This window comes from Cyclospora cayetanensis, unplaced genomic scaffold, assembly GCF_002999335.1.
Source record: "Cyclospora cayetanensis isolate NF1_C8 unplaced genomic scaffold, CcayRef3 CcayRef3_contig_158, whole genome shotgun sequence".
NCBI classification, from domain to species: Eukaryota; Apicomplexa; class Conoidasida; order Eucoccidiorida; family Eimeriidae; genus Cyclospora; species Cyclospora cayetanensis.
The window spans coordinates 15,965-81,539 of NW_020312101.1; the positions used below are offsets into that span (position 1 = coordinate 15,965).

At 51.7% G+C, this 65,575-nt stretch overlaps 11 protein-coding genes across 11 annotated transcripts; 7 read left to right on the forward strand and 4 right to left on the reverse strand.

Annotated features, from left to right (window-relative positions):
* The first annotated feature begins 400 nt into the window (after positions 1 to 400).
* Positions 401 to 1,623, forward strand: LOC113147203 (ribosomal protein S6 kinase 2 alpha-like). Its single transcript, XM_026336964.1, has 2 exons — positions 401 to 1,001; positions 1,133 to 1,623. The coding sequence occupies exons 1-2, from the start codon at positions 401 to 403 to the stop codon at positions 1,621 to 1,623; spliced, it is 1,092 nt and encodes a 363-aa protein (XP_026192749.1).
* Positions 1,624 to 12,091: 10,468 nt separating this feature from the next.
* On the forward strand, positions 12,092 to 18,402 carry LOC34618921. The gene is made up of 3 exons (XM_026336965.1): positions 12,092 to 13,072; positions 13,210 to 14,538; positions 18,328 to 18,402. The coding sequence occupies exons 1-3, from the start codon at positions 12,092 to 12,094 to the stop codon at positions 18,400 to 18,402; spliced, it is 2,385 nt and encodes a 794-aa protein (XP_026192750.1).
* A 251-nt stretch (positions 18,403 to 18,653) lies between these two features.
* Positions 18,654 to 23,907, reverse strand: LOC34618923. Its single transcript, XM_026336966.1, has 13 exons — positions 23,730 to 23,907; positions 23,365 to 23,612; positions 23,146 to 23,239; positions 22,682 to 22,739; positions 22,151 to 22,511; positions 21,056 to 21,180; positions 20,458 to 20,564; positions 20,259 to 20,336; positions 19,937 to 20,169; positions 19,402 to 19,717; positions 19,158 to 19,304; positions 18,987 to 19,036; positions 18,654 to 18,797 (listed from the first exon to the last, which is right to left on the reverse strand). Exons 1-13 carry the CDS (start codon positions 23,905 to 23,907, stop codon positions 18,654 to 18,656), a joined length of 2,139 nt encoding a protein of 712 aa, XP_026192751.1.
* Positions 23,908 to 25,670: 1,763 nt separating this feature from the next.
* On the forward strand, positions 25,671 to 27,440 carry LOC113147204. The gene is made up of 5 exons (XM_026336967.1): positions 25,671 to 25,804; positions 25,986 to 26,277; positions 26,407 to 26,758; positions 26,915 to 27,151; positions 27,295 to 27,440. Exons 1-5 carry the CDS (start codon positions 25,671 to 25,673, stop codon positions 27,438 to 27,440), a joined length of 1,161 nt encoding a protein of 386 aa, XP_026192752.1.
* A 757-nt stretch (positions 27,441 to 28,197) lies between these two features.
* LOC113147205 lies at positions 28,198 to 29,450 on the forward strand. The gene is made up of 3 exons (XM_026336968.1): positions 28,198 to 28,482; positions 28,829 to 28,894; positions 29,376 to 29,450. Exons 1-3 carry the CDS (start codon positions 28,198 to 28,200, stop codon positions 29,448 to 29,450), a joined length of 426 nt encoding a protein of 141 aa, XP_026192753.1.
* A 319-nt stretch (positions 29,451 to 29,769) lies between these two features.
* On the forward strand, positions 29,770 to 32,833 carry LOC34618925. Its single transcript, XM_022732238.2, has 4 exons — positions 29,770 to 29,831; positions 29,913 to 30,235; positions 30,395 to 30,613; positions 31,740 to 32,833. Exons 1-4 carry the CDS (start codon positions 29,770 to 29,772, stop codon positions 32,831 to 32,833), a joined length of 1,698 nt encoding a protein of 565 aa, XP_022588254.2.
* Positions 32,834 to 34,216: 1,383 nt separating this feature from the next.
* On the forward strand, positions 34,217 to 35,322 carry LOC34618926. The gene is made up of 3 exons (XM_026336971.1): positions 34,217 to 34,610; positions 34,653 to 35,121; positions 35,154 to 35,322. The coding sequence occupies exons 1-3, from the start codon at positions 34,217 to 34,219 to the stop codon at positions 35,320 to 35,322; spliced, it is 1,032 nt and encodes a 343-aa protein (XP_026192756.1).
* A 7,363-nt stretch (positions 35,323 to 42,685) lies between these two features.
* On the reverse strand, positions 42,686 to 44,708 carry LOC34618927. The gene is made up of 2 exons (XM_026336972.1): positions 43,877 to 44,708; positions 42,686 to 43,425 (listed from the first exon to the last, which is right to left on the reverse strand). The coding sequence occupies exons 1-2, from the start codon at positions 44,706 to 44,708 to the stop codon at positions 42,686 to 42,688; spliced, it is 1,572 nt and encodes a 523-aa protein (XP_026192757.1).
* A 3,044-nt stretch (positions 44,709 to 47,752) lies between these two features.
* Positions 47,753 to 48,856, reverse strand: LOC34618929. Its single transcript, XM_022732242.1, has one exon. It carries the CDS (start codon positions 48,854 to 48,856, stop codon positions 47,753 to 47,755), a length of 1,104 nt encoding a protein of 367 aa, XP_022588258.1.
* Positions 48,857 to 50,951: 2,095 nt separating this feature from the next.
* Positions 50,952 to 52,154, reverse strand: LOC34618931. The gene is made up of 2 exons (XM_026336973.1): positions 51,887 to 52,154; positions 50,952 to 51,817 (listed from the first exon to the last, which is right to left on the reverse strand). Exons 1-2 carry the CDS (start codon positions 52,152 to 52,154, stop codon positions 50,952 to 50,954), a joined length of 1,134 nt encoding a protein of 377 aa, XP_026192758.1.
* Positions 52,155 to 52,999: 845 nt separating this feature from the next.
* Positions 53,000 to 56,611, forward strand: LOC34618932 (pre-mRNA-splicing factor CWC25). Its single transcript, XM_026336974.1, has 8 exons — positions 53,000 to 53,161; positions 53,525 to 53,632; positions 53,832 to 53,919; positions 54,314 to 54,417; positions 54,821 to 55,620; positions 55,769 to 55,862; positions 56,247 to 56,383; positions 56,575 to 56,611. Exons 1-8 carry the CDS (start codon positions 53,000 to 53,002, stop codon positions 56,609 to 56,611), a joined length of 1,530 nt encoding a protein of 509 aa, XP_026192759.1.
* The last annotated feature ends 8,964 nt before the right edge of the window (positions 56,612 to 65,575 follow it).

Genomic DNA, 65,575 nt, shown 5'->3' on the forward strand with positions numbered 1-65,575 from the left:
CCTCGTGGAGCTCCAGTAGCGTGGCACATTTCACTCTGTGGGTCCTGCTGACAAGCTTGGCCTAATCTCCATATATTCAAGATCAAAATCATTTTTTTTCTCTCTCTCTGAAAATGAAGGCATCTCTAATGTGGCTTTGCACGGCACTTTCAAGCGGTCCTTCTTGAGTCCAGAGGGTCACCTAGGCCTCAATCCTGCGCCACCTCGGGATGGACTGAGCTTAGCTGTGCTAAATCATAAATTGTTTAATCCGAGAGACAAGAACAGAAGGATTTAAGCATTTTCCGAAGCTGTCCAGCTGTACATTAAGCAAATACGGGGGTCACTCACGGTGAACAGCAGGACAGACAATGAAACACAAGCGTCGGCACAAAACAAAATTTTACGGCCCTTGTCTTTTATGAGACAAGAACATGGCATCCAGACCAATGTAGGAAAGCAGTCAACCTCCTCTGTTCTAGTCCAGGCACTTGTCAAAGGAAGGGCAAATTTCGAGGAGCGGGATAGCGAAGTGGTTAATATTGGACCTACTCAACAAAGGGTACAAAACACTTCACGGCCATTTGCGTGGATTAGCGAGGGTATTGCAAAATTTGCTGCATCTACGAATTCCTTTTTCCAGCGTAATGCTCAACCCCTTTTTGAGAGGGAAACCAGCTCCCCAGAATTCGACGAGGACACGCAACACTCAAGTCCACCGGAACAGGGGTCTCCGATAGTAGCCGAAGCTGTTGAGCGTGCAGGGAGCGAACGACCAAGGAAAAGTATTTTTAAGCGAGGAATACTAGCGGCCCAAAACCTGGAGTTCAATTCACTGCTCCACAAAAACGAAAGCATACATTTTCAGCCCATAATATCAGGAAAAAGAATATCTTTGAAGAGGGGCGAAATTATTGGCGAAGGCGGCTACGAAGTTGTTTTGCGTTTTATTTGGGATTCCTGGATGGAATATGCAGGCAGATTTTTAAAGATTTCCACCAGTCCGGAGGAAGAAATGGAAAGTATGAACTCCCAACTTTCGATAGTCGGAGCAATTCCAAAAACGAAGACCTATGGATAGCCACATACCGCAATCGTCTGGTGCTAACGCTCGATATTTTGAAGAAGGTGGATGCAAACCTTGTGCTGTCAGGAAAGAAAGGCAGACGCCCACTCAATGCAATGATCCTTACCCCTCTCTTTGCGACGGATCTTTCGCACCTTATATCAGTAATATACAGTAAGCTGCATGAGAATCATGGTCCACTTATAAGCCTGACTCAGCAGGCTGTTGCGGCGGTGAGTAATCTGCATGCCCTTGGGCTAGTACATCTTGACATCAAACCTGCTAACTTCTTTATCAGTGAGGTTGGACGTGTATGCTTGGAGGATATCGATGGTTCCAGTCCCAATAAAAGCTCACTATTTCCGCCGGTTTATACCGCTGCCTATGTATCACCTGAGCTTGCGCGTATCGTGTTGGAAAGTGATGTGTGTGCCATACGAGAAGTTACGATGGATTCATGGCAGCTAGGAGTTTCAATAGACAATATCTGGTGCAATTCTTTACCGAAGGTACAAAATTCGTATATGAGCTACAATCTCCTTGGGTGTATTGCAAGAATAGAGGACATAGCTCCATAATTGGATTCCACATATACCAAGCGCATGCCTAGCTCGGTCCTGAGCCTCAAACTTGCTTTTTGTGAAGTCAACCCAACAAGCCGCCTTGCTCCAGCAGATGCCTTAAAGTCACTCCCAGCACTGATTTTTCTACCAAACAATGCTAAGGACTAGGCTAGCGAGATGAGTACTGACATGCGGAGGCCTTTCAATCCGCATCAAAGGATGTTGAATGAAGGTGGTTCCAGAGTTTCTACGAATGTTTTACAAGAAGCACTCCACTCGCATTCATTTGCTAATGTTATTTTATCGCCGTTGTGCATTCACCATGGGCGCATCCAGCTGTAGATGCGTTTCCTTGGCAAACCACCACAGTATACACTCTCTGCGCTCTTCGGGAATAAAAGAACCAACAGTGACTGCTCTGCCCTCTTTTAAGAATGCTCACAAATTAGGGCATTTTCGCGAATAGCCAAATGAACGGATTTGAAAGCTGCTGTAGTGTACGCCTGCATGCAGGTAGACAATGGAACCATTTTTTTTATGCCATTTCCGCAACAATCCTTTTTTTAATTTGGCCACTGAAGTAAAAAGTGTGTTCTGAGGACAATTGGCTGCATATGGATCTTACGAACTAGAGGGACGATAGTGTGTTTAACAAGTGTCCTCTTGATAATTGTATTATTCTTCTCAACCTTTTAGACTCATTGCCCAGAGAGCTAAATATTATAATATAGAATCATGGAAATAACGGGATTTGAACTTGCATCTTCACCCCACGGCTTGATTGTCATTCTGAAAGCTGAGACAAGTTCCATTAATAAAGAGTTTGTGTGCTTCTAAACTATGAAATTTTAAAGTTTCAAATATTGCATAACATTTATTTATTTAGCTCCTGCAATATATCACTTAAAGCTCTCTAATAAAATGCCTTTCCTAAAAGCATTGCGTCAGCGGTCCTGACTGAGTATTTTTAAAGATTTTACTTGTTTTAGATCAATATTATTAAATAGTATTTATATTTAGTTTTTATCATCTTCACCTCGTTTGAGTGTAAGAGGTTCCGTTCAAACTAGGACAGAAGTGGATCTTTGCTCGTCGAATTCAGAGCTGGCGGGTTCTCGAAATACTCAGAGTGGGGTAATGCGATTGTAACACCATTGATCTTGCATGTCATAACTCAAAGACTTTAATGTTGATTAGATTGAAAGGTAGCTTGATTGTACCTATATCAAGTCTATCACGCTTATTGGAAAAGATAACAGTTATTTTTAAAAGCTCCTTGTCTTTACATTGACTAGGTTAAACAATCTGAATCTTTGGTTAATAGACTGTATGCCCTTTTCTTTTACCACTTAGCCACAGATTATGAGATTGGAGGTGAACTAATTAATGCAAAGACCCAAGCATTGGCGAACGGAAAAAATTATCCGCCGTTGTGTGTTCGAAGCCCGACAAGCGCTACTAGGTGATCGGCTATGCTGTTCCACAACATTCTTCTGCTATATAGTTCAGCCTCAGAATAAGTGTTAGGTAGGCGAAAGGCTAAGGTCTACATAGAAAAGGTGATGCACGCATATTTCTAGGGGGTATGGGAAGATGGTCAACTGTCCGGAAGATTCATAGCGACACCGTTTACCTGGCTACTGTCAGTGTCTCTTAGCACATGAGAATCCGCTGCATATGCACACTGTCCCTCAGATGATGGTCCTGAACACAATGCTCGCTCAGAAACCAACATTAGCAGCGTTTATGCATCGAGTATACCAGTAAACTCCCGCCACGCACAATGAACGTTTGGTCGAAAGAAGCTGGCTAACTTTAGAAAGCGGCAAAAATGCCCGAGTATGATAATTACATTCTCCTCTTACGTGCCCCCTGTATGTATACCACTCAAGTGTATGAATAGAGAGCTAGGAAGGCATCATCATGTGATTTCGTGTGCATTCCCAATTCCAGGTTTTGCACATGTGGCAGGAGAGGCTGTTACACAGGATAAACAGGGGGATAGAAGAGCACGATGTGAGTCGTTTGGTCTCATTTTTCGCCTGCCCCCCATAGTTGCATATTCAAGCCCATCTGCCCAAACTGTCATTAATCTCACTGCGATGAGAAGGCCACAAGGAGATCTTTAGTTGCTGTCGGTCTGATAGCGTGAATTAGCAGAACCATACTGCAACGAATGGGCAAGGGTCAGCACAGACCAAAGCGACAGGCCATGTGGTGTGTGGTGTGCAGCAATAGGCTGTGCAGTCTTCTTTGGGCCCGTTGACAAATTGCATAGTTTTCGGTTTTGAGGTACTGAAATCCGTATTCCTTCGTAGAATTTGACACCTCTAGATACTTGTGAACGTACTTTTCTACGTGACAGGAATGCACTTTTCACCGAACATCTGTCGAGGCATCACCCCCATCACTACCGTACGAGCAAGGTCCAATCTGAATCGTAGCTTCAAAAATCAGCTGTGGAGTCACAGGAATCCCTGGACGGATAGCCCTAAGACGCTTGTGCTCCCCGTATCACACGCAATGAGTACGCAAGTACCGTCGTTTTCATTATAGTTCAAGCTTCCAGTTATAGGAAAGTTTTCACGAGGCGAATGTACCATTCGATCTCGAAAGATTGAGAGGCACCACCAGCAGTCCCGAAAAGCCATCCTTAATGCGTCCTCAGTCATTGAAGGGGTTGGCGTAGTGGAATTCCATACGAAAGCTACACGTTCTAGTGGCCCACACATCACGACGGAACATCGAGGCACAGTGCCGAACTACAGTGTCGATATTGTATAAATCCCCACATACTTGCGGAAAACTTTCAATAATACCCTCTTCTCCATTTCAAGTTAGCTAGCTGGCACACACCTGGAACCTTCAGATGTTGAAATTATAGGGGATCGGCCCCGCGCTTCCCTAGTTGTCCCACAACTACACTTCGATCCCTGAATCCAATGCCACGTAGCTGTAGCAAATTCATTGCAACAACTATTTTGCTGGCCTTCGGAGACAGCTGAGAAGTAATTCACCAACAGTGGAGACGAGTAAAAAAAACTGCCTAGTTCCCAGAAGCCTTCTGCTTAACTTGCTTCACATGGTGAAAAAATTTGTGGCAAGGGAAGGTTTTTGGAGTTTTGGAGCTAGCTAATAGCTACTCGAGTATGCCAGATTTAATGACCAAAAATCCAGATACTGAAAATGACTTTATTTTTTCGTACTCGAACAGCCTGTTGTCATGATAAAAGCCATTGAGATATTTCTAGGGAGAAAAAAGCACATTTATCATCGAGATTCAAATGCACTGTCTGTCTTTTAATGAAGTCCGCCGATGTGGACAGCCTCAAAAATACGGTTCTTCACTTCAGGTTGCAGAGGGCAACATCTTCAACACACGTTAGCCTTTGCGTCAAGCCCCGCAGTGTCTCAAAAAGCACGGATCGTAGACAAGCGGTCAGAGGCGGTTTTCCCGCTATGAGGAATGGAGTGGGCAGCATTCTAACCAGCGATTCTTGGGAAAGCCCTCTGAACCCATACTCGCAGCTGCTCGTTGTTCTGTGCGATAATAATATTCAAGCGTGCTCATAAATAAGTCTCCGTACCGCACATTTTAGAAAACGCTTCTTCACGACTTTCAGATAGGTTTCTAGATCTCCTCTTTAAATTATGAGCCAAAGCCTCACAGTTTGCGTGCTAAGAGCCACTATAGTTCAAGATATCCAGCGCTTTTCTACCCAATTGCTTCGTTCGCATATATTTCCTCGCAGACTTTTCCCTCAACTTATTGCAGTACAAAAGTAAGCGATAAGGATGTTTTATACATCTTAGGTGAGGATCTGGAAAAGCCACTGACCTTCCCCAGAAGTGCCATGCAAAAGGAGCTGCACCGTAAATCTCAACCACTTACACAAAGCTACACCAGTCTGCGGTGGAAATGCGTACGGCACGGTAAGTGCAGATCTCTAAAGAGGTAGACAATGATGTTTGGCTTTAGTGTTTCCTGAATGATCGTGCAGATTGGAGTATCATGGACTGAAATCGAAATGGACGCTAGAGTTCTCGTACAGATCTTCACATATCTAGGCTTTGAGTGCAAGCTTCTGTCTGTCTATTTGTCCGTAATTCTCAGCAACAATATCTAGCCATAAGTACAGAATATTGTGCAGCATTTAGGTCTTTAGTGTGCACTCCGAATTAAGTCATACCATCACAGGGTCTAGCAACGCGTTAAAGGAATTGAAGCTCTCATCTGCGTCCATACACACCCATTGCCGGGTACACAGCCTCTCAAGCATGACAACTTGCAGCTTTGCGTGGTCCCACTGGCATAGTGCTGAATGGACTGTCCAACATTCTCTGCCTTGTATACTCCAATGATCGGCGTGCCTCCTCAACTCAGACCGCAGCTTAGGGTGCATCGTAATGATCCAAGCTCTCTAACTGTGAAAACATAAAAAAACGCATCTAGACAAAGGTTGAAACACCCAGTTGATAAGCATTGAAGGGAATCGGGAATTCCCTTCATGCATTATATAAAACAAAGGTTTGACCCAAAATGCGCTACTCCCACATGCAGTGGTTCCCTAGAGGGGTGCGATATTGTGGTTTTGCCATTTATGGTCTCTGATCCTGGCCGAAAAACCGCAGGCAAAATGGATAAGTACCTCAGAAACAACGAAGGCTTGTTTAAAAGACTTTTCAGTACGTGGATATAATGCCTTATGCAAGGAAAGCTCGCAACGACCGAGCCGTAGAGGACACACACAGTACCCAATTCTAAGCAGAACTCTCCAATAACCTCTTAAAATCATCCTCCGATAATTCAGTTACACTACTTTAATTTGGCATTATGAGTTTAAAACATCTGCCCAGTTCTACCCAGACACCAGCGGCCATAGAAGTGCGACGACGCACACGTTTTCACTGTGTAGGGTGCTTCAGCGTTACGTATATACTTCACACGTTCTTGTGGCTTTGACTCAGCCAATAGAATTGGTCGCATCGGACAACCTCACACTGCGTCCTAAGAATACATGGGGGAGTATCTACCCCATGAAAAAATGATCAATCACATCAAGACGACACAATCACCTAAGGTATGTCTAGGAAAGTGCTAACTAGCAGTTTTTGCTCCGTGATAGCTGATACAGATCATGGCGGATTTCATGCTACAAGGACACAAACCCGCACAGCAAGATCACACAGGCACGAAGCACGGGTGCGAGTGCCTTGAGTGCTCAGAGGGAGAAACACACTGCAGCCCCCGCGACCTTCGCACTAAGACGGGAAAACGTGTAGACTACAGCATACGCAGGATGGCAGCTCGCTTGTATGGAAGCCAAGCCTTACTTATCTTAAACCTACTGAAGAATCGCCGAAAAAAAGCACACACACTAGCCAGCAGCAAGTGGGGGACCAAACCCACAGTATCATGGCTGGCTGCTTGCGTAGCGCTCAAATGCATGAGCCAAAGACATGCTTCTAGAAAAGAGCGCTTTAAATGCATCGGAGGAATCAAAATATACACTAACTTAGCAGAACCACTGGGGGTCTAACAGCGATTCCTGCATGCCAATGCAACCGTACATGCAGCATGGTCCAACCTCGAAGACACAAGTGCCGTGTAAGGGAAGCAAGTAAGGATAACGTACCTTACTTAGACTGGCATCGCAGAGATACGAGCTTAGAGTAGCCCTAACGATCCTGACTGAAATGAGTACACGCAAAACATATATATGAAGGTAGTTATTTCAAGCAAGGCATTTAATAGGGAAGGACAATTGCAAAGGAACGCGAAAAATTGCGTTCATGACGATTGAGTTTACTAATCAAACAAAGCCGCAACTCCTCCGCAGGCAACGAAGCTCGCAACCACTTCTCCGCCAACCAATGGTTTGGTGTTCCTCACCATTTTTTACTTGAAGCTCCCGGCTTGCTCACCATGACTAGAATCCAGCACTTCAATAACTCCTTGTGGATAATCCACCTCCAGCAAGATCACTTGCCACCACAGCGAAAACCCCGAATAAGTTTCCAAGCGTTGAAACATTTAAAGTAATCAAATATCAATAGTTTTGTGGCACCTGCAACTTTAAGGAAAGTCAATAGAGTTAGAAAGGGCATTCATGTGTGAGTGGTTGGCAAATGTTCCTAGCAACCTGGAAGCAAAAATCATTGTCTGGCCACTTTAGGCGCATCTCATGGAGTCTATCGCTCCACCAGAACCAGATTTTTATGCTCAAAACATACTGTAGACTGCTGCTCATCATGATTGCGTGCTTGTCTCTATCGATATTCGTGCGTCCATTCATATGCAGTAACCAGCTGCTTCCAAACTCGCTCCACTGCTAGGCGAGCTACTCCTTCGGATCGCCAGGTCTGATGGATCAGAGGGGACTCCTCAGTGTGGACCTGGAATGCGGGAAAGCTACGGGTAGCTGAGTACTAATGTAATATAAACCCACTCAGCTCAAAGAAGAAACTCAAGCCAAGCAAGTAAGTTTGTTGGAAAAGAGCGATTGAGCAGCACAAACTTAGCTCGTCCAGGCTTCCCGATAGCACATCGCCACTCACACTAGGCATGCCCGTCATGGGCGTTTGCTCTAAAGTCGTATTGCAGGAGACACTTGAACTAGCAAACCATCCTAAATGTAACATATTCTTGAAAACTCCCGTCGAGCCACAGTAAAGATCAATGGCTCGTCTAAACAGTACAATGAAGTCCCGATATTAGTATTGCTGGCATTTTTAAGCGCCACAGCAAGCTACGTAAAGTGGCTTTTCTCGCGTTCAACAAACCTGTCCGATTTCGTTGAAGCGACGAGGACACCGGTGGTGTTCTGGAGAACACGTAGCCTGCTAAAAAACTTGGCATTCACATGGCATCGGTTTCTCAGAATAAATGATGCTCGTAATCGGGTAGCGCGAGTCCCAGAGGAATTATCATGTGGCCTGTAAGCTTCGTTGCTGCAGCACCAGCTGCCCCTTTTAAGGGTGCAGAAAAGCCGATAAATATGCCGATCAGCGTGAGGCTGCAGTTAAGCAGGGAAAGGTACAAATTCAAGTGGCATACAGGTATACTCCGATTTGCGAGTGAAAGTGTGGAGCACCTTTTTGTGGCCGTCCTCAGGATGGATGGGAATTTGCATGTAGCGTTCGCGAAGTCCACGTCTAGCGGGCTGCTAATTCGCGTAGCATGTTAAGCGATTCACCAATACCATCACTTACTTCTGATTCACAGTAATCGTGCACGGGGGCTAAAGGCTAAAGCAGAATTTTATCCTGCTGTTCTTTTCTGACATCAACACCGGGTTGTGCCAAAGATGCTGATCGAATCATAGACTCTGCCTTTTTCCAACGAATCATATGCCTTCAGCTCACTCTCATCTTCACACTATAGGAGGGTCTAGTGCCGCGGGATATAGCTTGTAGGTGACCCAGTGCTCAGCTCAATGTGATGAGCTGGACACCCAGCCGGTAGCCGGAGTGCTGGCAGCTCGTCACTATTCGGAACATTCCCGAGCTTCTGGATGCTTGCTCATTCGTGCTGTTTCTTGGGTGAATGCTGAATCTAATTTCCAATTAATTTTAGTTGCTGAGCCAAAAAAATAGGGTTGCATGCTCACACCCATCGTTTATACTGCCCTGCTTAGCTGCCTGCATCAGGGTTCTGCATCATTTTGTAAAGGTAGCAATTCTACCTCGCTTACCACAGGTGAAGCAAGTGTTAGTGACTTCACAAGAAGTTGCTCATTTTTACTCCGGAGCGAGCAGCTGCGGCCTCATGCGCGCATTCCATTGAGTCGTACGTGGCATACATACTACGACGTCATGGTTAATGAGTCCAACACAGAAGTCATAGGCCATGCTGATTGGATCCAATACTAATTTGAGAGCGCTTTTAATTGCAAGTGCCTTGCCATTCTCTGCTTTCTGTCTTCCCTTCAGCAAATCTCAGTCTTAATTACTGCGCTAAAGAGTAAACAGGCAAATAACACTTCTCTAGCGTCTCCGTCGGCGTACATCTACTCCACATTCAGTTTTAGGTAGATCTAACAATTTTCGACCATTACGGAGAGCTAGAATCCGCACAGAACTGACCTGTGGTGGCACTCCAATTACAGATCTCTCCTCCTAGCCTTCTTCAGTAGGCTGACGCGTGTGCCAGGGCATTCCGCTTCCCTGTTGCAGTTTGCTGGTCGCCACGCAACCTGCTTTCGCTGGGCCAAGTACAGCTGCTCAAGTTCTTTGGGTCTGTGAATGAAGTTGCAGTATCCTACTGTATGGCCCCATCTCCCACAATTAACACAAGAGCCTTGCTATGCGGCTATCCGAGGATACATTGAAGCCCTGCTTCCTTCCGGTTTTCTGGTCTCATTCATCTTGGAGTAGGGCTGACGCAATTTCATCATCCAATAGCTTTGAACTCAAACTTGGCTGTTTTTAAACTAAACACGCAGGATTTGCGTCCATTCGTTCCTGACACCTCAAGTAGCCCATCACTCGCGAAAGCATCACCGATTCATTGTTCAATAGCTGAATTGCTGCTTATTCTGCGACCACCGGATGTGACACTCGAGGAAGGCGTGCGACAAATTACCGATAAAGTAGCTGCTCTTCTATGTTGTGTTCGTTGAAAAACAATGCTTACATTGCTCAATATACCGACCAACTGATATATTCTTCTGCTTAGCTATCCCATTTTCCCAAAGCTGGCTGCTGAGATGATCTCGATACAAACCGATGAGACAGGGCTTGTATAAAGGCTTAGACTGTTGTAATCGCTGCAAGGGAAAGGTAGCCTCTACAGGAATAGAGACATTAGTAGAGTGCTTGCCCCTCTAACAAACACATGCCGCAAAAGAGCTCGATGCTCTTTATCTAGGAGCTAGAAGGCAAGGTACCTCTTCGACCGGCTGATGAACGCTTAGAGCATTTGCCCAGCCGTAGATTTATCATCATAATATGATCAAACCAGCCTTATGTAGAACTCAGAAGCATGTTTTCGGCGGACGAATAATGCCGTTTTACCAGGTATGAAGCATCTGCACTCATATCTGCTTGCATGGCGGATTCTACCGCCACAAGCACTGCGCCACCTGTTACTTTTACTGCCAGAAAAACTTTCATCTACTACACAATCACGGGGAAGATAATTATTGGATTACTACATTTTGACGTGATTAAACCCACGGAACTTCTGTAGGAAAAACTGACGTCTCACTGCATTCACAGCCTGTGGGTTCTCGGGGAATAGCTGCATCGAATCACACGGTGCTACCGACTGTAATTTTTCAGCTAAGGTGTCCATAGGCAGACATTTGGCCCCAGACTTGGAGGAAGCCTGATAGGAAGTTGCTCTGTGTTTTCGGTAAAACTCTCGTCGTCCGCTGCCCGCGCCCCCCAGAGTTATTAACATAACAGGGGAGGCATAACTAAGGTGCATGAGCGTAGTTGCACTATCTAAGCACTCTGAGCTGCACAGCTAGTTGCACATAGCATCTAGCCCACACGCACACAACACTGCATTTTGTGTATTTAGGTAACTCTACGCTGCAAGGATAGGAAAAACGATCAGAAAACACAAAGAGTCGGCTCTTTGCTAATTCTTAGTTAAAAGTGACGTATACAAAAGTGGTTTGGTGTAGCTCAGCCAATTACAGGTAGATGCAGTGCATTCCGTATGATGGGATGGGTCTTGTGAACATGTATAGGGGGGAATGAATGAGCAAGCTAATACACAAATATACATGTTTGGATGGATTGATTGAGGGCTTCTGAAGTACTACTGTTGCGCCTATTTTCTCCTCAATGCACCGGAAACCTTTTTCGAGCTTGTTCCACTACCGATAGGCAAAGTGGAGAAACGTTCCTGAAAAACATAATTAGCTGCTTACATTCCAGTTTCAAGAGTGCCCATGTAGTTCTATTGCTCTAGGAGGTATCAATATCTTGTAAGAATTAGTGTGTCGCACTGTTTATGGCTTCGCTATGGACTAGTTTGCTTGGCTGCATGCAGTTGTGGGCGGGTTTTCTAGTTTCATTCCTGAAAACGAGAACTCAGAGGTAGAGTTGGAGGTCATCTCACAAACTATGCCTTGTCGTAGTGCTGGCTAGGGGCTTTGTACATTTGGTATGACGATATCGTGGTACTCAGCCCCTCTGGAATTCGCTCGAAAACACACCGGTCTTTCCGTTCACTATTTACTCTTCAAATTGAAAATTGCACAATAGCTTACTCTCCCCTATCAGGTCGTGTTTAGTACGGCTGGGAGTGGTCCAATTCGTCGTCCTCTTCTGGCCGTCCCGCCATCTCGCGGGTGGTCAGTGAGCCCTTCTGCCGTTACACTGTTACTTACTTGACGCCCTCCGTCATCTTCCTCTTTCTCCTTAATTCGCATTTTTCTTTTGCTACATTTAGCGCTGCCATCTCCCTCTTCCATTACGCACTTCCTGGTCGTGTCTCCGCTACCTTACCCCATTCTGCTGGCTCCACAAAATGTCAGCTGTTGAAGACTCCCTAGCCTCTTTGAAGGCAGATGTTGCCTCATGGCTGCACCGGCTACAGCATGGGTCGGACCCTCAATCTCAAGACCCTGTGTTTGAGGGGATGGTCAGAGACCTGCTGCAATACGACGCAACGCTGCAGGCGTTGGAACGGGGGGTTCGAGTGTACATGGAGGGAGTTGAGGGTTTGTGTCAGGGTTTAGAACAGCTCAGTGAGGCGGCGGTATTGGGTTTAACCAAGAGGAGTGACAGCTGTATTTGCAGAGACGTTTGCCGCTACAGAGAGTCCATTCACCGCATCAGCAGGGCTGACGCTCCCCATGCTGCTCTGTCTCGTCTAAAAAGAGATTTGGCGTTTAATGTTCTGGAGCCGCTCAGAAAGCACAGAGAACACAACAAGCAGCTCAAGCAGCAGTTCCAACTGAGACGAAGAAGGCTCGCCGAGCTCATCATCGCAAAGCGGCATCTGGAACGGATACACCAGCAGCACCTAGACAAGGAACAGCCGCATCACGCAGAGGCGGAGCGATGCTCTGGAAACGGTGCGGATGGAGAGGATTGCGCAGAGGAACAAGGGTTGATGGATGGAATCATCCGGGGGAACCGCGTGGTCGGAGTTCCTCCCAAGGGGAGTTGCGTTCCTCAGTCTTCTTCTCTCGGCGTTTCAGCTTCTCTGTCTCGCGCATTGCAGGACCATCAGCGGAGCGGCTGTTATGATGGAGCGACCGCTGCGGCGGCAGAGGCCGCAGCATCGGCGTACACCAGCTTCAAGCAAGTTGATGACGTTTTGTTTGAGTGGCTCCAAGTGCTTGAGTGCTACAGATGCGACATATTTGACTCTCTTCTGCAGACTCTCAAGTACCTACAGTACGAGTTTTTCGCAGGGGCTGCCCATGCCGTAAATTCAGTCCTCCCAAAGAGGATGGAATTCCGGCCGATGGTGGAAATGACACCCCAACAGCTTCTACCTTTGGTGCGGCCTAGGGTTTGGGGAAGACAAAGACTACGGATTTAGGCTTTCGGGGAGTCGGTATCTATCGATTTAGACTTGCTTGTTCGTGAGAAGGATAGTTTGTGTTGCAGTGTTCAGGGTGTGTGTTTTTTGCGTAGGTGGAGTTGGAGTTAGAGGCTCGCGCCAATAGTCCTCCTGTAGACCCCTCTTCCTTTTCCTTCGGCTCCGGAGGTGGTGTATCGGCGACAGAGAGGCTCCTAGATAGATGGGAGCGAGAGGCAGCTGCGGATGCTGCTGCAGTTGCGCCTGCATCATCGTCGGCGCCAACAGGGTCCTCACCTACACATCTACCAGCAGTAGAAACGGCGGCAGCAGATGTCGACATATTGTCTTTGGCGGTTTTGACTGGCCAGGGGTTTGGGGAGAAAGAATCCCGATTGGCACTCTTGCGTTTTGGGAATGACACACAAGCAGCACTTGAGTGGCTGCTAGACGGGGGTGCAAGCCTACTGCTGGAGCAAGCGGCCCCGCAGGAGCGAAAGCAGGAGCAGCAGCAAGGATCCGACAATTCGAATTCTTCATTGGTAGCGGGATCAGGATCGGGAGGTGCTGCGGCAACGACGGCAGCCGTGGCAGCAGCAGCAATGGCAGCAAGCGGTGAGCTGGACGAAGTGCGCCTCCCGACAACACTCAAGTGGGTGCAGAAGCTGAAGGAGGCCAGAAGGAAGGAGATCCTTGCTTGGAAGCAGCGAAGAGCCGAACGAGATGCTGAGCGGGAAGTTGCCTCTGGTGATGCAGGCGGTTCTGCTGCTGGTCCTAGCGGCAGTCGAAGGAGTAGCGGCGGTGCACAAGGCAGAGGTGGGGGAAGGAGGCCAGTGGCGAGGGATGGAAATATAAGTGCTAAGGAGAGGCATACCGTTAGAGGACGGATGCATTCAGGGCATCACATACCAGACCTTCAAAGGAGCACCACTGGATCCCGTGCCCAGTGCGAAGCTGTAGAGTCGCAGGAAGACGCGAAGTGCGATGCTCCTGCTCACAGCGGCGACTGCAACGGCAAAGGCAGTGACGAATCCGCATCAGGGGGCATTTTCCCTTGTGCTGCAGCTCTTCCCGAGTCTTCAATCACCGAAAGCTCAGAACCGAAGGGGCCTCCGGAGGTGCCAGATGTGGACGAGAGAGCCACGAGGGTTGAGAGTTCCGGAGGAGTAGATCTGCTGAGTTTGAGCCCTGAAGGGGCCCCCGTAGCAGCAGAAAATACGGCTGCCGTGGGTGCCCCCGGCATCAGTCTTTTGGATTTGGAAGAGGATGCAACAAGCTTTGGTTCCGACCTAAAGACGTTGCCGCTGCCTGGCTTGTTGGGGTCTTTCGATGCGTCCAAGTGCGCGTGGAGCAGAGAGAAGGAAAACGAGAGGCTCGTGAAGGAGGAGACGCTGGCACTACGGCAGCGGCTGCAGCGTGAGGCGGAAGCAGATCGCGATCAAGGAGTGGGCAGGGAGAACGAGAGTGAGACAGTGGAAGGCTGGGATGCGTACCCAGTGAGGAAGGACTCCGCAGAAAGGGAAACACAAGGGAGTCGGAGAAGCAGCCCTCCAGAGGCGGAGGAAAAAGTGAGGCAAACAGCAAGCGCGGGACCCCTTCTTTCGGAGGAGCAGGAGAAATGCGACCCTTCCTACACAAACCTGTTGTAGGAAGGCGCTCGAGGGCTTCCGTACAGCAGGGTTATGTGGGAGGGCTAGGAGCTTTGGTAGGCCGCCCATCGCGCGCTGCAATACCAGCGTCGCAGTGTTCTATTATACTACCTGTTGAGGCCTTGTATTCTATGGACCCCTATCCTGGGGCCCCGTAATGAGGACTTTCTGTTAAAGTGTGTATATCGAAGTATCGTTTGTGCCTTTTCCCGCCTATCTAGGGCTTTCAGTATTCCATAGCACTGGCCACTCGCCTTTGCTGCCCTCCCCCATGCGCGATGCCTTGCGTCTGCTATCCGCCAGAGCGGCAGTAGGCGACTTGGGGGCACCACTGCTGGGCTGTGGGGGATTCCAACACCGAAAGTGCAGGTGCACCAAGTAGCAAGGAAAGGTCTGTGCAGTTCTTATACCCGCGTATGCTAGGCAACGCTTGCTCAGGAAACACCATTAAAGGTCCGAGAAACGACTGGACTGCCCGAAGCTCAAGGGTCAAGGCTTCAGATGCCTCAAGTTGTTAGATCGCTCAGGTCCTTTAATTTAGTCACACATGGTCATTGGGGCGGCCACCGGGGGAGATAGGGCAGTCCCTCTACTCGTGGTAATCCCGAGGAGCTTTCCTGAAAATACAAAACATGCAAAGCCCCAAACGACAATGTAACCCTGCACGGCACGAAAGTGTATCACAGTGCAGGCTGCATACTGTGGCCTCAGTGCAACACTGAGGTGTTGGGTCTGGGGTGCCTCCGCCTTACGCTGTTGCTGCACCCAGGAAAAGCTCAGAAAGATAACGAGCACCTGAAACGTACATCACTCAAGAGAGAGTCCTAAAAGTGGGCGAACAAATACGGCCTTGTGCCAACGTAGAAAGTAGGGCCTAACTGCTTAACTGCCGTGCATTCTGCAAACCCCTGAGCGAGCACACCCTGCTTTTCACCTTGAGCACGAGGTTTATGAGCGACAGCGAGAGCGCAAGGCTGTGAATTTCGTAGGTCCACCGAACTTGCAGGTTTTGCGGCTCTGGAAAGCACAATTGAGCCTCCCCCTTGTCACAGGCCCATGTAGAGAAGGCAATGAAGTGCCAGGTAATATCAACCAACGTCGCAACGGAGAGCAAAACTGCAAACTGACGAGCACTCCGCACCAGCCTCCGCATTCCAGCGGTGGTCTTCATGTCACTCTCGACGCACCAAATATGGTATCCTAGCAAATACAATACGAAGTTGAAGTCTGCCCGGCCGAGGCAAGCAAACAGTGAGCTAGGCAGCAACAAATACAGGCACAGGATTATCAGGCCCGTAGTGCCCCTGAAATTTGGCAAGTCATCATAATGATGATCACTAGATGCTGCATGCTGCAATGAGGGAGGCGTGGCCGAATAGCAATAGGGACCCATTGATGGATATGGCATGTTACTCCTTGGCGCCTCTACCGGGGAAAACGCCATCGAAGATCCCTGAGGCGCAGGGCCCCCATACACCGGATGTGAGACTATATACGCGCTTGCCATTGCTTTAGGGTAAGGAGGAAGGAAAGGGGGTTAAGCAATGGCTCAAAATAGATACACAACCGAACAACGCGGCCGGTGGTCTCGGTGCACGCCCCCAGTCCACAGCGTTCACCTTATGCATTGGGTGAGGGCTTAACGCAGACCAGGGGGATTTTTTCGATGAGTCTCGTTGGTTTTTTGACGATCGTATCAATAGTTTAGCTTGCAGGCTTGCACGGTGCTGTTGTCGGCAGTGGCTGGTGACGCGATTGCAAGAGGAAGGGGAGGTCCGTCGCCCCCTAGCAGTCTGTACGAACTAAGATCAAAGCCCAAAACTTGACCTTTCTCTGCGCTTCTGTACAGAGTAACCATAATCGGGTATGTTTTCTCAAATGGCTCGGAGGCCCGATCAGGGCACCGGACGGGGTGAGGCGAGGGTCATTCGCGCACTTGGAGTCAATATACGCAGACTTCGCTCTTCGCAGAAGTCTTCAGAGCAAAATTTAAAACACTAAAAGCCCATGCCGTAGAAGCGCTCCCTAAAAGGAAGCTGGGTAATGGTTCCTTTGACACGTGTCTGAAGGCGGCGGACGGGTCTGCTGCGGAAGCCGAAGGGTGCCAAGACAATCAGGCGGATACGGAAATTTCACAGGGTCACACAAGGAGAGTCAAATCTTCCTTTCGCTCTTTCAGTGACATTTGGCTAATGGGAACTTGCAGGACCGCGAAGGTTTCTGTTTCGTGCAACACGTGTGCGTACATTTCATGAAACCGCTTGACGGTAGCACAGCCGGCAGGAAACGCGTATGAAGGAGGGATATCTCAGAGTATCCTTTATACAGTCCATTTACGTCATTAAAACTAAACACACTTGGGATAGCGAGAAGACAAGGGACCGTATGAGCAGCTCCACTATGATGATCTGGTGATCTGCGGCGTTCATGAAATCGGCTCTTCTTTAAAGCAGACCCCCACGCACACATGTCCACATATGAACCAGCTGAGTGCAGTCCCTTATGAATTTGGCCTTATCTCAAAGCAGGTTGAAGCCCATCTGTGAGGCGATGGATCAGTGGTTACCTTACTTACAGAAATGGCAGTGAACCTACTGAAAAGCTCGACGGGACTACCTCGGCCTGCGTGTATGTGATGTGACCCTCTACTTAGGGTGTCAGCATGCAGACACTTTACTGCAAACCCAACTCAAGCTAATACAAATTTATTGAGTGTTCTTAGAAAAGCTTTTCGATCCCGGTGTGTGCAGCTCTCAAAATTCCCGAAACGAGGGGAGGACAGCTAGGCCCGCGTAGCTGCACTGTTTAAGCACTACGATCATTCATAGCCAGTTGCACGTAGCATCTAGCGCGCACTCATACAAAAATGTATCTTCTTGCATAAGTTACACTACTTTGCAAGAACTATGTACGGACAGGCAAATCGACTATTCAATATTCTACGAGTACGTGGGAAAGATAACTAACGCACTAGGGACTTAAGTGCTGTTTAGCCCACTAAAGGTGGTGTAGCAGTGTCAGGCATATATGCTCGGTTGTCAGTTTTTCAGAAGACCGCATGCGGCCTCTCTACAGCTTGTAAGACTAAATGCAACAGGTCTTGCCTCCAGTGGCAGCAGCAAGGCATTTGAGGCCTCTAGATTCACGGGCACCCAGGGGTAGGAACAAAGCCCCCTGAATCCTCATGCGCATGGGATCCTCCAGTGGTCCGCGAGCAGCTGCGAAGCCGCTGCAGGAGACCCTTTGCCACAAGATCGCCCCGTGTTGCCACTGTTGGAAGCGAAGTAACCGCACTCGGAAACCCTGGGCCCCTCGCAAAAACGTCTGCTTCAGTAAGAAGGCCTCCGTTGACTACGTGGCCGCTTGAAGAGCCGTCTGCACCACAAGCAAGATGTGCATGTTCATTTGAAAAAGCTGCAGGCACTGTCCCCGTTTTCCGCAAAAGCCCCCCACAACCACTTTACCCTTTCCAGGGGGTGGTATGTACCTCCTAGAGCACTGTGCGGCCTTTGAACGAGCGTTCCATCCTCCAAAAGCGCCTGCTCGCTTTGTTGCAGCATTTTCCAGAGCCTGAGGTAGCCGAAGCAGCAGAAGCAACAGAAACAGAGTATCCAGATGCCAGCTTGTGCAAAATTTACACTTTACTACTACCTCGAGTAACCAGCCGGCATGGTGAGGCCATGGTTCAGTCAAACTTGACACCACAGTAAGGGGCAGCGAGTCAGGTGGGCAGGTGTTCAGAGAGATGGACAAACGAACAAACATCGAGACGGACAGACGCACAGATATCCCCTTCCTCCCCACACACATAAACAGCAACAGTAGGAGACAGAAAAACACAATCGTATGCAGAGGAACAGAGAGGGGGAGAAATGAGGTGCATGAGAGTGGCCGAGAGGACTGTGAAGATCTCACAGGGGAGAGAAGGAGGAACTGCGACTAGAGCCGTCACTAAGTATTCTCTGTGCCAGTGGCAAGTCGGAAAGCGTGCGGAGAGAAAAAGAAATGCGGGATAGGAGAGGTAGCCATTTATCTCCCTGTACGCCGGCTCGAAGCTGAGAAATCATCACCACACCCATACATGGAAATACATACTCGAGCACACCCAGATGAGCATGAGCGAAAAATCCGCACGCTGTAGTAGGGGCTGGAGTTCCTGAAGTCCATCTCTCCCCGTTCCCCTAGCTGTGCACCGAAGCTGAATGTGCCAGTTCAAAGGAGGCGAGCCGTAAACTCTTACTTACCGAACTCAGACAGAGAACGGTGCGAGGTCTCAACGGGGGAAAGCGAAGAGCTGCACACAGAAGGGTGAATGAGAATCCCTATCTTGCGGCTAACCCATTTTGCTGCCTCTTGTCCCTGCTCTGTCCAGTCATGTTCAGCGGAGCATCAGGGCTTAGGCGCATGAGGCTCACTTAGTTGCGAAAGAGCAGCAACCGACACGCAGATGAGGGAAGGAGGGAGGTCTAAAGACGCAACTTGGGCAGCTCGTGGCGTTGCGGGGGGGCCCTTTGCTGCGAGTCCCTCTGATGAAGCCCAGTCTGATGCACGCACAACACAATCTAAAGCCTGCAAAATCGGGGGCTTTCAGCGATAATGAAGTTTTGAGCTTGATTCCCCTTTCTCCAAAGCGTCAGTGCCAGCCGTTAATCTTTGTACCTGAGAGGTCGATATCGATCGACGCAGGACGGCGATCGTCGCCAAGAGCCGCTCGTGAAGCCCCCGTTCTTCGCGCCGCGCGAGGCGTCTCCAAAGCTGCTGTTGCTTCTTTTGGTGAGCTGTGGCTATCCAGGCCTTCTGCACTGGTGGCATCTGAGAACAAAGTGGTGCGTCCACCGGAGAGGAAGCCCGTGTGTAGGGGTTCTCCTGGGGGTCGATGAGACTCGAAAATAAGCGTCGGCCTTTCTGGAGGCGCCATAGGAGCCAACGCCTCATAGGCCACAGCCTCGAGGGCCTCAAAGTACTCCGCAACGACCTGCATGCACACACACACAACACTCTGTGATCGCACATTCTCGATATGCACGGCATACCAGCGAAGCCTAGGGAGCCTGGTTCTATGGCGTTGTTGATTGGGAGGAGCTCTAAACTTAAGAGCGGCAAAAATCACCTCAGAAGGACGAGCGCAGAGGCCTTGCTGCTCTTGCTGCTGTTGAACCTCTTCTATCAACTCGGGTGTGAGGAGAGCCCCCACTGCCCAGCACAAAGCCTCCGCAAGAGGGGCCCCCTGAGGATTCGAATGTGCCCTAATTCCCTGCACGATTTGGTGCCGCTGCTGAAGCTGCGGCAGTTCAGAAGTCAAACAAGGGCGTCCGAGAGCGAAAGTTCTCAAGCGGAAGGCGCAGCACCAACTGACCCCACACCACGCACGAGAAGGCCTAGAGACAAGGTTGCCTCCTCTGCCCAGGGCGAAGGGGGCAAAACAGTCTCTGGGAGCCATATTTTTTTTATTTATTTAAGGCCTACCAGCAAAGCGGGGTTGAGAAGGAGGATATTTGCGGTCGCTTCCACGGCGCGGCTTTTGAAATCGTCAACGAAGAAGCTCAGGGGATACAGCAGGGAGAAGCGCTGCAGCAAAGCCCTAAACAGCTCCGCTGAAAAAAATCGCAGGTCACAAAGAAACGAAGGACCTGCCACCCTTAGCCTCATGCAGACAAAAGATACATCGGCGGAGCGATCTGCATCCAGCGCTTGTCACGACGAAGGGTGGACTACCTCTGGGTTGAGGGTGAGGGGCCTGCAGGGCCTCTTTGAAGAGGATATCCAGACAGAGCGGCACGGCTTTGCAAACGGCCGACACCCTCGGGCTTGCGGGCAAGCCTCTGCAGCAAAAAGAAGACACGAAGCCTGCATCTCAGGCTTAAGCTCCGCGGACGCGTCAGAATCGAGTAGAGCAGCAGCGAAAATTCGTCCCCCGTTCTGCGAGCGCGAGAACGAGTTTTCACAGAGGTGACGAGCTGGGAACCACCCTTGTTAGGTGTGGCTTGCGGGAGGGTTTGGGGTCTGCTTCACTCGCAAAGACGCATCAGCCGCTGCAGCTCTTCCTCTGACCGGCCTTCCCACATCACGGGGGCTTTATCTGGAGCAGTGGCACAAGCACACAGCACGCTCTAGGTAAGGCCTAGCAGATCTCTTTTCTCTACGAACTAGCGCCCCTTCGCAGGATGCCAAGGCTAAGGTTTCACGTTCTGAGATACAGGTTTGCGCCTTGCTTGAAGTCGCTGGCCTACGCGTTTCCGTCCTAAGGAGGTACTTTGATGCAGCCAGAAGCAGAGGGCAGCAGAAATTCCCGGGGGGCCCCTGGGGCCCCCACTTTTCAAGGAATGCGGCAGTCAACGGCAAGTCCAGCAGAGCGTTGCAGACCTCCCCGAAAGAACCGCCTGCTGCCTGCACAACACACACGTCCCAAGCTCCAGACTCCGAAGCAGAAGGCGCACGCTGCGGGGAGCAGGTAGTGTGGCAGAGCGGAATGACTCAGCCAGCTTTGAAAGGTGCTAAAGGCCTCGCGATGGCTGTGTGCGTGGGGGCAAAGGCTTCAAGAGAAAGATAACGATTTCGCACGTACGATAGAAGGAACGAGGAAGCGGAGGAGAGAACCAACTGACCGAGGATGAAATGCAGCCAACATGAAAATGGAAGGAAAGTACCTGCGCGATGTAGAGACACACAGTGAGAGACAGATAGAGAGAGAGAGAAAGACAGATAGAGAGAGAAAGAGAGAGACAGATAGAGAGAGAGAGAGACAGATAGATAGAGACAGACAGAGAGACAGACAGAGAGAGACAGACAGAGAGAGACAGAAAGAGACAAACAGAGAGAGAGACAGATACAGAGAGAGAGAGAGAGAGACAGATACAGAAAGCCCCTTCAGCCTCTCAATCCCCACGGCGCTCTCATGAGGTCCTGTGGGGTCAATCCGTTGTTGCACAAAACTTCAGTAAGAACACGGTTCTAAAATTCGTGCAGTTACGATTAGGGTTTAGGACTGGGAGCTTGCCGGAAGAGAATGTGTGGCTCTATGTGATGCCGGGCGTTGAAGATGGCTGCGACTGCTTGGATACTGCAGAGAGGACTCTGCGTTTGCTTGGGGTTAAGCAGGAGGAAGAGGTTGGCGTATATTCCCTCGAAGAAGCACAAGGGGGTTTGCTCGACAGATGAACGGAGGAATACGAGGGCCGCTAAATAAAAGAGACGCAGCCCAGAGAAGCCGCCTAGCGGACGCTCGGCTAACTGAAGCGCACACCACAAGCCACAGACTCTCACGACTCAACAACGCCTGCCTCCTTACTACTCATTTCTTCGCTCAGACTTTCTTCGCGATCTCTTGAGCATCTTTGTGATGGGCCCTCATGCAGTGCCTCCTAGGTTGCTGTGCTCCTCTGGGGCTTTGCAGAGAGCGTGAACTCACGCGTTTGATGGCGACGAATGCTTGTTGTTGAATGTCTCTGCTTGCAGGCGCCAGTAGATACAAGAGTCTCACCGCTTCGACTGCTGCAGCGTCCATGAGCTGCGCCTCGAGCACCGCACCATTGACAACGGCACATCGGCCAAGCCGTAAACAGCAACTGCTGCTGCTGCTGCTCGGCGTGTCTCCCGACAGAGCTCTTCCGGATCCTGTGGGGCTAATAGTGCTCGTCCCTGCGCAACAAGCCGCTTGCTGCTGCTGCAGCTCGGCCTGCTGCAGCACTCGCAGACAATATCGAGACACAGCACTGAAAAAGGGGTGGGGGGGGCACCCTGAGGGATCCTCCTCGAGAGCAGGAGAAGGTCTTGAAGGAAGCCTGGGGATGGCGTTTGCAGGCGCTGTGGCATCTCTGGGCTGCCCTTGCTGCTGCTCTTGCAGCCGCTCGTGGGTGTGGTGGTACGCCTCCTGCTGCAAGCTCTCGCCCTTGTCGATGAAGCCAAAGTGCATCAAACGGAAAAAGGCCTCTTCTCTCACGCGGGATCTCCTGAGGCGACGCACAAGGAACGCTTCTGTTTTCTACGTCCTAAAGGGTCTCCTTCCCGCAGCTCGCTACTCCGTGAAAGCGCTAAAAAGCTTCTTCGTGTGTCCGTCAGTTGCTTACTCGGCGGCTCCGATTGGAGTCGCATGCACGCGAAGGATCCAAGGCGCAAGACAGGCGAAGAGCTGCGAATGCATCAATTCTTCGTCGGAGACGGACTGGCTTCGGCAGAGGCAGCTGAAGAAGTCTCTAAAGCCTCACACAGTTCAGGAAGACAGGAGCCAAAAGGCGTGGGGGCACAAGAAAGGCCTCAAAAGCCACAGAGAAGCATCTAGCCATGGCTTCCGCCTGACTGAGCGCGCAGCTGGTACAAAATGAAGTGTGTTTTGTTGCGGCTTTGGCATGCGGAGCAAGCTGACCTGGAAGGTCTTCCATCGGGTTCGTAGAAGGTGTTGTCCACCTCTGCCTTCCACAGGTGTTTGAGCCATGAGGACAGAGATTTCTTCTGCTTGTCTTTGCCTTTGGTGCTGCTCCTGCTGCTGCTGTTGCTGTCGCTGCCGGTGGCAGTGCTGCTGCTGCTGCTGCTGTTACAGCGAAGCAAGAGGTGCTGAAAGGCCTCCTCTGCAAGCGCAATTTCCTCTTTATAGGTGCAGAGCGGCCGCGCAGACAGCGCCACAACCCGTAACAGGCACGAGAGGGAGAGCAGACGAACGGAGAGCAAGGGAATGGCGCCTCCTTGTACAGCCGTCTGCGTGCAAGGCAAGCCACTGGACGCTGCGGACTGCTGCGGCTGCTTCGGAGGGCTGGAGAAGGCAAAAAGGCTCCCTGGAGATGAGGTCGAGGAGGATCCCTGTTGCTCTGGCGTCTGATGCGGATCCTCAGCAGCAGCAGCAGCAGCTGCAGCTGCAGCCGCTAGAGGGGCACCGCCTGTGGTGAAGCGTACGAACGTTCGCGCATTGCTGACCAGCACTTGCGGGCTGTGCAGCTGCAGCAGCAGCAGGAGAAAGCAGCAGAGCTGGTTCATGGAATACAGCGCCATGTTGCTGCCGACGCCTTCGGAGAGGCAGCTCGGTAGGGAGCAAAGAGAGGGGCCCCCAGGGGGCCCCCCGGGAGGGCCCCCCGTCGGGGCCCCGTCGGAGAGGAAGTCCCAGGGGCGCGGTACGCGCGGAACCTCTTCGGAGCTCGGGGGCCCCTCTGAGGGTTCGTCTTCGGCTGCCCCCATGCGTGGGGGCCCCTCCCCCGCACTGTGCGTGGCAATCGAGACAACGTCTCGAGGGGCCCCCGAGGGGCCCTTTCCCTGCTGCTGCTGCCGCCGTGCCTTGTGCTGCTGCTGCTGCTGCTGCTGCTTAGGGGGTGAGATGGACGTGAGATGCAAGAGCAGCTGGGAGAGGACGAGACGCAGACCAAGACTCCCACAACCCCCTGTGGTGGCAGCGCCAAGGAGGGCATACAGCATCACCACGCAGCGATGCAGCAGCTCCGCCGTCCTCTGAGGAAAAGCGACATGCGCAGCGGAAAGACGCCGAGCGGGGTCAAGGCCTTAATTGGGGTGTATTTACACTGCGAAAGGGGCAGCCGTGCTGAGAACGAACGTGGAGAGGCCAAAAGGGAGAGGGGTGAAGGGGGAGGGGGTGTTGTCTTTGAAAGAGCCGCGAGCACACACGGCACATCAGCAATCCGGCAGCAATGCAGCAGCAATCAACGAAGCATCACTAGCAACCCCAGTCATCACGCCTCAGACACGCGAATGCATCTGAGTGACAAGCAAGGCACGCTTGGCTCAAATCGAAGAAGGCAGGACGCAGAGGGCAGGTGCGCTGCTACCGACAAGCCACGCCTGGCAAAATGGCAATCCCTTGCAAAATAGCGGCGACTTTCCGCTGTTTCCCACCCCTCCCCCAATCTGCCTGCACAGAAGCACGCCTAAGGGCTCACTGCTGATTGAGCCGTCGGCTTGAAGAGCAACTTTGGGGGAAGAGCACCGCAGGAAAGCTGCGTATAAAAAGCCCGCAGTTCAGCTGCCGCCGCGTTGCTGCTGCTCTTCTGCTGCAATCGCTCAAGGGCCCCAAGCAGACCCTCCATGACCTTTTCTGAGGCTTCCATATTCAAGCGGCTGGTGAGGGCCCCTACTGACTTAAGGAGGCCCTAACATGCAGTATCACTAGACGCGCGCCTCCGCCTTCCCGAACTCGTCATTACAGCGGAGATCACCTCGAACTGGATAGCCGCTGAGGCTCCTTGCTCTCTGAAAGGACCTGATGCGAGCGATTTCCCGACGGGAGGCCGCTTAAGAGCTGACGTAGGGCTCCTCAGCAGCTACCGACATTGTAAGCCTTTCTGCTGCGGGCCCATGGTGTTGACGGATAGCAGAACAGCTCGGGGGTCAGAGGCAGCCTCAGGGATCAACAGCGGATGTGTCGTTCAAATTGATTCGAGACAAGTCGGAGGAGCTGGGGTGAGTGCAGCCAGCCACCCCAAGACATCCCGGCAACGGGGAGCCAGCAGCAAACCCCAAACTCCAACCCTCTTGATCAAGCGAAACGAGCACACCGATATAAAACACATAATAAATTTCTTCAATGCTTGGATTTTTCGCCATGGCCTCTTTCTGCATTTCAGGGGTTGGCGCTGCAGTTTGCTGGTTTGCTAGCATTCGCCAGGGGCCCCCGCCATCGTCGACCTCGGGGGCCCTCGTAACCGGTGGCTTCCTTCTCTCCGGCTATACCACTCTTCCAGCGAATTCGGGGCCTGACTAGTTACTGTTTGACATTTATCGCTTGTTGATTGCGTTCTAAAGCAGTTCTTGTGCTTTCTTCGCGTGTGTTGTCTGGACCGCCTACTGCAGCACCGAGCTGCCTAGAGAACTGACCGAATTCCATTGATGCAACCATATCGACTGCAGAAACTCCTTAAGCGCCTTCTCGGTTGGCTCTAAGACCTCCACAGGGGGCTCACGGTCCCCCCGTCTCCCCCGTGCAGTTCACCATGTCGTTCTCGGCCTCTGTTGGCGAATTTTCTTGTCAGGCTGAGGATTGCGAGCACTTCTTCGGGCTCTCATCCGAAGATGAGAGTGCGTTTGAGGCTATTTGCGCTTGCTCCAGAGGCCCCTGTGGCGGAAGGCAGCGGCAAGGACCCCCCATCCCGCTCAAAGAAGCACTGGATGTCGTGGGAAACTTCAGTAACGCGGTGCAGGACGGTTGGGGGCTTCTCTGGGAGAGTGCTGCACCGCCTCCACAAATCTCATAGACTCGATAACCGACTGTATCCTGTTACGGCTGGTTTTGCAGGCCTCCTCCACAGGAGTGGCGACCTTCCCCTCTCGCATTTCTTGAGTGCTGCTGCTGAGGGCGTTGACGAGGGAGGCCAAGCCCCACAACAGACGGAACGCTCTCCGGGGAAGTCGAACAAGGCGTTCCCGTCTTCGCGTGAAGTTTGCATGTGGGTGGTCGACGCGGACAAGGCGCTTCTGTTTCAGCGGGAGGAGATTCCAGCTGACACCAGCAGCTCCCTTGCCAGGGATCCCGCCGGGGGAAGCCTCAAGGGCCCTTCCACTGCGGGAAGGACGCCGCATGGGCGTTCTTACTTTTGGAAGGTAGGCGCCAGGCTGTGCTTGTTCGAGGGCTGAAGGCCTGTACGTTTCTGCATTGCTGAGTCTGGCTTTCAGCTGGGGTTCTTGTGGTATGCGACTCGCGCCTTTCGGCTCATCCGCCTCGTGCAGGAGCTGATGCATGCCGCGACCTCCTACGTCCGCTCACGCCTCTGCAGCAAGGAACCCTTGCTCTTTGGCGTTTTGCTGTTCAACGCGTACGCTAGAACTGAGGGGGGGCCCCTCCCTGGAGAGAGCAGTGGCCAGAAGGGCCCCGCAGACTCGGTGAGGGAGGGCCTGCATGCAAAGGGAACGCCGCGTCGGAGGCTGCCTCTTCTGCCTCTCCTCATGCCGGGAATCGCCGTAGCGCTGCCCCTTCAGGAGGCGACCATCAGCACGATAGAGGATCTGGGACTGCTTGCAAGTCTGGATAGAGAGCAGTTCGAGGAGGCCTTTGCGGAGCCACCCCAGAGGCCCCCCTTTACAGGTAGGAGGAAGTCGAATTTCGGACTTGGTGGCTCCCCTTTCTCGCCGGCAGCATGTCGATTTACAGACGTCTTCCTTGAGAAGATTTCGTGCAGAAGGCCGTGGCGGTGGAAGCCTTAGGCTCCTTTCAAGCCCTTATTCTTCGCGTTTTGTTCAGACCTCTGGTGGAGTCTGGGGTACATGCTGGCTGGCGTGCAGCAGCGGCAGAAGCGCCGTGAGGCGTTCCTGCAGCGGGTGTTCCTTTTCACGAACAATCCCGATCCCTGCAGCAGCACAAGCAGGGGCGGCGACTGCAGGGGCGAGGAGGAGGAGGAGAGGCGCGCATGCATGCAAAGATTAAAGGATCTCCAGTCGCAGCAGGCCCAGTTTGTGCTGTTTCCTCTGGAACACCACGGCAAGTCTCGCTCTAGAGGCCCCTCCCACCCTTCTGCTGCGTCTCTTCGGAGGCGCATGCTGCCGCGCTCACAGCTCGCCACGTTCTCCGTACTTTGCATTGCATATAGGAAAAAGGGGTGACGCCGACGATCGTGTGTGCAGAAGGCAGTTTTGACGCCAGTCTTTTTTGGGACGAGGCCCTTGGGCAGGATGCCACGGAGGCGCCATACTTTCTCCTTCTCAATACCGTTCAGCAGAGCATCGAGTACTTCGAAACCCCAACCCCTGATCTCGCGTTCTGGCGATAAGCGTTCCTCCTACGCCTCCCTCGTTGAAGCTCGCTTGCTACACAAACCAGTAGAGTGGGGATTTGTACGGCGCCTCTGATCCTCAAGACAAGTCTTCCTTTCAAACGCCTGCGGTTTGTGGTTTCAGCCGTGCAGCGCGGCGCTCGCGTCTGCTGTCGTCCATGCAGTTCTACTTGACGCCTACCTTCTGCCTTCCCGTTTGCTTGTACACTGCACTATCTCCCCCCCGACTTCTGAAGCCTGAGCCTATTCTTTTACCCTTGGGGGTTCCATTGCTGTCGTGCCAGCGCTGGAAAGCCGAGGGATGGGAACCTGTAGCGCCTTCCGCAGCTTCTAAAAGGCTAGGGAGTTCACAAGATGCCCACGAATCGGATACTGTCACCGGAAGAGAAGCAGGTGCACCCCTAGGTTCCTCTTTAGATGCTAAGCAGGCAGGCCCCTCGTGGACATCCCCAGAGAGTCGTGGGCATGCAGAGAAGGTAGTCTTGGTTTTAGAGCACGGCGACAGAGTTATCGAAATGGCGGAAGAGGATCTGCGCGGTCTAAAGGTGCGATTTTTGTTCTGACGCTCAAGCACAAATGAGAGGAAGCACACAGGGGGTTTTGCTGCACGCATCGCGCCAGCAGGCCACGCGCCTGCGTGTTGGCTCATGCTTATGCGTGTCGCCTGCTAGCAACTGCAGACTTCGAGGTGTTTGTCTTTTGGCTTGTTCTATCGGTTTGTGTTTCGTTTGCTCAGAGGTATGGTCCTTCCTGCATGCGCTTGTTGGGGTTCGTTCCTAGGGGCCTCATTTCCCCTGAGCTGAACGTCGCAGCTCCAGTCTTCGTCACTGCAGCGAGTCACATCCTCGCGGAGGCAGCGAGGCGGAGGCAACTGAGGCTCAGGCAGCAGCAAGCAGAGGCCGCTGATGGAGGAGGAGGGAGCCACCGAGGAGGGGGCAGCACTGCGAAAGCGACTGAGACACGCGATGCCAGAGCGTATTATCGGGAAGCTGACCGCGTTACCTCCAGCTTGATCATCGCCATGGACAGTCAGGACGTGGTAATTGCTGTTGGACTTAAGCCCACATTATGCAAACACATAGGCGCGGGAGAGAGGATTTCTGCACAAAAAGGGGTTCACCGCTACCGTGTGAATGACTTTTGGCAACTGCGCGCCTCTGCATCTACATACGTATCTGTGTTCTTGGTCTGTAGCTGGGCGTCTTGTTGTTCTCTTGGATTTAGCAGTGTGTGCGTATGGGCGTTTAATCCCTGCTGTGTTTAGGGGTCATTCCGCTTGTCTCTCCTTGCACTCCTTGTGCCAGGCCCGCTGTAGTAGGGGTGGCTGAAACCAGTAAAGATCCATGTGCCTCTCGTGTCGCAGCCGCTTTGTTTTTTATGCGTAGGCGGCGGTCGTTGCGCTTGTGCCTCGTAAGGGGGCCCCCTTCATGCTGGGGGCTTTGCTTCCGCAGGTACGAATTCGCTGATCCTTGTTGCGGAGAGCGCCCACGCGCTCAAAATCCCCTGTGTGTTGCACGGCAGGAAGTTTGTGGGGTTTCCATGCTGCCGTCGAGGAACTCGCATTACGAGGATGTGGAGGGAGAGGGAGGGGGAAGGGGCTCACCTCGGGCCGAACTAAGCGGAAGCGGCGGTCGAGCGTAGCAGCTCTCATTACAGCACGCTCAAGAGCAGCGGAGCAAAGAGGCACCTTGATAAAGAGCTGTCTATCTACGCTTCTCCATCTTCCCTGTGCGGTCTCCGTGTGCAGCTGCACGAAGTCGACAGTCGGGGCGTCACGGAGCATTCCTCAGGGTTTTACCTCTTGCGATTGCCATTTAGAGGAGAGTTGAGGGCCCCCTCCCTGCCTTGGTCTCTCTGCAGCGTCTCCCCCTCTTTTGTGTCTTGCCTCCTAAGCGAAGCGCGTTCCTACACAGAACCCGCCAGCCATGAGAGCGCTCACGAAATGACGGAGAGGGAAACGCAGGTGCTCAAACTAAGCATGCACCTCGCGGAGATCCTGAAGTGTAAGTACAGCCCCGTCCCGTGCCGTCCCCCTCATTTCTACTCCTTCTCGAGGCTGCGGCTGCCTGACCTGTTGAAATCCTCTTAGGCTGGCATTCGTGGTGTGTGAGCCAGAATATAGGGGTTTACAGCTTGTGGCTGTCTGCAAATGCGCAGGTCTAGAGCTTTTAGATTTTGACGTACATCAGATAGTCAATGCCCAGCGGCAGAAACAGATAGCAACCTTGGAGGCATTTTCCCTCCGTCTCTCCCTCCCTGCCAACCCTCATGATCCTCTGCTCCCTGATGCAGAACGATTTTCCGTCGTCGACGGGCCCTTACTCGAATGGGCGCAACGGTCTGTTACACTCAAGACGCTGCCTTCGGGGACCTCCCTTCCAGGAGCTTGCTGCCCTGTAGATTCTCTTCAAACTACTCTCCTACACGCGTTGTAAGGCCTTAAGGTGTGGTGTCTTGTCTCCTTTGCAGGGTTCGGGACGCAACAGCTGGAAAAGACGAACTCCAAGGTTCGAGGAAGCGGTGCATCCTCTCCGGAAGTCCTCATACGGCTGCACCTGCGGCCTCTCGTCAGGACGCCTCGGCAAATGCAAAGGCTGCGAAGCACCCCAAGAAGCTCTGCTGTGTTCAGGAGGAGGGCTTACTTGCTGAGAAGTACGTGCTATCGCTCGTGGTGTCTGACCAGCTCGAAACCCTCACCGTTGCGCAGCTTCGGGGGGCTTTAGGGCGCTGGCGACAAAAGACGGGGGGCACAAAGGCAGAGCTCATTCAAAGGGTGAAGGACTACGTTACAGGCAAGGAGCAGCTCAAGTAACTAAAGACTTCCACGGAAGAGTTTGGAGACTGGGCTTCGGGCCTCAGCGTATGTTGTTTTCGACTGCCGTTCGGTCAAGGCAGCGACGTTGCTCATGGAAGTCTGCTCTATTAGGATCTAAGGCCTAGCTAGGGATTAGCATTAGGTGGTTCGTATAGACACATTAGAGGTCGCGTTCCATTTACTGCTGCACGTGGAGCAAAACCAAGGAAACGGAATTTTATAGGGGAGAACAGCCAAGGGGAGCTGAGATTGGCAACCATTAGTGCAAAGAAGGAGCCAGTAGAAAAGGAAAATGCTCGAAGAATAGGAGCAAAAGGTGTCAACGACTCGGGGAGAAAGGAATGCATAAGCGGAGGCATAATATGATGGACTCGGGCGTGGCACCTTTAAATGACGTAATACCTTGACTTTCCTGCTTTCAAGCAACAAACAGCGTTCCAACCTTCTCTTTCTTCCCCGTTTCCTCTTTTTTCCAACATTAGTGCTCACTGGGCTTAGACAAGTCGTAGCTGCTACCGTTGCACAAACCGGTAGGGGCACACTGAGGAGCTGCGCTATTTAAACGTTAAACTTATTTGGCATCTACATCTGCCGATGCTGCTATGCATCAATGACTTTCAGCTCTTCTTAACTGCGTTGACGAAAGATATCCCCCAATAAGTCCACCCCAAAGAGTGGTTTCCACTTCAGTGGTTACACTAGTAAACTAATCGAAGCACAATGCTATATTGGATTCAGTAAAAGCCGCTTTTCCCTTTCTGCGGAATAGACATGATGCCCAAACTGTGAAGATTATAATTAGCAGCTTCAGCTTGAGGGTTGTGTGGTTAGCATTCATGTTTACGAGGTCAGGGCTTGTATCGATACCTGTCCGGTGGCTCCCGGGGATTTTGGTGGAAGAGCGTAGAACATTGGCGGAGCAGTGAGAAATCAGGACTAAGAAAGCTTTTTGTTAAGCAAAATATATTATACAGCAGAACTACCTAACGAGCAGTACGAAAATTAGAAGAGCATGGCCAGGGATAATATTGTGAGAGCGGGAAAGATTGCGTCGCAGCACTACGGGGGCCTCTGGGTCGATGGCTCCTTTTGCTTTTTTTCAGCCTTGTATTTTCATGTTCTTTGTTGATTTAACTGGCTTAGTCTCTCATTACCACTGAAGCAGTGAGGGAATCCTTTCCAATTCGTCTTCTTTCCTCTCCCTGGCTACGAGCCAGGCTCGTTTTTGCTGTGCCTCCTTCGCTTCTGTGCATCTAACCACCCTGGGGTGCAATTTCTGCTGGGGGAGGCACTACAGAGCGTGTTATCTGGCTGTGTACCCTTTATTTTATGGCACCGTCCCCTCACAAGCATTCACAGAACCCATATGCGGCTGTTAAGCAGAGGCGCTCGTCTGCTGCTGCTCTGCGCGGCAGCAGCAACACTCAACTGCAGCAGCAATGGAGCTAGCTCATCTCGTCTCTTCCCTTCTCTTTTGCCAGTTGAGGGATCGTCGTCCGCCCTAGATGGGGGCTTAGATTCGCTCTCCTCTTCCCTCCCCTCTTCTTCTGCTGTGCAATTGTTGGAGAGTGGCCACACGCCGCGTCGTCTCTCTTTCTCGGTAGCCATGATAAATCTTGCCACTCAAGTGGCAACGAACCAAGAAATACGGCAGCTCATGAAACAGTGGACGGGGATGGTGGGGGAGATCTTCAAAGGACCGGACACCAGCGAATCCAATATTCCATACTACTGGAAAGTTCCGGAGTGCGTTTTGACCGTCAACTTTTATTCTGTGGCCGATATTGGGATCTCCGATTCGTCCAAAATTTCCCTTGCATACACTCCAGTTCATAATGCTATAATGTTGGGCTATGTTGAAGAAGCTGCGGAATGGATTCAAGTTTTCAAGAGACCATTTCCTAGAATTCAGTTTCTTCATGTTCCAGCTGAATGCATGGTAGATGAAAACACGACATACTCTGCCTTTTGCACCAAGCCAACTGGCCGGTGCCTTATGGTTCGGCTGGACATCCATCTTACGCGTATCACCAAGCAAATGATGACGACACTACAACCTATACCCCCAAATCAGTTTATTCAGCAACAGCTTGATGAAGGATTTATGATTGATGATGCAGTGGATATTTTGAAGGCCCCAACAACTGTAGGAAGACTACTGTTTGACTCGCTTAACTGTATCATGCACACCAGAGTGGCGGCGCTGAGTCCTGAATACATCTATGTATACCATAACTCCCTAGATCACTCCATTCGGGTCGATGCTATGAGCAGCAAAAATGAGTGGAATAGAAGGAAAGTGATTCTACCTCTTGGCTGCGGAGGGACAGAGGCGAAGGACTTCACAACTGTGGTAGTTCTGCAACAGGACGGCCACTACAAAGTCTTGGTAAAAGCTGCAATTGCTAGAGGCACCGATTATAATAGAGAGTCCGAGAGCAACATCGAAATCAGAAAAGGGAAGGACATCAGGCCAACATCGGAGCTCAATTACGGAGAACATGATCCCGCAGATATGTATCCGCATGCTAATTTCATCCCGTTCGAGTCTATGATTGTTGGACACCCATTCTGAGCGGTCTCTTGCTCATTCTTATGCTTGCTGATGCTGCTTCTGCAATGTTGGCTACTGTTTTTACGTGCTTTGTTTAGATGGGGAAATATTCCGGCCGCAGTACAAGACAACCGGCATGATTTGGCACACAAACACCTGAGAAGAGAACAGGGGCCAGAGGGGGGGTCAATTTGAGTGTGCTGCGGTTTTCTGGTATGTGGTCCTTTTCGCAAGACTTCAATGACGCCAAATCCATGGGTAAACAACCAGATCAGGATACGTGTAGGCCTATCAGTACGCGGGTAAGACTCTCGCTTGCGTGCCTTTTCTCCGTTTGAACGTGGCACACTATGTTAAAGTACTCACTCCAACTGTTTTATCCTTTTGAATCGAACCCTAATTAGCATTTCACATCATAGCTGGGATGTAGCGTAATGGGTCCGGTAGTCGCAGTGGGAAGCTTCGTGTGTAGGGTTCATTTTTTCATCTTGTTCACTAGAAGATGCCCGAGGTCTGCGTCTTTGGCACTTATCACGAGCTCAAAGTACCGACACTAATGGGAGATGTCTCCTGGTTACCAATTTTTCTCCAAGCGGGTTAATTTCGCTTGTGGTAAGATACATCACCTCAAATAAAACGCAGCTTGCATTTAGCATCACCAGATTGCTACTAATCTAACAAGCTACAACTCGCAGAACATAGCTTTATTGCAATGAACGGAACCTGTTGAACGTTGCCCTTGCGCACGTTTAAGCGGTGTTCTCTTACTGTAGACACCCACAAGACTGGATCTGGACATATGGGCGCTGTTTTAAAGTAGCCGTGGCACAACAGAAGCCTGTAAAATCAACCATGATTGATTTAGTTATGCCGGAAGAAATAAGAACACTTTTGCTTGGAAGCTCTTCCATTCTATTCGAATGGAGGAAACGGGTAAAGCATTGCCATTTGACCATTGCACGGACGACCAGTCATTAGCTGTCCACTTACCGTTGCATTGCAAATTTTCTTTGGAAGTTAACGGTATCGGCAGTCAAAAATTGTATTTAGCAACCTTAAATTATGAAATAGACCGTGAATTTACTGCTAAAGTCGGCCACGGTGTTCTGCTTTCAGCGGACCACAAGCTGGGTGGTGCACCAGCATGAAAATTGGACAGGGGTGCCCTGTTGGGCGCGCTCTGTTGCTTTCACGATCCTCAGTTTCTGCTGGGTAGCTGTTTCCATTGGTTGACTTGAATTTGCTGCCCTTTAGGGCAAACCATTTCTGTGAAGTGCTGCTGGGTCACTTTTGTGCAGTTTCTCTTGCGGCTTCCCCCCATCCTCGCAGCTACCAAACGCCAGAGAGACGCTCGTGTACCACTAAGAAAACGAGTCGTGTCTACTCTCTTATGCCTGCTTGAAGATGGCAGCTGTGAGCCCCACAGGTGCTCCAGGGCCTAGCAGCATGTCAGACCCACTCCTAGGGGAACCTTCTGCCCCAAATGCTGCACCAACCGCCTCCAGCAGTGGTGTCAGAGCCCCTATTAGCAGGCTTTCAGGGGTTCAGACGGCTCTTCGGGGGCCTGTATCTATAGGGAGCCTTATTCCCGTTTCTCCTTGTCCGCCATTGGCTTTCGAGAGCCGCATCCAGTCTGTAGATATCATTGCTGCATCTCCGCACATCTTAGCCGCTTCAGGGCGCTGCGGATGGAGCCCATGCTGTTCTGGAGCCAACGGCCCTCCTTTTGATTGGATTGCATTGCTGCATTCAGCATCCAGGTCTCTCAGTACTGCCCCTTCCGCTGCCGCAGTGGAAGGCATCCAGCAGCATACAGCCTACAGCAGCATACCACCGACAGAAGCAGCAACTCCATACCTGAGCTCGGATGAGCATGAGAGAGCTGTGCAGCTGTTGCGTGCCCTTCGGTCTGGTACTGTGCCGATCGGCGAGACCGCAGATTTATCGACGTTGGTGCAGCATAATGCAGTTGTGTTTGGGGGCGTGAAAGAGGTGAACTCAGCGTATAAAAGCGCCTGGCTGTGTATATACGCTTGTTTGGTGCTCGCTTTGCTTCTGGCACCTCTAGGGTGGGTTTTGGTGCTGTTGCTCACCATCTCTGCAACTGTACGGCGCACACTTGATGAATATGTGCTCTATTGGATGGGCCAAACATGCAGCAAAGTTAATTTGCTCCTCTTTCCATGCGGCGTGGCATTGATGCTGCTTGAAGGATCTGCTGAACCTGCAGCTGTCTCCCCCGATGCTGCCGCTGCTCTAGTGGACGTTGAGCTTGCTCAGCCCTATGCTCTGGGGGCCTCCCGTGAGGGGCTCCACGGGGCCAAAGTGTGGGTCTTGAGAGTCTTCATGCTTCCTCGGGAGATAACGATACACCACAACCAGCAAACGGAGGGCAGCCGGGACCAAGCACCTCCCCAGCAGAGCGCTCTGGGTCAGTCCACGGAGCACACGCAGGAATCCATCATAGCAGAGCCAGGGGCGAAGTAACCCGCTTTAATTCATTGAGGTAGCGATGGGGAGTAGGGAGAATGCTCGCAAAACGCAAAGACAGGGGCCTAACCATGATATTAACTCTCATTTTCTATGCTTGGCGGGTCTGTTACTAAGCAACACATTGCAAGGGAAGACTGCTGTGCAATCACTGTGCTTCTGTGGGTGCGTTTGGATTAAATGGCTGGGACGGATTAACATAAGATGGGCAATCAAGCCGCGTATCCGTCGTAGCCGCTTCCCTTTTTCTGTGGGTAGTCATTATCCTTGTTCTTTTCCACAGCTCAAAACACCATTCGGGTTTTGTCCGCCACGACTCGTTGCAGCACGCGAGGATTGTAGCGTGCAGAGGGATGAGAGGCACGCAATCCAGAAACGTACAAATCCATTTTTCTCATATTGGGACGTAGGGGCTGCGACACATTTCTGGCTGTGAGTTACCGGCAAGACACGTATGAGTGCCTGTTACTGCACCGGAGACAGCAATGGTGGCGGGCAGATTCGTTAGCTTACGAGCGCGTGTCCAGAGGAAACCAGCGCATTCAAATTCGGGTTGTTTAGGCGCTAGGGCAAGCGAACATCGAACAAGCCAGATGTGAATCCGTGTAAGAGGAGTTTCTCGTAGTGTGCGACTCCGTAGAACGGGCTGCCCTACAATTCAGCAAACAAGGTGTACAAATCACCATCCGCTCTCTGGCCATTCTATTTAGATCTTGCATTGATGTGGCTGCCTGATTCCGCACCCCATCACGCGCTGTATTCCTTCGGCTTCGTGTCCTGTCGTAAGTAGCGAAGCGACAGCTTGCTAGGTGGTGGGCGCGTTCGTATTCATTGCTTGTATTTGCTCAAGAATTAGAGCATGTTTGATTTCTTGGTTCCCTTTTATGTCTTGCTTGTTACTGTGCACTGTTAGCTCGACACAAGACGCGATGTTGTGTGCATGTGCACTAAATGCTATGTGCAACCTGCTGTGAATGTTCACAGTGTCTGACGGGTGCATTAAAGCGCGCCCTAGCTGCTCCTTTCCCTCCATATCAGAACCTTGACTAGCGAAAGCAGGAAGAGACTGGAGCGCTTTTGAGAGAGTACTGAGCAGCTTGTGTTCAAGTTGGTAATTAGTGAAGTTCCTTCATAACGGCACCGTAGACAAAGCCTTACATTTGAGTGCATCGCATGGCTTGATGCAGCTCCTCCCCCCTCATCCACTGACTGTGGATGGAGTGGGATATCAGGCCTACCGACAGCACGAGTTTAGGCTTCTTAGAGCAGTTGTCTGTCTTCGGTCGAGTAATTTGTCGACTTGAAAGTTAGGATATTTACGGCAACAGTCTGGGATTGGAAAAACTCCCGCAATAGAAGTTACCTGTGGGCCAACCCTGCCGCGGCGGGGGGGAGCGGCTCAGCCATACATGTCAACACAGCGGCTCCGAATGGAAGGGCATCACTTGTCTACCCATATATTTTTAATGGATGCGTCGATGAATATATGCAGACCCAAGAAGAGTGCGGGCCGTTAGGAGGGCAAGTCCTCGGAAATTTCATGACGGTTAATGGCGTACCTCGCTCACTACCCCCAGATAAACATAAACGAGCCCCCATTGCGCATGGTTCGCGAAAGAATAAGCACGTCGATGGTGGCTCTACATGTGTAAAGCGAATCGTGTGCCTGCAGGGAAATTTGCAGCTCCAGCCTTCAGCCCAAACCTGACTTATTTGTACATGCCAAGGTTGGCAGAATGGCAAGCTTTTGAGGAACTGAAAAAGCTAAAGAAGATGAAGTCATCAAGAAGTCGCTATACTGGAATCTATGAGATATTGATTCGCAAAAGCTATAAAGTGGATGAACACTTGATTTGTCAGTGGATTTCCCAGGTCAATGCAAAGCATAAGGTCAAGTGGCCGCAGGTTGGGCAGCGACGCACGAAGAAGCAGCAGATCGAAAAGCTTCCGCAAGTGATGGACTACTCTTGAGTATTTGACGCGAACAAGCGCAATTTCCTGTTTGGCAAGAAAAGAGGACCCTATCGGGATCCGAAATTCAGGAATGACAGGTCTGGGTGAACCGGGCATGATCTACAGTATAATGCTAAAAGAAGAGATCCAGAGGAACCCGCAATCCTAGGCAGCTCCCATTAGCCTTAACCTCGCCTCTGCTGTGATTGCGGGGTATTGTGCCGCATATCCCTAGACTGCAGGAGCATGCAAAAGCCAAAGAACTTGAGCAGCGGGACTGACTTAAGCGGACATAGTATTCCTGGCAAACGAAGAGGGCTCATAGCTCCCACGCAGGCTTCGGTCTCAATGAAGGGGTCACGGAGAATACTTCCGCAGTTACTGCCTCCCCAAGGGCCAAAGATGGACGACGCAAGAATGCACAAATGATCGAAAACTGCTTTCGTCGCTAGGCATTGAATATGGAGTGGATATGTGATACGAGAAGACGGTTCAGCGTTGCAATTTGCCTGTTCATTCGTTGGCACAGTCCATAGGACTCAGTTTTACTGACGCGAGGCAGAATAAAAGGATTCTCAAAAGTTTTACAGTTTAATGCCATTCCAAATCTGCATGGAGAGATATAATCGCTTTTCACAACTTGTGAGTTGCACCAGATACAATTCCAAGTGTACCATGGGAGGCAAAATGAAATGCGCACATGGGGCTACAGTTCCGCATCGTGATGTTCAGATTTTAGAGAGCGCTAAGAAGAAGCAACTCGTGGTACTGTCAACAACGCTCGATTCACCCACGGGAAACGCGGTAGAAAGATGCCTTGAAGAGGTAGAGCAGAGTCTTCATGTGAGCGGCGCAGCAGAGCAGCATGAAAAACCGAGACTCAGCATGCTTTCCGTCTTGTTGGCTTTTGCCCGGTATCATTACTGGGAAACTCGAAGGAAAACTTAGCCTACGAGCAGCGGGAATGGGCGAGTATGGAAGAGTCAGCAGAAGTGTGAATTCGTGGTAGAAAGGTGACAGTGCAGCTTATCGTGCTACACCACTTTCCCCCGTCCATTTCAAAACACATGCCCACGTGGGGCAGCACCCGGACCTGGATACTAACTGCGTGCAGGACAGCAGAAGTGCTTCATCCCGGTCGGCATTCTCCAAATATGCAGAAACGCGAAAGCACTACAGATGCTAAATGAAACGTGCGAAACATCCGGTTGAGAAGTTGGAGAAAAGACACACACACACACACACACACACACACACACACACACACACACACACACACACACACACACACACACACCAGTTATTAACTAACGAAGGACCTAATAAACTCGCCCTCTGGAGCTTGTTGACTCGCTGGCGTCGCAGCGCTGCAATGTGTGAGCCTCCTGTTATGAGAAAAAGAAGACAAGATTATTGTGTCAAGAGAATCAAAATGCACACCAGAGCAGCAGTTCCTGCCAACTCCAGCACTTTGCATGGCAGTGCAGTTGATGCACCCATCATGGTCTATTTTAAAGTCACAAGAGGCATGAGGAAAAATGTAGGCATTATACTGGGGAGAGCCAGAGCATAAGTATAAGTGCAGAGTACTTAGCAAACCAATTGGGAATGCCTCAAACAGCGTACATAGACTAAAACAGTTTTAGAGGCAGAACATACGCTGAGGAAGGACGATTACCAAGACATGCGAGGTATACTGTTCATGGCAATCAGCGTTGTGAACCAATCAGAAGAGCTGGTCCTTCCAATGACAGCAAAGCCATAAGCCCCTCTTCACTCAGCCTCTCTGGTCGGTACTACTCACCCCATTTCATCATAAACTTCTTGTGCATGCGCTGGGCTCGAAGACTATAGAATCCAGCAGCCCACCGCTCCCTGTTGATTCTCTACCCCCTCACCAGAGTTACTTGCCTAAGGGTCAAAAGTCTGGAACTGATTCTGGACGTTTTGAAGCTACTTTGAGAATCTAATACTGCTAGCTTTGTGACATGTTCAACTTTTGGGGTACCGCTCGAGCAGGAAAGAGCATAGGTTGCCGAGAAGGTGGGAAATGGTCCTAGCCACCTGTTTGCAAAAGTATCCACAAGGTCACATTCTGGCTTACCCCGTAAAGCCCATCGATATGCTAGGACCAACGATCGCGGCTCGAAAAGATTAGCTCTCGCAGCTTGTCGTAGCTCTGCGCGTGTCACTCTTGAGTTTCGCGCATACACCCATCTATACTAGCCAGCTGCTTTGTGAATCCCTCAGGTGCAAAGGGAAGCTGCTAACCGTAGAACACCAGGTCTAGGCCCGAACTGGTGAGGGACACTTCGGAGTAGACCAGGAATGTGGGCGAGCCACCGGAAGGCGACTGCAGGCGAGTGCCCTGTTGTATAACCCCGATGAGACGAAGAAAGAAGTTAAAGCTAAACAATTGGACGTGTGTAAAAAGCACAGTTAGAGCTACTGCAAAAGGGCGAGCTCAGTGTGCTCTGTCTGCAATTCTGCCTCAGAATGTTTCGCAGTTTTCACGAGCAAGGCAACTTGTTGGTGGGTCACAACGGCACCCCAGAGGGCATAACAAACTCTAATTTCCCATCTGTAGTGATACTCCTAGGGGATTCTACAAACTTACACAAATGCAATAAGTTTAAGTGAGCGGGTCTTTGCGCCGTGACACAGCTAAAGCAAGGATGGAATGGGCAAACTTGCTGACTGTTGACAACGAAGTAGACCCTATACAGACCCTTGTCCCCGTCGTCCCACTAATAAATTCCACGGTGAGATTAGGCCAAATTCCTTCAGCTGCAGTAAACTGCCGAGCTTTGAAGAATTGCGCAGATTCGGCGGTAGACAATCTGGGCATGTAAGGGCATCCTCCTCTGCCGAGGGCTGCAGCCAGGATGCCAGATAGAACGTTGGAATTTTTCACTCCGTGGAACCCACTACGTTCCAAAAGAACAAGATCATGTACTTCTGGCGAAACGGCACTGCCAAGTACAGATTGAGTGAATGCGTGACGGGATCTTCCCTTTGTTCTAAATCCTGGAAAGTCCTTTCGTTGAGTGGTGGTGGTTGGCTCTTTGGCCTACAGTAGCGGTTCCATAGGTGTCGTCAGCATAGGACACAAGCAGTTTTGATAGAAACCGTTAGTTATTATTAAAAAGCGGTCGTTGTAAATTGCTTGGGCGCTGCGAAAACTCGTCGGCGACCACTCTGGTGATGCGTTTTATATGCATCACTGTGGAATCGTAGTGCAGAGGCACCCAGTCCATAGAACCACTGTAGGATCATCAAATCTTGGGAACTGTCCAAAAAAGCGCACTAAGGACCTCTGGTTAGTGTCGATAGTAAAGCTTCGTCCAGATAAATAGTGCCAGCAGCATTTTGCTTCTCATCAAGACCCTCAGATTTCTGCTTCCTATACAAGGCATCACTCTTCCGATTCAGTGAAGTGAGGGTTATCAGTAATAACCTGATGCTTTGAAGGATGCATGGCCTATTAGAAAAGGAGAGTACCCATTGCTATCTCAATATCATCGGTTTGCACGAATACCGGAGGTGTAGCAAGGCGGCCAAAAAGCTTAGTTGCTGCGACATCAGCATGTTCAAAGCATAGACTGAGGTTTCTGAGGAACATTACTCAAAGGAGCAGCTTTCCGGGGAGGTAGAGGTATGAAGTGTTGGTAGAAAGGTGCAATGCAATATAACATCTGAGCGTTCCTCTTGGTGTTGAAGAATAAAGACCACACATTATTTGCCTCATTTGTGCCGGAACTGGTTCAGCTCCTGCAGCCGAAACACAAATCCCCAAAGCATAATCGTTTTCATGGAAAACGCATAGTTGTCTGCCCTCACATATCATCGCTTATCTCGCAACAGGTTAATCACTCGGGGTTAGTGTTATAGGTGCTTTTTAACGTTTCGGCTGAGGCCTAAGAAGTCATCCACGGAGAACTCATCCAGCTCTCCTCGATATTCTGATAAAAATGCCGATTAGCCTGATGTTGCAGTTCAGCTGCGGCATTTAAATACTCCAAAACTCTGGTGTGGCAGTGTGGAATTCCGTCTCATGCCTGTCACCTGGGTGTACGGGATTCTGTATGCAGGCTTCTGTGAAATCAAACGTTCAGTAGCCCGTTGAACCATATGACTCTACAAGCAATGCTTCAGCCTGAGGAATCAAAACTTCCGCTTCACACTGATCTTGTGTGTGGGTTCAAATTTAACACACATGAGCATCCTCCTATCCTTTTTCGGCACCAACTGCCCAAAGGCGCGGGTCAATTTCTGGACTCTACCTCCTTTCAACAAACCACTTGCCTAGTGCCCAGTCCCTTCTCCTTGCTTCGAGGGATTTCCGATATCGTAAGACATAATTCGAAGTTAAACCACGAATAAGCTCAACTCGGTGCGCTGGACGACCAGGAAATGGCCAGCCTGCTTCCTGCTGGTCCATACTTGCCCGTTCCCGCTGCTCCTCGGCCAAAATTTTTCCCAGTCATTTCAGAGGTCAGCCTAAAGCCAGTAGGATGAACCCATGCTCAGTCCCATTTATCCATACTGCTCTGCTGCGCCACTCGCATGAGAACTCGATCGCATGGCGCCTGCCATTCTGTCTTTCATGACATATCTAGGATTGTATCGGGTCCAACTCACAAGTCATGAATAGCGATTATATCACTCCATACAGATTGGAGTAGTGTTCAACTGTAAACCCCTTGAAAACCTTCGTAGTCTGCCGCGCTTCAGTAAAACCGAGCCCTACGGACTGTGCTAATGATGCCAAATCAAATCACCTTACAAAATATTGCACATGACTTGATCGAAATCAAACAACAGTGAGGAAACGTGACATCCCACTGCATCCTCAACAAGTGGGAAAGTGGGGAACAACCACATGAAAAAGTATGATCCTACCAGATGTAGCTATCCTCTTACGTTCTCCATTGGGGGACACTTATAGCCCCAAACTACTATAAGACTTCGCAGAAAGCAAAAGCTTAAGCAGCGCCTAACTATGCAGTGCCATTAACTGTAGCTCTCCTACGCTCTTCACAGGGGGACACAACACATATGGCCCCAAAACACTATAAAACCTAACAGAAAGTTATCAAGCGTCACTACGGAAAAGCTTCCCCTCCTACCCTTTCACCCAGGTTTCTGGCATGAGGGGAAAAGAGCAACGAGGATGCGCGTTCCTGCATCCTGCTGTATGCGCATTCACAGCTAATTGCACAACGAATCTGGCGCAAAGCACCAACATTGATTTCAAATGTGATGAGGTGCTTCTGCTCTCAAGAAAATTACATGCTAGCTAGCAGCCTAAACTGATTGAGGAACAATTCTAACTAAAGTACAACATTTCGATAATACATGCATAGTGCAGCCCAGGCGGCCACACCCTTCATTGCCACAAGTCGCAGAGCAAGCCTTTGCATCTCCCCATCAGTAAGCAAGGGACGTTAGGAATCCAACGACGCAGCCGAACCCGACGGACAAGACGGTGAGCGGCCCCGCGACCATGCGCTCCCTTGGATCATCAACAGCATTGCAGGCGTAGAAAAAGGCAAGCGTGCCGATCCACCCATGGCAAAAGGCAAAACCAACGATCACGAACACATACCATATCGGATCAGTGAAAAAGCTGCCGGGCTTGCACAGATACCCCAAGAGGAAAGGCACCAAGAACACCAAGGTACTCAGGCTGATTGGAGCATACGCCTTGCGGGACGGTCTCAGCCAGCCAAGACCCTTAATCCATCCTAAATCGGGTGAGGCTCTTCCGATCGTTTCAAACAGGAACCACATGCCGTACAACACCACAATCTGATTCGGGAAAGTCCACGAATAGTTCCATCCCAACGGGCCTACACTGGGGTACAGATGATACGTATAACTGAAATGAAACACGGCGAGGAGGAGTTCTTTCCAGCTAGCCATCGCCACACGCATCCATAGCATGCGGTTCGGCCTCCCGTTAGGGTCCCCGCTCTGCTGTCGAGACACCTTACGGCCCCAAAGCTGGAATCCCCAAGTTCTTTCCTTCGACTCGGTGAGGGGCGAATCCAGCCGCTTGCTGGACGCTTCCGCCGGCTCCTGCTGAATATGCTTGACGCGGGCCAGGCTCTCTGCCACGTCGGGATGCCTCGCTCGGAATAGGAAATAGAATGCAAACGTGTAAGCAAAGAAAGCAACGATCCCAAAGCTCATGAAGCAAAAGTGAAGCAGGCCGTTGGAGGTGTTCAAGTCAAAGAAGAAGAAACACGCAATCGTCGATATGCAGAAGACCAGCAGTCCCGCAGTCCCCTGACCTAAGCGCACATATCACAACACACACAACAGCACACCCAGAAATGAGCGATAAAGGTAGATTTGCAGTGTACAAGCGCACAGAAAACGCTGTTTGGCGCTTCGAGGAAGGTGTGGCTAGGAGGCATCATCACCAGCATCCCACGCTCCCGAAGAATCGCATTTTCAACGACGAATGCCATCAGATGTGTGTGTGGGGGGGGGGGGGGGAAGGGGAGGCGTCTTTGTATGCATATATGCAAGGAAGTACGTATGTGTGTGTCTGTATGTGCATGTGCGTGCCTCCGTCGGTTCCGGTCTAGTGGCACCGCTCCCCATCCTTGTGCTCACCTAGAGAAACAGAGGCCACATAGCCTGGTGCGATTTGGCACGATAAGGTGTAGCCAACGCCCTGAATTAGTCCCTGGCAGAAGCCCATGAGGACGCTCAAGAGCAGCATCACCCCAAGCAAGCACTGCTGAGCGTAGTCTAATGGCGCCACAGTCCGAGAGGCGCTTTGATCGCGGAGATGCGCATCCATGTCTTGGATGATTCCCAAGTCCTTATGCGGCATTAGTGCAACTGCTGCAGCCAGCATTAGTCCGAGCGTGCCACTTCCGACGGATCCCCATACCACGAGCGAGGGTCGGGGCTTTGACAGCCTCATCAGCACTATCTGCACTACGAGGTTTGCCACTTGAAAAATACCAAGGAAGAGGTTGTTCAGTCCGGGCCTGTTGAGTTTTTGCAGCAAGATGAATGGCAATGTCTGAATCACGAAGTTCCAGCAAATGAGGGAGTTGCAGCCGAGCAGCGTGAACACGAGGTACAGAGAAGGCTTCCTTGAACACTGGATGTCTGAATCCTTTGTGACCTCTAGAGGCAGAACCTCCAAATCCACCTGCCGACGACCATCCTCCTGCGCCATCTTGCTCATCCCGCCACTCTTGGACTGCGCTGTGGCGATCCCCTTTCCTGAGTAGTTGGACACGACACTTCCTTGAGTGCACGGAGCGTGCGCCGAGGCGCTCGTCATGTTGTCACATCCCGACGATTTTCGTGGTACAGAGGCTGACCCCGCAGATCCGCAGAGGGAGGATGCCAAATCGTGATAGCTTGTGGTGCTTACAAGTTTACCCGACAACTCCTCCTGGCCTTGGGAATTCGGATGAAAATTCATAGCAAATACAGACAAGAAATCACGAAATGATGATGAAACACGTCTGGAGGAGATGAGAGAATAATTATGACCCTAACCGCGTTGGCGGAGAGGGGCCGTTCGCTGCTTGTGGGGAGCAGACGACGTCTTGCAAGACGTCCCTAAACGATCATCAGGCCGCAAAGCAACTAGTTATACAGGGAGACTGAAGCAAGTGTGTCGCAATCTGATACGTAGGAGGGAGTAAGATGGCAGCGCATTTGGTGCTCCGCGTCCCCTGTACAGTAGAGCAGCGACTGTCCTAAAGGATGTTGTTTGGGGCTGATTGCTCGAGGCCTGCGGCATTTCATGTCGAGTCCATCTCACGAAATGACAAAAGACTTAATGTTTATTTAGGGCCAAGCTTTTGGTGTCTCAGCTAGCGCGCACAGTAAATGAAGAAAGAGACTGACGATACCGGAGGTGCCATGCGTCGAGGCGCCTGTGCTTTTGGTGGCGTGGCTACACAACGACAATAATGTTTGACACATATTTAAAGTAAAAATCAGACGCAATGCAGAGATTTCAATTCAAGCTGTGTTTACACATCCAAAAACCGGTACACAAAAGGTGGTGACGAGCAAATTCGAACTAGCGCGAGATGCAGCTGTTGGTACCCGATATTGGGGGCATAAGAGTTACCAGTCCGATTTTCTGAAAAGCGGTCTCGCATGCCTTGATATGATTGTAATTGCAGTAGCTTTTAAAAATACAGAGGCCTCGTTTGCGTATATATATACTTCGAGGAGGATTGTCATTCGATGAACCCCTTGGGTTGAGAACGCAGGTCTCTCTGTATTGCGAGGTGAGCCGCGCTGCACTTGCACGGCCAGCTTCATCACAGTTGTAGCAATTACGATTTAGAGACATGTTTGCCGCCCAATTTTGTCGCTCTTGTGTTTTGTTTGTCGAGCCGCTGAGCTTGCTCTAGAGTGGCAGAGGATCTGGGCTGGCTGCGTGTGTACGCACGGAACAGCTGTGTGCGGGTGCCTGGAGAAATTAGAGAGTGCAACATGTAGTGCCATTGTCTTCCTCCCTCGCTACACGGTGGAAGCCTGAGGGGCAGAGGAAGGGAGGAGCGGGTGCTCTTAGGAAATACCCAGCATCCCCTTGTATTGTAGCGCGCCTCCCAAGATTTCCATAGAGAGATTCCACAGTAGGAGCCCTCTTAGAAACAAAGAGAAATCTAGCAGATGTCATTTGCAAACAACAAACCAACAGGAGCTTACTTCCCGCACCACCACAGAGGGTTCCGTGCAAGCTCACCTACCTTGGGCATTTTTACGATAAAGTTGTCACACTTAATTGAGAATTTGTGAATTGAATAATATGCCTGGCTCTTTGTGTATTGTATCTAGTGCAAAGCGGCGTTAGCTCGATGGGACTTAGGGTGGAAGTTTGTGTGAGCGTGCGCAAGATGCTATGTGCATCAAGCTGTGAATGCTCCGAGTGCTTAGCAGGCGCGGCGCCCCTTTGACACACTGGCTGCCTGGCTCTCCTCTCGTTTAAGAATCCTGTGGGAGGACAGCAAGAAGAGAGACCGCGGGTTTTGGAGAACACTCAAGAGCTTTCTAATGAAGCTTTCACACTGCTTTGGTGGCCTGGGGCATCTTGATGGAGGTCGTATGTGGCTTGGCTTACCACAAGGAGTGAGAGTCAGTCCAGGGCACCTGCTGCCTCAGGGCTGTTCGGCATATCGAATGGATCAAAGTGCACGAGATACCACCCTGTTACGGCTACCTCCGGAGAGAGAGATATCCTGTGGCCCTGCGAACAAGGATTGGGAGAGTGTTCAGGAGCTACGCAAAACGATAGCACTCTTTGTGTGCTATGGGTAGCCTGCTTTCCCGTTGTACCTCTCTTGGTGTTCTGAATATCAGTCTCCGGCCTGGTCAGCGGGAAAGCATGATGCCCTAGGGGCCATTCACAGTCAACATGCCTCCTGTGTGATTCGGGTATACTAGGCGTCATTGGTTGAACCACGCGAGTTTCGAAAAAGCCCCTAGGGTGAGACGGGAAAGGTATCACTCTAAGGGCTTTATCGGAACTCTAGTTTGTCCCGCAGAGATGCAGAAGGGAGAACTGCATGGGGACATTAAAAGGATCTAGGGGCAAATGTCTCTTTCTTTGCCGCCAAAACCATTTAAATTGTTGACTTTGTGCTGTGAGAGCAGTTGTTTTCGACCAGCGAGCCTCATGCGACGGGCGAGTGCACTGTGTGGGTCTTTTTCAACTGCTGCAAAAGCAGCAGAAACCCGCAAACGAGGCGCTTTGTGTGAATACCTACGGTGCCTGGCATCGGCTTCGGTGTCTTAGGCAGAATCGCTCTCAGCGACAACGTAGAGATTCGGACTAAGAGAAAACGCCTCTTCCTGTTCGGCGTGCAGAGCACCACATCGCGGAAAGCTTGTGCTACCCGTTCCAGGAAAGGACAGGCACATCGAAACGTGCCACGATCACCAATGTTTGGGTGTTACCTGTTCTGTGTAAGTCTGTTTGTCTGATTTCTGAGCTGCCTCTTCTCCCTCGTCAGTAGGCTTGATAAAGTAGCGCGTACAGATTCGGCCAGGTGTAAATGACCCTCTGGCCTTGGCTATTCAAATCCAGATTCAAATGGCATGGAAACCTTTGAGTGCATCCTTTCTCGCATTCGCAGCCATTCCGCTTGGGTGCAAGCCCTTTCGCTTGCTGTTCCGGCAGCAAAATACCCTAACACCTTCCACTTCCAGCTAGCAAAGCCAAGTCCCTCTATTGCTACGCTCTGATTCTTTGGAGCGCAAACGCCCGCTAAAAATCACTATGATATTCCTTTTGTGATTCCACTGGACACTATTAAGCGTAAAGCTAAGAGATTACGAAAGTCTGGCATACCGGCACTCTCATGTTGCTACTGCAAGAAGAAAAGTTGCTAGTGGGGTGCATGCGTATCACGGGCAGCAGAAACGCAGCACCTGCGGCAGTGCCCGCTGAGGCAAGCTTGACTTGACGCCTCTGCCTCTCTTGTCTTCGAAGCTCAGGCTCGCTCATCAAAAGATCATTCCTGACTGCAAGGGGGGCAGCGGGAAGCACCCGGCCTCCGTGGGAAGGCTCCCCACAGGGGCGCTCCCCGGATGGAATGCACCGCAGAAAGCTTGTGGCGGAGGAGGAAGTGATGACATCCCCAAAGGCGCAGCTCCACAGTGCATGTTGGGGGGAGTTCCTCCGCCGGCGACTACGGGGACGCCTTCTCGCAGAGGCTGCATGGTGTTTGAAACGCCATCAGTGCTGGGCTGACGAGCTTTCCAGAGACCCCTCTGGCAAGAAACGGAGCGATCGCCTCCGTTTGAACGCCCAGGAAACACACGAGGGCATGTACAGACAGGAACGCCAACGGAGAGAGGGCGTGCTCCGGCGGGGGAGCAGCAGCGTCGGCTGGGGCCATACCTTCCGGGTGTCGGTTTTCTACGTCTGAGATTCAACTTGGCATGAAGTTTCAAGTAGTCGTCGTTGATGTGAAGGGGCAGCGAATGGGCATGATCATAAGTCTGCCGAACTCTGTTCTTGAGGTAATCGTCTGCCTCCGGGTTCACGTCGTTTGGCCGCACAGGGAATGCTTCTCGGTGCTTGGGGATGCGCTGTAGTTGCTGGTGCTGCAGCTCCCTGCGCAGCTTCTGTTGCAGCTTCTGTTGCAGCTGCCGTGGCTCCCGATCATCTGGGCGCTGCTGCAGGCGTAACAAGGGACGGGGGAGGCTACGCTTGAGCTGCTGGTCCCAGTATTTTTGCTGCCGTTGCTGGTCAGCTCCACAGCAGTCGAGGGAGAGTAAGGGATAGTGCGCGAAACGCACGTCGTCGTCGATAAGGTCCCAGTCCGTTGCGAGGAGAACATTCCCACGGATATTCAGCTTACCCTGCACTGTCGATGGCGAGGATTCTGCGGGTTCTTCCGCGGCTTCCTCAGCCTTTGGCTCCAAGTCGCACTGGACCGCAGCAACCTTTCTAGGCACTTTCTTCCTCCTCCCCAGTGCGTTATGAGCAGCAGCACGAAGGGCGGCAATGGCAGCATCTACCGCTGAGGACTCGGAGTCGAGTTCAGAAGACGCACCGAAACGATGCAAACGGCCGCAGCAGGAGGTGTGGGAATGACTCCTCATCTCCCCAGATGTATTGGTCCTGGTGAGTGGTGGTGTAGCGAAGGCGAGACGCTGGCGACAACGAGTAAATAGAGACGAGGACGGCTGGAGAGCGGACAGGAGATGCAGCTCGCATGTGTGCAGTGGCCTAGGCTGTGCAAAGTAGCGCAGCAGCAGCCCCAGCAGATCAAGCACAATTTGAGAAAAGAGGTAGCAGAAGGAGACTGCCCTGCGCTCTTTGCGCGGGACTGCCGAGAGGGAACATTGATATCGATGATGCCTCTCCCCCTGCCTACCTCGTTCGGCGCTGGTTCTCTTCCGCCTTCCCGAGGGAGCTCCACCACAGCAGCAGCTCAAGAAAAGAAAGGAGCCTTTAGCAGGCAGTGTGACGATGTCTGTTAACAGAAGCCCCAAATTTAAGAGCGGGGCGGTTTTCGAGTCCACATCCGTCCACAAGCGGCTCAACCGGCAATCCGCTGGCGTTGCCGACTGCAAGCGGGATGAGGAGCAGCAAGGAGGGAATTGCAGGAATAACAGCAAATGAGAGAATAAAGAAAGCCCAATAAATCAAACGGAATTCAGAAGGAACCGAGGACGATAACTTACTTCACGACAAACCAGCCAATTCGAAAGAGGAAGCTGTGGCTACAATTCTGCGAGGACGGGGGCTGCTCGTGCGACTCTAGAGAAAACAAAAGTTGAATCTGTGATCAGGCTCATCAAACGAGTACATTCACTAAAAATTTAGCTGCACGCATGGGAAGGGTTTGCAATAAATCAAAAACGTGGCGAACACCAGGAACCGAGATGCTCATGCACTCGCCGATGCCAGTACCAGACCACTGAACTCCCGAGTTATCCCTCTATGCATCCACGTAAAACAACGAGATGGAAATGGGCGGTCTTTTTCGACTACCATTATACAGCGCGGATCCAAAATTGGTTACTCTAGCCTTCTTCACTCCTAAAGCCGCTGGCCATCAGTCTTCCACGAAAAGTCGTAAGCGGAAGTAAACTCCGCTGTCGAGCATGCCGTGGCTGTGGCCGCCAGAGACAGACCTCACGAAATAAATGCAACAGTCTCTGTGAAGTTGAACAACCCACTAGGCTGCGACGGGAGTGCTGCAGCTGCTGTGGTTCCCCGGGGTGTTGCTACACAAAGTTTTGTTGATTTTTCTGCCCGCAAGCCAATAGCGTACATAGTGCTACTTATGCGCAAGTTGAACTTTGTAGCTTTCGACTTGTGATGGCAACTCCCGGGGGGCTGCGCCCCTAATGTCGGAGGGCGGATGCAGCGGCGAACAGTTCTGGGAAACGGTGCCTCGGCCCTTTTGTATCTAAAGCGCAGCGGGGGAAGAATAATGCGCAACAGCAACCACTTGGTTCTGTTTCGCTATACCAAGCCTCTCTATGCGAACGTACACTACAGTGTGATATGCCTTATCTGTACCTGTCTGCTGTGGTGCCTACGCGTTAAATGGAATGGAATGCTTTTCCCCGGGGATTCCGCGACATGAAAATATTAGCCCAAAGACAAACTCAACAATAAATCCCGAGCAGAACCAGGGTTACTTGCCTGTGCTGCTGCAGTACCGCCAGCAGGAGGAGCCCGCCAAAGAGGAAAAGGCTGAGCAGTTTGACTATGAAGAAAGTTCACTGCGCAATGCAGTATCCGTCCGCTGCTCTACGCCTTCCCGAGTTTGCATCTTGCCTCCCTTGTTAAAAGGCCTTCTCTAAAAACGACCTATAGCTGGTGCCGCTAAGACCTTCCTATACCGTACTACGTTTCTCCTTAGAAAGCGAGTACCGTCTCCGAAAGAGCAATGTAGGTGTGCTCCGGAAATGCCACGGAAACGCTGGACACGGCAGACGCTGTGTGTGTGTATTTTTAACTGCATAATGAGCGTTGCTAGAAGCACAATTTCTGTTTAGACGCAGTGCAAGTAGGCCACGAGCACCCTTTACCTGAGCAACGCAGCCTAAGCGAGTGCCAAAAACAATTTTCCCCGCAACTGCGTGAATTCCAGGCGCCCTACGGGATCGAAAGTCTCCTGTACAGAGGGCGCAGGGCGATAACACATCGAATGAGTCCGAATTAGAGACAAGCAAGCACGGTTCACACTTTCTCCCACTTGGCTTCCGTGTCTCTCCGGGCCGGTTGTCTACACACGTAAAGCTCAGTTGCCTGCAGCTGTGCCTGTTCCTCCTGCACTGCGGCAAGTCCTTTTCTTTTCCTTTTGGCAGCCGCAGTGAAAGGCTGCGGCACGGTTCCCCTTTTCTTTCTCTGCCAGCGCTCTTCAATCCTGCGTTCCCTTGCTGCACGGGCGCCTTCTAGGGACCCCCAAATCTGCACTGCTAAATCTTCGACCTCCTTTGCGTCGTACAGCCTCATGGGTCTGAAAGAGCTGCTGTGGGGGTTAGGCTGCTCCCGCACCGTCAGGCGGCCAGCCGCTGCTTCCTGTCTGAGCAGCTGTTCGCTGAGACAAAACAAGGCTGCTGCTTGCTGCTGAGAGTAGCAAGTGGCGGGTTTGGAAGCTTGCTCGCTCCGACGCGCTCCTGCACCGCTCAAACTGCCGCCGAGCAACGAAGTGTATGCAGCAGCGTCAACGGGGACTGCGGGGGGATGGCTGCACCTTGTTCCCCCGCCGTTCGCTCCGGGAAGAGATGCTGGAAAACTGCAATCTCGACCCTCATCAGCAGCCTCCAAGTCTTCGAACAAGGTGGCGAGCTCCTGGGAATCCAAAGGACACCCTGAGTCTCCTTGCAGATGCAACGCGGCAGTTTGGTGGGTGTCGAGTGCAGCGTCTAGGGAATGCTCTGGGTGGCTGCACTCGGCTGCGTCTAAAGTGGATTGCAGGCGCTCGTGCGCAGCTCGAAAGTTGGCAGACGCGGATCTTAGCTGTGGGCTTGTTGCCGTTCTGTGCCTTTTAACTTCTGGAGCGGACTTTTCAGTTTCATTTTCCTCTTCCCTGCCAGCTGCGGCTGCTCGTTCTTGGTGCTCTTGCAGCCCGGTTGGCTGCTGTTTTTCCTCTGAATCTTCTAAAAGGAAGCCTCCAGAGGAGAGGGCGGCCTCTTCTACGAACTCCGTTTGCGGTCTGTCGCTTGAGGCAGAGTGCGTGCACCGCAATTCCTCGGCAGCTAGCAGAGGGGCGGTGGCGTGCTTCTGGTCAGCTTCTGTACCTCCTGAACACTTGGACCTGTCCAAATGAGGAGGATCGGGGAAGCATGCTGTCGAAGAAGGCGATAGCTCCTCTTCGCCAAAGCAGGTAGCTGCTGCACCACTAGCGCTCTCTATAACACCAGGTTGCGCAGGAGGCATCGCTTTATCATGCAACTTCTAAAAAAAACAAACCACAACAAATCCCTTGGCTTAGGCACCAGTCCGCCATCTGTTTCCTGGCCTGTACAGGTTTACAACTCCCTTTGGCGCGGGGGAGTCTCGGGATGGGGCCGAATAATTAACAGAAAAGCTCTATTCATTGAAACGACAAGAAGGGCACTTCATCGCCACTGGCTTTCTCTTGTTCTATTAAGTAATCGATTGAACTTCCACACATCTGCATGCATGCAATGGCCCCAAAAATGAAGGAATAGTAGTTGCTAACAGATTCTTCCGCAGACTAAGTTTTTACTGGGAAATTTCGATTTCGTTTCCGAAGTTGATCATTTTTCAGGGGAGACAGAGGAAGGCAGTGTAAACCGAGTTTTCCGAAACGATCGCCCCTGCCTGCGGCTCGTGCCTTGCCGAGCGCTAGTAAAACGGAGACCAGCAAAGCAAGGGTAAACAGCTGCTTGAACGACCTCATCAAGCACTTCTACTGCGATGCCTGCCCATCTGGACGCCGTTGGGCTTCCCTCTTCCTCAAAGGACCTCAGGCTGTCTGAACGGACGGCCTATTGAAAGTACATGTTTTTCCCCAAGCAGCAGTTCAAATGAAACCTGCGGACGGCGGCATCTTCCGCTCAGGTCCTTTTCCACTCTGCTCACGATTTCAGCGCTCGCTGCGGCAGCACGAAGGGCAGCAGCAGCGTCAACCACAGCAGACACCCTGATGAAAGAGGTGTGCTTTGCTGCACGTCCGCAGAAGCTCGCATTGCTAAGACCTCATTGTATTTTGCAGCGGCCGTGGTCTTCTTTTTTCTTTTGCACGCACGCTTAGCGCCATGTTGCCGTTTCAGCTCCGAAAAGCGGTGGACGCCGCCAACCAAACGGCGCAGCAGCAATTGCAACAGCGTGAGCCGGATGGAGGCATGTCTACTCAGGAGTACAGCCGGCTTGCCGAGCTGCAGAAGCAACGAGCTCACTTGGAAATGCGGCAGTTGCAGGTGGGCTTCGCAGACATCGCATCTCGGAAGCACGAAAATGAGTGCCTTTGAAAGCGCCAAGTTGTTCGTGCCGTCGCATTGTGCCATGTTTCGCTCGCCTACTCTGCTGCACGCAACGCGCCTGGAGCGAACCCGAGAAGTCTTATTTGGACGCACCCTGAAGTGCAGCCATCATTGTCGTGCCCCAGGCATCCTGTGTGAAACACCCCGCGCGAAACGCGCGATAAAAACACACCGTTCGCTCCCGGGTTGAGCCATCTCTGCCGCGAGGCACTTGTACGCAGAGCAGAAACTCTCACGCCTGAGTGCACCTCCTGGCACGCCTCTTTCTCCGTTTCAAACTGCACCCTTTTCGCTATGCAGGCCCAGGCTGGACTGCTGACGAGAACCCAAGCGCAGGTGGCTGCCGCAGGTCTTGAGTGGCTGTACGACGATCCTAAGAATAGCGCCGAGGCGAAAGACAGAGAAAGGGTGCGTGCTGTGTGCGGTGTAACGACAGCACCAGAGAGGGGTGGTTCCGAAGGGCAGGTCCATGGGGGCAGCCTCAACAAGGCTGGAAGCGGCGCGCCGGAGTTGTGCAACGGTGCAGGTTGGGGACGTTGGCACGTGCAGGAAGTTTCAGTTTTGTAGAGGGTGTGGCGGTGTGCGTGTCTTGCATGTGTTTGCTCAGGAGGCGTATCTGCTGGGAAAGCCGTTGCCAGACGCGGCGCCCAAAGCGGATGAATCTCTGGAGAAGCGCGTTGCTGAATCCGCGACAAGTTCGTCGTAGTCGCGCTTCATGCCGTGTCACTTGCAGCTTCTCCCACTCTGCATGTGTGCCTATCGCTCGATGTTTTTCTCCCGGTGCTGTGGAGGGTCGCATGTACGGTGTTTTGATGCCGCTCGTTCACGAGGCGGGGCGTTCGGGTGTATCCTTGTTTCACAACCAGCCGCTTCTGCACGCTGGCTCCTAGTGAAGGCGAAATTACTCCTCTGAGGAGAGCCATTGAGCGCGCGTTGTCACCACATTTCCTTGCGCCGCCCTCCCCTTTCCTGAGACGGTGCTCGACGGACAAGCAAGGGGCCCCCAAGGGAAGACATCACGCAAAGAAACACAAGACTCATCTCTCTGTCTGCATTTTTTTCTGCGCATCGTCTGCCGTTTGTCTGCAGAGGCACCGCCGCGGCTGCTCCCCACGCAGGACTGTATGCGCAAACTCCGAGAAGACCCCTTACTGCTCATTCGACAAGCTGAGCTCGCTCAGCAACAAGTCCAGGTAGGGCTGCTCTGCTGGTGGTTCAAGCCATCAAAAGACGAACACTGTTGCAATACCGCCACCTTTTCTGTGACGTCAGACGTTGCCTTCTTCTCCTTTCCGTGCGGCGGTGGGATCTGCCATCTACGCTTCCGAGGGAAAAATACATTACTACGCACATGTATGTGTGTGTGTGTGTGTGTAAACGTGTGCCTTCTTCGTATTCGCCGCATCTGCTACTTCAATGCCGCTCTTTTATGATTTCTGTATTCTTCTTGTGCCCTCGCCGTTTTGGAGTGCTTCTGTTTGTTTGGTGTGAAGATGGCTGTTTGACGTGCGGCGCCCTTCGGCCCCCCCTCTTCCCGCAGCCACGGAAAGGCCGCAGGTGCAGAGCACCTGTTTCGCAGCTTTAATTTGTTTGCAGGAGTCCAACCCCTTGCTGCAGCTGCAGCAGATGCGCACACAAGCGACAAGTGCCGGCGCACGGGTTAAGCACCAGGACCCCAAAAAGGAAGCTAAGAAGAAGAAGCATAAGCACAAAAAGCGGCACAAGCACGGCAAGCGCAAACGCAGTAGGAGTAGTGACAGCAGCAGTAGTCGCAGCACTGAGAGCGAAAGGGAGCAGCGCGACGCGCGGTATGGAGGCCGACGAGAACGCGAGGCGAAGACATGCAAAGGAGAAGCGCCTCGATGTGAAACTCACAGCCGCAAGGAGAGGTCTCGGAGTCGAGATGGAGGACGGCACAGCTCTGCGCTGCGCTCTTCTAGAGATGCCATTGGGGAGGAGCACACGGCTGGACGTCGAAGGCACAACAGCAGCCGCAGCAGCAGTACTTATAGGCGTCCTAGTAGTCCCACCAGGCGACGCAAAGAGGGTGAGTCTCGAGAAGGAGAGCAGCGTCAGTGTAGCAACTATGGGCGAGCTCTCACTCCCCAGACGTTCTCCGATGCAGCTAGCAGCAGCAGTGTGCCTTCGCGCACTTACGGCCCCACAATGGTTGGTGCGGGGAGCGAGCCGGCTCCCTTTCGGGTGTCTGATGAGCTGCTGCCGCCTCTGGCCATTCGGCAGAAGGCTATGGCCTTGGAAGAAGCAAAGCGAAACAAATCCGCTATTCGGGAAGCCGTGCAAGGCGAAATGAAGACGGCAGGGTACCAGAGAGACTCGGATGAGAGGGGAAAGAGTGCGGAGCAGCTGCTGGAAGAAATGAGGGCAGAAGGGCTGCGGTAAGGCTTAAAGGCGTAGAAGGCGTAGCGTGCAGGCACAGGCCTGGAGGAGAGGGATACGTTTGTCGGATTCGAAAGTCAGATTGGAGTGCTCAGAGGCACAGACGCAGCTCATAGCTCTCTTGTGGGGTTTTTCCTTGCGCTGCAGCCGCGAAGCAGAAAAGGAGCGCCGCTCAGAACTGGTCCGCATGAAAGATCAACTAGAAGCAAGAATTGAGGCTCAACGACGGGCACTCTTGGATGTACGTCTTCGAAGAAGCTTCCATGTTTATTTATGTCGCCCTGTTTGATTCTTCTTTCACCATGTATTTTCTCTTCTCATCCTCTTGTACATGTTGCCTGCTTTGACTCTTGTCCATAACGGGGGATGGCAGTTTGCTAGGGGCCCAGGGATGCGTGTAAAGTGGGAAATTGTAAGAGTGCGTGTAGTAGTTGGATGCTTTGTAGGTTGGTCTTCCTTCGGATATGATCTGCCAGCTAGATCGTCTTACTGAACGGGGAATAATGATCCTTCCTCTCTGGTCTAATGCTTGTGCGATTTCTACTTTGCATGCCGGGGACTTGCAATGCGAACGTATGCTCATTAGTTGCTCTTTGGGCTTCTGTTTTTTGTTGCACTGATGCAGTCTTCGGATGAAACGAGAGGTCTTCGTCCTTCTGTGGTCGCTGCATCTGCTGTCGAACCTTCCAGAGATGCAGCGATGAAATATCGGAGGATGCAAAAAGCCATTCACGATTTAGGAGCCTCTAACAAAGAGCTAAAGTAGCCCTTTGTCGAAAGTGGCCTCCTGCTTGCTCCTTTCTGCTCTTGTCCCTGTCTTTTCTTGTCTCGCTGTTGGCTGCGACGGTACTTCAACAACCGCAGGAACACTGCGATCCCTTGCTTCTTACGTTCGCATCCGCTCTGCGTTTTTCCCCTTTCCCCGCCACATTCCTTATGTTCTGCCTCTCTAGTAAGGAAGCTGTAGCAAAGCGCCTAGATGGTATTTAAGGGGGCAGGGATTGATCATCTGCTGAAGTAGTGGGTGGGCCTTCCAGGTGGCCAGACAGCCAGGTACAGCCTCATGCGACGGGCACGAATTGCATTTGGCGCGTGGCGCGACCAAACACTGAAGCTTAATTCAGAGGCATGAATACGAGAGACAAAAGGAGTGTGGACAGGAGAGAGGGAAATTTCATGAATTAGAACAGTGAAAAGAAATAAGCAAAACAGGCAACATAGAATGGCTTACGTGAGATTCTAGAATGTGGTGAGTAAGCGGCGCAAAAGGCTCGCAATAGAATCAAGAGCGTGTGTCAGCCTCTCGGGGTGTGATGAGGCCTTCGTAGCAAGCCATACCAAGGGAGTTTATCCTCTGGCGGACATGCGGCTGGCAAAGGATTTTGATAAGCTAACCAGAGGGACGGTAGACGGAAGAAGAAAACAGGACCCAAAGATGTTCCGGATCAGATTAGAATTCTAAATGTTTTCTTGTCTTACGCGAGACTGCGAAGTAGAACTTGTATGTCAGTTTCTCGGGGCATGGTGACGCCTTCTTAGCAAGCTATGCCAAGAAATTATATTCACCGGCGAATATGCTGCTGGCGAGTGAAAAAGGCTTGTTACTGTCGGATGGGCCACACAAGGTAGCGCGGATTCTCCCGGTTTGTTGCCCCTTGCTAGACTATCATTTGTTGCCCATTTGGTGTAACGTTCAAAATGGTCAAGGGACATAAAGAGCAAGTACAAGGCAGGGTGTTTGCTATCGCCACTGGCCGCACTATTTGCACAGACTCGTAGCACCGTTGCTGCTGGTGCTTTTGTTGGCATTACTCTTTGTTCTCGGAGCTCTTACATGCTTTCATTTCTTTTGTTTACGACTGTTTGCTGGCGCAAACTTCGCACCGTCTTTCTCTAACTGTCGGTGAGGCTGCTTGCTGGCACCTTTTCTTCAGGCTGGATTCCTTCCTTTATTCCCCAGCTAAATAAATCCTCCATTATATTCTATACAAGATCATGCGGGCTATGCATTGTTCCTTTTTCTCTCCTGCATCAAACTACGACTCGAGGTCTTTTAAAACTGCATCAAACCCAGGAACGATGCTTTTGGGGCACAGGTAGATTTATTCAAGCTCGCTATCAGTGATGCCAGGAGGCCCAATTGTAATAATGCTGCGCCGCGAATTTCTTCGACGTGCTGAGGAGATTTGTGGGGTCAAATCGCACTGGCAGGCAAGGAGAGCAAGTGCTAGCAACATCTACAGGAGACAGCGTAAGAAAAATCACGCGAAGCCTCTCGATGCCGACGTAATTAAGAGCGCACAAAACTGCACAGCGCAACTGGAAGAGCAACATTTGGAGAACTTGATGGACAGAGCCGGAGAGTGATTGGGAGGGAAAACACTACGCAGAACGTAGTGAAGAAAAGGTAATGGAATTGGCTGGTGAAGTTGAGGCTAAAAAATGTCTGCAAATAAACCTGCCACTTACCCGCTTTCCCTGTAAATAATTTTTGACAGCCTCTGCAACCAAGGCACGATACTGGTGGAGTTATGAGCAGCTTGCCATACATCCTCAAACACATTTGACATTCTGGTGCTTGCTTTTCCTTTTGTCACCAAGTCCCAGGTTCAGGGGACAGGAAGATAGGGCTTTCTGAGGTTGCCTTCTTCCACCCCTTTGTACCTTTCGATTCGTTAGCTTATCCCTGTAGAGGGAAGAGGGTAGAAGGGCAACTTACCGCTGTTCATCTCACCAGTCATTGAAAACTACACTACAGAGCCAAACGACGAAACGAAGGAAGACGCACAGCACTGCAGGAAGAAATAATGGAGCACGAATTCTTGTGAACGGATAGTGGTGGGCTGGATATAAGATAGCTTTAATGCTTGTGCAAATCTTGTTTCTGTTTTTCGTGAGTGTCATAGTCTAACGAAACCCTCAAGGCCTTCATTGTCCTGCCCCGGCGTAGCCTGATCGTCGAGAGTGGCTCTTTTCTATGTGCACTGTTTGTCACGAAGTAGTGCTAGAGCAGGCGCGCAAAATTGAAGGGCTTCAGAAAGAGATATAGGGAAAGGAGACAATGCACAGAAATACTACCTCAGAAGATACACCAGCACAAAAAACCGACAGAGAAGCAGCAGCATCAACGACTGCCATAGATGACTCTGGGTTACGTAAGTTCTAAGCACTTTCATGTAGAAAAAGCTCGTTATCTCCTCAGCTTCTGTGCTCCAGCCCCTTTCTTTCGCAGATGTGTGCTTTCCTACTTGCTCCTCAGGTGCTCATGCTCAACCCCTTGAGCCCCATGCACACTCTAGCCAGGCGAATGCCACAATACACGGCTACTGGAAACGACGCGGCTTCTAAAAAATTCGTAAGCAGGGCAGGATGCCGGAATGGAGAAAGCACAGCATACTAAAAACGATGGCAAGGAGTGGCTTGTGTATACTACAGTGTTCCGTTTCATCCTACGGAAATATCTGGTGAGTTCCGGTCAAAATTAGTTGAATGCTAGACATTGGGCTTCCCTAGACGTGAGTAGCGGCCTATTTCCGCTCGATTCTATCACCGCCTTGTCGGTTGTCAGCGCTCCTACCCAGTCAGCTTCATCGAGTGCCCGCATCGGGTGTATTACAGGAGGAACTGCAAACATGTGTGCTTGATAGTCCGAAATCAACGAAAAGCTCTGCGAAACCCCAGAATCATGGATGCTATTGAGCAAATAGAGATGGAAAGGGACCCTAAATGTCAGGTTTGCCGCTGCCCCCCCTTCTTCAATCAACGCAGACACGACCTCCAGCCCATATCCACAGATCGATAACGGGATGGAGAGAAACCGAACAGCTCACCCCATTATCTGATGTTCTGGATTAATTCAAGTGATCAATTATGCACATAGAACCACTAGCGTCTTTACTCGTTCATTTTCCATGTCACATCTTATGGAGGAGTCGCTGGTGTGCTGTCGGGCAGTACGGCCGATCACAGTCCACCCCTGCAAGAGCATTGCGAATACGAGAGAATGTTTACTGATTTAGAATTTTGGACAGTTAATAGTTTATTTCGAAGCTTATTAGGCTTAGTGCTTGAATTCCTGCCACCTTCGCTTACATACAGCCATGGTACCTGGCATGCAACACACGAAATTTGCCGAGTACAGACGACCAGCCGCCTTTCTACCAGTTCTGTTCTCCAATTTATAGCCAGCTCTTCCTTCTGAACCAATAGTGCAGAGGTAAGGGGTTAGAAAAGTGGTGTATTATCTCCTCTAGCCGAAATGGTGTGCGGTGTGCACACTCATGATTTGAGTTGCTGTGGGAAACTGACGAATCTCAAAAGAGCCCGTCAGGGTCCGTTCAGAGGGTTTTGCAGCCGATAGTTGCCTACGTTGGTAGCAGAAACATTAGCTCGAGGAACTTAGATATACCCGTATTCGACTGTAGGGGGGACAATGCCGCACGAATTGGCTCTCGGTGTGCAATATACGCGTCAACAAAAGCAGCGAATATTTAAATTCGTCTTTGACTAGTTCGTTGCAGGCCTCAAAGCCACACTCAAGAACAAATAAGCACCTAACCGGAGACAGCAGAACGAAGGCAAAGGATGAAGGCAGTATTGCCCGCCGAAGCAACGTGTCGAGGTACACACCAGGCCCATAAGGATGGGTGAGAACGGCTCGAGATGGCTTAAATAATGGCCTTTAAGATATTCGGTGTACATGATTTCCGGACTGTAGTGCGTATGGGCTATATCCGGCTCCACGCAACTGTGCGTGGGCCTAGGTATGCACTGATTGTTCTGCAAGAAGCGAATGAGCTCCGTCTGTCCTGTGTGGAACTTCCGCACCTCGCCTTCCTTTTCATCCTGGCGTCCCCGCGTGATGAATTACAGCAGCCCGGCTGTCTATACAGCTGCAGCGGTGAGGGCCTTCTCTGTGGCCCTGGCCTCAGCAGCGGCACGCAAAGTCGCCAATGTGTGCATACACCTCATGTTGAATGCAGCAGCAACAGCTCCGCAGCAGCCGCCAACAAGAACCCGCAAAGGAACAGAAGCAAACAAGGCCTTAAAACCGCCAGACACTGCGGCCTCATGCAAAGCGCGAGCAATGCCGATTACGCCTGGAGAAAACACAAGGCAGCATCGACAAAAAGTACATGCTGGGCGAGGAGAAGCAAAAAGACGCAGCAGTAAACTGGTGGATGAATGCATTCGTGCATATGGATTCGCGCGGCCTAATGAAACATCCGATATTTGTTGTTCGGGCGGGAGCCGCTTTTCCTGACACAACGTCAATACTCCCTCACCAGAGAAGCGCTTGGATCCTTCGAGATCTGCTGCAGCCTGACGCACAACAAGTGCCCTGGCTGCGTCCATAGGAGATGCAGCAATTCCTGCGAGGCTCGAGCTCAAACCACCAATCAAAGCTGCCTCCGCGTATTGGGCAGCCCTGCAGTAACGACAACGGCAGAAAACGCGGCCCATCCTGTGTAAAAAGGCCGAGTAAGAAAAAAAGATGAGGATATTCCTAAACCAAGCAAACAAGCGTTAAGAGAGCTGCTAGAAACACAAGAAGAATAGGATTTTGAAGCGTCCTAAGAAAGCGCATGTTGTGCGGCCATTCGTGGCCCTCACATCGAAAAGCGGGTTTCCATGACTAGCGTCTGTCTTAGCTTAGTACTATCCGATTAAATACTGACACTCTAGGCACGCAGAAACCACTTTGTGGATGTACCTTGGTGCAGCAGCTGCAGCAGCTCCCGCGGATAAGCTGCTGCAGTGCTCGCCTTCTTCGGTCGCCTTCGCTGCTGTCCGAAACAACGGCTGCTGCGCCGTCAAACCTGCGACTTTTTCCCGCAAACATCTGCAAAGCCCCCATAAAGAGGCACTTTTGCTTGTGCTTCTGTCCGCACTAGCGGCGTCCTCCATGAGTGGGGCAGTGCCTTTCGAGGCGGGAGCACCCCCCGTGCGCGCTGTCGCACATGCTTGAAGTCTATTGGCGCGATGTTTTAGCGTCTGGAAAAATGCCTTCAGCCGCTTGGAGGCCGTTCCGTTGACAAAGCGGAAGAGAGCATCGCGTGCAATCGTCGAAGGGACCGCGCGCTGGAGAGCAGGTAAAGCCGAATGCATCATTTGTAGGGCCTGCAGATGCAGGGGGGGACGCACATCGACAAGCATCAAGGAAGAACAGAGGGGGATGAGGAAGACTCAACGAAGACGTGCCTGAAGGGAGCAATGATTAGGTGTGTCATCTTGCAGCCTGCTTGCCCTCGTCGAGGTGTGGTGGTGTATACAGGTGTAGCGTCATGTGTGTCGCAGTTACTTCGCTTGTGCTCTTTGCAAGCCCCTTCTGCCGGTAAGCCTTCATCGCGTCATGGGGAGTTTTGTATACCACGCCTGCGCTGTCCGTGCAGACAGCCGCCAAAGCGCTCGCAACAGACGGAGGGAGATCTGCATCCAACGAGCAGCAGGAGGCGGTCCAGCGCATGCAGCAGCAGGTGTGGCAGCGTCGGTCCGCAAAGGGAGTAAGCAAGCGCAACCAGCGGTGCAAGAAAACTCGACGCCGTTATGATTTTCAAAAGGGAGAGATATGCGGGGTAGGGAAGCGGCGAGAGACAGTAAGTTTCTTCGTTGTTAATCGCTCTGAAGGGCCTCGCAGCCTTGCAAGCTCTCTTATCTTTCCCAAGCGTAGCGGCACACTTGCACACAACAGCCACACCAGCAGAAATCCTCAGAAGGCTTTCGAGCAAAAGCCTGAGCGTTGGATGCCTTACGCGGGGCAAGCCGCTTAAGCGCAGCGGTCGTGTGCAACTGCGCCAAACTGCAAATGAGGCTGTACGGCAAGTCTCCAAGCAACAAGGCCGGCAAGGCTCCCTCATACAGAGAGGCGAGAGTGAGCTCCTGAAGCACACGCATCTCACTCGAGAGAAGCAGCAGAAGCAGCCCGTGCAGAAGCAGCAGAAGCAGCAGAAGCACCAAAAGCTCTAGGCCTGCGAGTTAAGTACCTCCAACGGTCGATCCATTGTCGAAAAGCGCGCGCGAAGTGTATCTGCAGCAAATGTGACAGCCCACAAGCCACAAAAGAGTCTCCAAGAGGCAGACATTTGCGCCGTGAGGCCGTGTGCTGACGCAAGTTCGACTGAAAAATCTACAAGAGGCGAAAGGAGAGCCAAGTTGCGCACCGATGGGATACAGGAGCGTCTGGACATACAGCCGAGTAAGGGCCCCACTGAGGAGTCGCTGCCCGTCTGTACACCTTGGAATTGCAGCTAACGCAGCTGCCTTGGCCGCTGTACCTGCTGCTGCTGCTGCTGCTGCTGCAGAGCGGCGAACACCCTGCGCCAGGCATCGCGCTCTCACGCCTGAGTCACCCAAAGCGAACACTTTCAATGGGGATTTTGCCAGCCTGCCTGCCCCAGAGTGCAACGCATGCATACCCCTGCTGTTTCGGTGAAAGCGCATGCGCTCGTACCATGCTGCCTCCCCTTTGTTTGTGCACTTGGCGAGCGCGTCGCTCCAGCGTGCAGGAGCTGTGGCGATTTCTCGCGCATGCACCGCTAACACTGCTTGCCCGTCCTCCCCCATCCCCCCCATTACATGGCCACTTCCGCTGTGCGGGGAGGCTAGCCATACAGGGCCCCGCCTCCAGCCCTCTGCTACATACCTAGGAGGCAGTGCTTGTTGCAGGACTGCCTCTGCACCTGCTGCTGCTGCTGCGTTTGGTCTTGAGCCTCGGCTTCTTCCTGCTGGCGCAAGAACGCACTTTCACAGGAGTCACAGAGAGCTCTGAGACGTGTGGGCGCCTTTCTGCCGTATGCACGCACCTCAGGGGCCCCTGGAAGCCCCCCCATCACCAACAGGGCGTCGCGGGAATGCGAGAAGGGAGGGGCGTGCAGCAGAAGGCGCATGCGCCAGGCGGCAGCCGCTAAATACGCGCATGTGACGCAGGAGCAGGAGGAAGGAGTCGCACTTGCGTTCCATTTTCTGCAGCCTCAACCTGAGGCCAAGGGATTCCCCCAATGCCCAGCGGGGGAAATGCATGCGCTAAGAGGAAGCGGCTGGGGTCGCTTGCTCGCAGTGGTGCTGCTGCTGGTGTCAAGAGGAGCCCTCTGTCAGGGGAGAGGATGCGATACAAGGCGGAGGAAGACGGGCTTGAGGAGGCGGCTGGGGGAGTGGCAGGCAGTGCGCCTCCTGGTGTCGATTGAAACACTCGTCCCTGTCCTGGCTGCAGCAGCAGCAGCGCGAAGAGCAGCAGCAGCGGCGGCGCGTGCGGCGCCGACATGGTCGTGTGTGTTTTGCAGCTCCTGTTGACAGTGGTGCTCTTGATGCCAGAGGTGCCCGTGCTGCCTTCTCAGGTGGCACAGGGGTTGTGTAACTGGCGTCGCTGCGGAGAGTCGATACTGTGTTTGCACCTCAGGTGCGCGTAAACGGCGCTGCCTCCCCCTACGCGTGTAGGGCCCCCCGCCTCGATTTGCCGCTTAGCAGGTCGAGGGCGAATTCCTGACCGGCGTGTTGTTTTAGACCCTTTTAAAGGGAAAACAGGGTTCTCTGGGGACGGTGTCTCTACAGCAGACAGGGGAAGAGAGAGGAAAAAGAAGAGGTGGTGGTGGTCGGTCACGTAAGGGAAGCAATGACCCCTCGTCTGCCGCGGGAAGACATGCTGGGCATGGGTGTGTGTCTGCATGTATGTATGTGTGTGTGTGGGCGCATGTGCTTGTGTGTATGTCTATTAAGAGAAAGGAGCGATCAGGGCAGTGATATTCTGGCACTCGGCTGCGGCTGGATTGAGGCTACAGCGTACTAAGCCACGCACGACAGGCCCTCTCCCTTAGCACGGGGTTCCGCTGCCGCAGGGGAGCTGCTGCTGCTGCCGTGCGAGGGGTGGTTTTCCCCAGTGATTCGGCCGTATGTTTTTTGCTTATTTGTTGAAATTGTGTGTTTGGGAGTTACGCCGAGGGTTTACAGTCAGATGTATGCAGTACTCGCTGCAGACCGTGCAGCTGATGCGGGGAGGCGTGCAGCTCGGCGGGGGTCTACGAATAGGTACTCCTTCAAGCAGTTACGGCAGGAGATTGGTTATTAGTGCTGTCTCTCCCTCGAGACTTCGCTCTTCAAACCCTTTTAGAGGGTAATAACAGAGCGGACACATGGGGAAACCCTTTGGAAAGGGGCTAGTAGGGATAGAACTGGTTTGCAGCAAGTACCGCGGGGGGTCTTGGGAAGCGATAGAAAGAGAGCACGAGGGGGGTTTTTCGCGAGGTCTCTACGCAGTGTTCGCCTTGAGCTTTCTTAGGAGTTGTAGCTACTTTAGGGTTTGGAACGCACAGTAGACTCTCCGCGGCCTGCTGCCCAGGCATTCAAGACAGCAGTGGGCGCTCTGTGGCATCGTTGAAGATGGAACAGGCGCGGAATATGTGTAGCAAAATTCAAAAGCATCATCTACATTCAAATGCATACAGAAACTAACGGAGATACCAGGAACGTGGACTGGCGGGTTATCTTCAGGGGGAAGGGAATTAGGCGAAAAAGGCACGTGCAAACAGCGTGCTCATTCAGAAATTCATGTCAAGCCTTCGCTGTTACTGCTGGCATTGGGTGGTCTTGCGGCTGCTAGGTGTTTTGCTATCTTCTTATGGCTGTTCACAATGCAGCTCGTGAGCAGCGAAACGGGAAGACTTCGCGTCCGAGAGGGGTCGAGTCACCTACCCAAAACAGCGTAGTGGGGGCTCCCCTATCTGCGTGTTGACACCAATACATTTGATGATGCTTTTTACTTCGTCCTCCTCAATAGAGCTCAGACTGAAGCGAGGGGGCATATTGCCGGCGGTCCTCGTCAAACGCGTTCTTCGCTGTATCTTAGGACGTCGGCGCTGGCAATGCTCTGCAACCCATACGCGAAGAAGCACCCTTGTATGTCACTAGACGCATTCCGCAATGCCTCTCTTCTGCTAAGTTGCTTCAGTCTAGGGTCCTGCT

Excerpts from the sequence above, each read along its gene's own strand:
- LOC113147203 (XM_026336964.1), top strand. The coding sequence starts at position 401 with ATGAGACAAGAACATGGCATCCAGACCAATGTAGGAAAGCAGTCAACC. Across the intron at positions 1,002-1,132 it reads TCCGGAGGAAGAAATGGAAA|GAAAGAAAGGCAGACGCCCA; the intron begins GTATGAACTCCC and ends TTGTGCTGTCAG.
- LOC34618921 (XM_026336965.1), top strand. The coding sequence starts at position 12,092 with ATGTCAGCTGTTGAAGACTCCCTAGCCTCTTTGAAGGCAGATGTTGCC. Across the intron at positions 13,073-13,209 it reads CCCAACAGCTTCTACCTTTG|GTGGAGTTGGAGTTAGAGGC; the intron begins GTGCGGCCTAGG and ends TTTTTTGCGTAG. Across the intron at positions 14,539-18,327 it reads AAGCAGATCGCGATCAAGGA|CAGCAGAAGCAACAGAAACA; the intron begins GTGGGCAGGGAG and ends AGGTAGCCGAAG.
- LOC34618923 (XM_026336966.1), bottom strand. The coding sequence starts at position 23,907 with ATGGGGGCAGCCGAAGACGAACCCTCAGAGGGGCCCCCGAGCTCCGAA. Across the intron at positions 20,565-21,055 it reads ACTGCCGCATTCCTTGAAAA|AGGCTTGCCCGCAAGCCCGA; the intron begins GTGGGGGCCCCA and ends TTTTTGCTGCAG. Across the intron at positions 20,337-20,457 it reads CCCTCACCCTCAACCCAGAG|CGGAGCTGTTTAGGGCTTTG; the intron begins GTAGTCCACCCT and ends GATTTTTTTCAG.
- LOC113147204 (XM_026336967.1), top strand. The coding sequence starts at position 25,671 with ATGTCGTTCTCGGCCTCTGTTGGCGAATTTTCTTGTCAGGCTGAGGAT. Across the intron at positions 25,805-25,985 it reads AGAGGCCCCTGTGGCGGAAG|GAGTGGCGACCTTCCCCTCT; the intron begins GCAGCGGCAAGG and ends CCTCCTCCACAG. Across the intron at positions 26,278-26,406 it reads GGCGTTCTTACTTTTGGAAG|CTGATGCATGCCGCGACCTC; the intron begins GTAGGCGCCAGG and ends CTCGTGCAGGAG.
- LOC113147205 (XM_026336968.1), top strand. The coding sequence starts at position 28,198 with ATGCGCTTGTTGGGGTTCGTTCCTAGGGGCCTCATTTCCCCTGAGCTG. Across the intron at positions 28,483-28,828 it reads CCATGGACAGTCAGGACGTG|GCGGCGGTCGTTGCGCTTGT; the intron begins GTAATTGCTGTT and ends TTTTATGCGTAG. Across the intron at positions 28,895-29,375 it reads TGGGGGCTTTGCTTCCGCAG|CGCTCACGAAATGACGGAGA; the intron begins GTACGAATTCGC and ends CAGCCATGAGAG.
- LOC34618925 (XM_022732238.2), top strand. The coding sequence starts at position 29,770 with ATGGGCGCAACGGTCTGTTACACTCAAGACGCTGCCTTCGGGGACCTC. Across the intron at positions 29,832-29,912 it reads GACCTCCCTTCCAGGAGCTT|GGTTCGGGACGCAACAGCTG; the intron begins GCTGCCCTGTAG and ends TCTCCTTTGCAG. Across the intron at positions 30,236-30,394 it reads GGTGAAGGACTACGTTACAG|CATTAGGTGGTTCGTATAGA; the intron begins GCAAGGAGCAGC and ends GCTAGGGATTAG.
- LOC34618926 (XM_026336971.1), top strand. The coding sequence starts at position 34,217 with ATGGCAGCTGTGAGCCCCACAGGTGCTCCAGGGCCTAGCAGCATGTCA. Across the intron at positions 34,611-34,652 it reads TTCCGCTGCCGCAGTGGAAG|AAGCAGCAACTCCATACCTG; the intron begins GCATCCAGCAGC and ends TACCACCGACAG. Across the intron at positions 35,122-35,153 it reads CTGGGGGCCTCCCGTGAGGG|TCTTCATGCTTCCTCGGGAG; the intron begins GCTCCACGGGGC and ends GGGTCTTGAGAG.
- LOC34618927 (XM_026336972.1), bottom strand. The coding sequence starts at position 44,708 with ATGAATTTTCATCCGAATTCCCAAGGCCAGGAGGAGTTGTCGGGTAAA. Across the intron at positions 43,426-43,876 it reads GGCCTCTGTTTCTCTAGGTG|TTGCTTACACGTTTGCATTC; the intron begins AGCACAAGGATG and ends TCGTTGCTTTCT.
- LOC34618929 (XM_022732242.1), bottom strand. The coding sequence starts at position 48,856 with ATGAGGAGTCATTCCCACACCTCCTGCTGCGGCCGTTTGCATCGTTTC.
- LOC34618931 (XM_026336973.1), bottom strand. The coding sequence starts at position 52,154 with ATGCCTCCTGCGCAACCTGGTGTTATAGAGAGCGCTAGTGGTGCAGCA. Across the intron at positions 51,818-51,886 it reads GGCCGCCCTCTCCTCTGGAG|CCGCAGCTGGCAGGGAAGAG; the intron begins GCTTCCTTTTAG and ends AAGAACGAGCAG.
- LOC34618932 (XM_026336974.1), top strand. The coding sequence starts at position 53,000 with ATGTTGCCGTTTCAGCTCCGAAAAGCGGTGGACGCCGCCAACCAAACG. Across the intron at positions 54,418-54,820 it reads TCGCTCAGCAACAAGTCCAG|GAGTCCAACCCCTTGCTGCA; the intron begins GTAGGGCTGCTC and ends ATTTGTTTGCAG. Across the intron at positions 56,384-56,574 it reads GCCTCTAACAAAGAGCTAAA|TAAGGAAGCTGTAGCAAAGC; the intron begins GTAGCCCTTTGT and ends CTGCCTCTCTAG.